The sequence below is a fragment of the Ambystoma mexicanum genome, chromosome 6p, assembly GCF_040938575.1.
Source record: "Ambystoma mexicanum isolate Mex_15411 chromosome 6p, UKY_AmexF1_1, whole genome shotgun sequence".
Taxonomy (NCBI): domain Eukaryota; kingdom Metazoa; phylum Chordata; class Amphibia; order Caudata; family Ambystomatidae; genus Ambystoma; species Ambystoma mexicanum.
In genome coordinates, this window is record NC_090935.1 from 1015550513 (window position 1) to 1015622601 (window position 72089).

Sequence of the window (72089 nt, forward strand, 5' to 3'; positions counted from 1 at the left end):
CAGGAAATATGCAGTAGGAAGATAGAGAGTATTTAATTATGTACATAGTACGACTGTAGGACAGTAGTTATATTGGTGTAGGGCGGGACTATCGGTCATTTCCTTTGATCCAGTTGTTGCAGTTAGATCTGAAGAGGGCGTAGGATTGGGTAGATCTCAGGCCGGGCGGGAGGGAGTTCCAAAGCTGGGCAGCTTTGACCGGGAAGCTGTTTCCTCCGGCCGTACTTAGTTTAAATGGGGGGATCACTAACTGGTTGGAGTATGCTTCTCTGGTGGGTCTGGTGGAGATTTTTCTGTTGAATCTAGCGGCTAGGTATTTGGGTGCTAGATGGTTGATACTTTTGAAAGTTAGAGAAGCTGTCTTGAGTTTGATTTTGTCCACTGTGGAGAGCCAGTTGGATTGTCTTCTAGCTTCTGAAATATGCTCCCTTCTTGGAATTCCTAAGGCAGCTCTAAGAGCATTGTTCTGAAGTGTTTGAATTTTTTGCAACGTATGTTTATTGGCCCCTAAGTATAGTGCGTTGCAATAGTCCAATTTCGACAGCACTAATGCTCGAGCAATGGTTAGGCAGTTGGCAGTGGATAGGTATGGTTTTGGGGCTCTAATCAGCTTGTAGGTATATGCGGTACTGGATGCCATTGCGCTCACCTGTTTGGTTAGGGAGTGGTGGGAATCAAGGTAAAACCCTAATGTTTTTACTTCTTTTGCAACCTTGATAATATTGCCGTCTATGACGAAGGAGGAGTATTCTTCTTTTAATCTATTGATGTTTTGTTTGTTCCCCAGTATGATAAGTTCAGTTTTGTCATCATTCAGGCATAGCCCGTGGGTGGCCATCCATGCCTGAATGATGAGATAAGTCTTGTTCACCAAGGCCAAATCTTGTTCATAATCCCCTGAAAGTGGTATGAGAATCTGAATGTCATCCGCATAGTTAGTGTAGGTAACACCCAGATCATCTAGATCATCGAACAAGGGCTTCGTGAAGACGTTGTACATAGTGGGGGAGACACAAGAACCTTGTGGGACTCCACATGTGATGGATACAGGGTCAGCAGCAGCAGAAGTAGAGAAGACTCTCATAGTTCTACCGGTTAGGAATGATTTAATCTATGCGATGGCATATGTGGAGAAATGGGCAGCTGTTTCAAGGTGGGTGCAGAGCACATCATGATCCACCAGGTCGAAGGCTGCAGAGAGGTCCAGTAAGAGGAGTAGGGCCATCTTTCCAGAGTCTCTCAGCTCATCAACCTGAGTTTTAAGATCGATGAGCGCGGTTTCAGTTCCGTGCTGGGGTCTGAAGCCTGATTGTCTTGTGCCTAAGAGGTGGTGCAACTCCAAATGTTTTTGGATCTGTAGGTAGGCTACCCTGTCTAGGATTTTTAATAGGAAGGGTACCGTTGTGATAGGCCTGTAGTTAGTCGGGATGGATGGGTCCAGTGTTTGTTTTTTTAGGAGGGGGAGGACCCAGGATTGCTTGAGGTTATCTGGTATGGTGCCTGAAGCAAAGGAGGCATTAATAAGCTTAGAAATGAATGGGGAGAGGTCTCTGGCCGCGTCCTTTATTAGTTGGGCTGGGCATAGGTCGCCTCGGCAATTGGATGGCTTAAGTGAAAGTATTATCTTTTCAGTTTCGAGTATAGTTACTTTCGAGAAGTTAAATTTATAGTCAAGTTTAGTGCTGATTGGTGGTTTGCCTCTTGGGTTAGTTGAGGGTGGAATATTCTGTTTTTTTATCTCAATTTTTGTTTGGAGTGTGGCAATTTTGTCATTTAGTGCTTTTTGGATGTTCGAGCACCATATTTTATTTTTGTCACAATTATCTTGGACAGGAATGGGGTTTTCTAGTTCCTTTAGTATAAGGAATAGTTCTTTCGTTCCAGATTTGGCCTGCAGTATTCTGTTGTTGAAGTTATCTCTTTTTGCTTTCTTTATTTCATTTTTGTAGATCTTGGAGGCATTGATGAGTGTAATTTTATTTGTCTCTGTTGGGGTTAGTCGCCAAGCAGATTCACATTTACGTTTTTCAAGTCTTAGAGATTTAAGGTGAGGAGTAAACCAGGTGTTTAGGTGGGCTCTGGGCTTGCTCTTTCTCAGTTTCAGTGGGGCAATAGTATCTAGAGCTGTAGCCATAGAAGAGTTGAATTCATTTACTAGTGATGAGGTGTCCAATGAGTCAGGTAGAGAGTTTAATCTAGGGAGGATGAGTGGTAGCAGTTTTTCTGTAGTTATAAGTTTTTTGTTTCTGGTTGGCAAGGGGGGAGCCAGCGCATTTTCAATAGGTAGGGCCAAGTTAACATTTAGGAGGAAAGTTATCAGTGCATGATCAGTCCAGATTTGTGAGGTGATATCGACAATCGTTGTATTGCAGTTATAGTCAGCAACCCAGTCAAGTATACGGCCTTTTTCGTGTGTAGGTTGTAGGATTTTTTGGGAGAAGCCTAGTTCTGAGATGACATTAGTGATATTAGTTGCTTGCCGGTCTTTAGGGTCATTGTAGCCTAGGTTTAGGTCACCCAGAAGGATAGCTTGGGATGAAGTTTTTAGGTTGTTTGAGAGGATTGTGGAAATGTCCTCCTCGAACGTGCCAATAGGGCCAGGTGGTCTATAGATAAGGTGAATAGTAATAGTTTGAGAGGGAGATGCGAGGAGTTTAGCAGTTAATGATTCGCAGGAGTTGGTTGTTGAGCTTGAATCAATTTTTAGGGAGAGATTATTTTTAGCAATAATAGCTAGGCCACCTCCTCAAGAGTTGACTCTGTCTTCTCTAAGTATGGTGTAATTATGGGGTAAGGCAAGCATTAGGGCAGGTCCTGCAGCTTGGTGCAGCCAAGTTTCTGTTATGGCGAAGATGTCATAGTCTCCTATTTGAATGAGATCCGCAATTTCGGTAGCGTGTGCTATTAGTGACCTGGCATTAATAAGGGCGCACTTCAGTTGGATGTTCGGCTTTACTGTGGGCTGGGTGGCATTGCTTTTCTTTTTTGGTATGCTATTGTTAGTGTTGGGCTGCTTATTTAGGCGGTTGTTGCGATGGAGGTCAGTTTTTACAGGAGGAGTGTTTCGGATGTTAGCGTTACTTCTATTGCAGGAGGTATTGAGTCTAGCTAATGGTTCGTGAATTTTAGGTAGTCTTGAGCGTAGTTTTGCGTTTCTATTTGCGATGTCACAGGGAAGGTGTGTTAGTGATTGGTGGGTAATAAGTGAGTGTGAAAGTAGATGGCTGGGCTCTAGGGGGGGAGTTAAGAGTCCTTCATCTACAGGCGGTAAGCCCTGTAGTGTGGGCCTCGGATAGTGGTTTACTTTAGGCATTGTGGTCCAAAGGGCTGACAGGTAAATAAAAGTTAGTATCATTGTGGCCTGGTTTTAGGCTGTTGGTTTGCAAGAGTCGGGTACCTCTAGGCTAGACGGAGCAATCATATGTAGGCTAAATGCAATCAGAGACAGGTTGAATGCAGTCAGGGACAGGCAATGTAGTCTGGGCGACCATAGGGCACAGCACAGTTCAAATAAAGACTGGGGGCGACCATAGGGCACAACACGGTTCAAATGTAGTCTGTGGCGACCATAAGGCACAATACAGTTCAAGTGTGGTCAGGGGCGACCATAAGGCACAACACAGTTCAAATGTGGTCAGGGGCGACCATAAGGCACAACACAGTTCAAATGTGGTCAGGGGCGACCATAGGGCACAATACAGTTCAAATGTGGTCAGGGGCGACCATAAGGCACAACACAGTTCAAATGTGGTCAGGGGCGACCATAAGGCACAACACAGTTCAAATGTGGACAGGGGCGACCATAAGGCACAATACAGTTCAAATGTGGTCAGGGGCGACCATAAGGCACAATACAGTTCAAATGAGGTCAGGGGCGACCATTAGGGCACAACACAGTTCAAATGTGGTCAGGGGCGACCATAAGGCACAATACAGTTCAAATGAGGTCAGGGGCGACCATTAGGGCACAACACAGTTCAAATGTGGTCTGGGGCGACCATTAGGGCACAACACAGTTCAAATGAGGTCAGGGGCGATCATAGGGCACAACACAACTCATATACTATAGGGTTGTATGTTGGCTGGAGTGCGTCAAAGTATTAGAGTACGTGGCTGGATGTGGAGGGTAAGAGGGTGGCAAGGTAGGTGCAGAGTAAGGCAATGAGCATGAGAGTGATACAGAGGCTGAGGGGCATGCATGTGCACGTTGCCTAGGCCTTTATGGGGCAACTCGGAGCACTTGTGTGCCTTTATACCAAATGAAGCAAAATCGAGGCTGGCAGACCAACACAGAAACAGAGTTAAAAGTAGCGCAATGTGGCCGCGCTTACCAGGTATTTGTTCCCGGAGGGTTTCCAAGCCAAGTCCGCTGCTTCTGCCGTGTCTTGAGCTCCTGCTCAGCCGCTGCGTTCCCCAGTGTAAGCCCATGTATTGTCATTGGGCATCAGAGGTTCGTGAGTGAATAGTAGGGGGACTCGCCACGCGCCGTTAGCGGCGAACAGGGGCAAACAGGGCCTTAGAGTGGCCTTTGCGTGTGGCCGGCTCTTCCGCCTGCCGGCGGATGTTGAGTGCTAAGAAGCACGGTTGCTTAGCAGCCAGGATGCCGAGCCTCGCTCTGGCGCCGCATCGCGTCCGACATTTTGTTTTGATTTTTTCTTTCTTTTTTTTTTTTTCAAATTCGGCGTGTTGCTGGAACGCAACCCGGGCCGCTTCTGGGTGAGGGGTGGCCAGTGGGGAGGTGAAAAGTTCCTCTGGGAGGGGGGGGCAGCACAAAGGTGCTGGTAGGGGCTCGTGGGGGCCTGGGTGCACAGCAATCCTCTACGTGCCTCGTAGCACGGTGCTGCAGCTCTGATGAGCTGATCCTGGCCTGTGGAAGGTGGGGGCTCCTGCCCGCGCCACCTGGCTGAAGAAGACTAGATGCAGAGGGGCAAACAGGGCCTTAGAGTGGCCTTTGCGTGTGGCCGGCTCTTCCGCCTGCCGGCGGATGTTGAGTGCTAAGAAGCATGGTTGCTTAGCAACCAGGATGCCGAGCCTCGCTCTGGCGCCGCATCGCGCCCGACATTTTGTTTTGATTTTTTCTTTCTTTTTTTTTTTTTTCAAATTCGGCGTGTTGCTGGAATGCAACCCGGGCCGCTTCTGGGTGAGGGGTGGCCAGTGGGGAGGTGAAAAGTTCCTCTGGGAGGGGGGGGCAGCACAAATGTGCTGGTAGGGGCTCGTGGGGGCCTGGGTGCACAGCAATCCTCTACGTGCCTCGTAGCACGGTGCTGCAGCTCTGATGAGCTGATCCTGGCCTGTGGAAGGTGGGGGCTCCTGCCCGCGCCACCTGGCTGAAGAAGACTGGATGCAGAGGGGCAAACAGGGCCTTAGAGTGGCCTTTGCGTGTGGCCGGCTCTTCCGCCTGCCGGCGGATGTTGAGTGCTAAGAAGCACGGTTGCTTAGCAGCCAGGATGCCGAGCCTCGCTCTGGCGCCGCATCGCGCCCGACATTTTGTTTTGTTTTTTCTTTCTTTTTTTTTTTTTTCAAATTCGGCGTGTTGCTGGAACGCAACCCGGGCCGCTTCTGGGTGAGGGGTGGCCAGTGGGGAGGTGAAAAGTTCCTCTGGGAGGGGGGGGCAGCACAAAAGTGCTGGTAGGGGCTCGTGGGGGCCTGGGTGCACAGCAATCCTCTACGTGCCTCGTAGCACGGTGCTGCAGCTCTGATGAGCTGATCCTGGCCTGTGGAAGGTGGGGGCTCCTGCCCGCGCCACCTGGCTGAAGAAGACTGGATGCAGAGGGGCAAACAGGGCCTTAGAGTGGCCTTTGCGTGTGGCCGGCTCTTCCGCCTGCCGGCGGATGTTGAGTGCTAAGAAGCACGGTTGCTTAGCAACCAGGATGCCGAGCCTCGCTCTGGCGCCGCATCGCGCCCGACATTTTGTTTTGATTTTTTCTTTCTTTTTTTTTTTTTCAAATTCGGCGTGTTGCTGGAACGCAACCCGGGCCACTTCTGGGTGAGGGGTGGCCAGTGGGGAGGTGAAAAGTTCCTCTGGGAGGGGGGGGCAGCACAAAGGTGCTGGTAGGGGCTCGTGGGGGCCTGGGTGCACAGCAATCCTCTACGTGCCTCGTAGCACGGTGCTGCAGCTCTGATGAGCTGATCCTGGCCTGTGGAAGGTGGGGGCTCCTGCCCGCGCCACCTGGCTGAAGAAGACTGGATGCAGAGGGGCAAACAGGGCCTTAGAGTGGCCTTTGCGTGTGGCCGGCTCATTGCTACATTTGCGTAGCAACTTACACCAACTATATTTGGAAATTTAAGTGGTCCAGGTAGTTCTGTATCTAACTGCTTTTTTGGAGTTTGTCTTCCTTCTTTAAAGAAGTACTTGGTTTACTTTCCCTAATTGATTCTTTTTTGCTTGTGGTACTTGATGAAGTATTAGTTTCTTTTACTCTCTTTGGAGGATTTGCAGTGACATCCTGTTGCATTTCTGTTTGATTTATTTTTCTTTTATAACGTTTTACTTTTTGTGGAACAGAATATGTGTTTAGGTGGGGGGTGTATAGTGAGCGAAGTCTATTGTATTCTAAAATGCAAGGAATATCAGCGTTTATTTTACTTGCATCAAAGTTGATTAGAAATAGACCGTCCCGTCAAGTGTACGTAAGCGTGAGAGTGCTACATAGCTCATGCCTTCTTTAAAGACTGTGTTACCAATATCTATCATTGCTTTGTCTAGGGTAAGACCTTGTGATTTATGAATCGTGACTGCGTATGCAAGAGTTAGAGAACATTGTTCTCTGCGTGCATACATATCTTTGAAGAGAAGGAATCTAGCTGTTGAGCGTCCTATCCTTTTTACTTCTGAAAGTTTGTCAAAGAGTATATTGACAAACTGAATTTTGTTGTCACGTGGGTATGTTTGAAAGCCAACAACTGTACCCAGTGCTCCATTAACTAGTCCTTGTTCCACGTCAAGGTTACATTTAAGCATTACTCTGCAATTTAAGGATAATTTTAATATCTTTTCTAAGCCTGCTGTGTTTGAGATTGATTTTTCTAAACTTTTTAGTCTTGTTGTGGCTTGGTCACACATGGGTAGTGTCATACGATGTACATCTAGTTTGTCTGTGGCACTAATTTCCATGATCGGTTGCATTTCTTTACTTAGCATGATTTCATTGAATTTGAAACAGCTTGCAAGAGTTGGCATTAAGGCCATACAATTGACATTTTTGTGGGCTAATTGTTCCATAACATCTGTAGCACATGCACTATCGCCATAAAGTGCATTAATGTGCCGGGTTTTCAATATTGCTTCTGCTTCTTTAGAAAGTATACCAACTCTGATACTTTTTAAAATGTTGGCATAAGTGAGATCTGCAGATTGCCGCATGTTTTCTGTTAATTCTCTGTATTGGAAATGTTGCCAAAGGTTGACATTTCCAATGCTGCCAACAGTTTTACGGCAGAGTTTGTGTCCTAATGTTTTAAAAATAGGCTCACCTTTTACTGGTGTTAATTGAAGCAGATCTCCAAAAACAATAATGTGTGTTCCTGCAAAGAGCTCTTCATAGTCTGTTTTCAGTACTTCTTGTAATCTGAGGTGAATCAAAGCTAACATCAGGTTGGAGACCATGCTCACTTCATCTATTAGTAGCATTTTCATTTGTTTCAATACTCTGCGTAATTCCATTGCAGCTCCTGCAGAAAGATTGTAATAGTCTACTTTGTTCTGGTGTTCTACTGGTAATAGTAGTAATCGGTGTAATGTAACACCACCTATGTTGTAGGCAGCTAAACCTGTGGGGGCAGTGACAACAGCTGACAGTTTGTTGTTTGTCAATTGTTGAAGGAACTTACTAATGATTTTGATTAGGAATGTTTTGCCGGAACCAGCATCACCACTGACGTACAGTAGTATAGGTTTATAATTATGGCAGGAACATTCTTTATTTTCATGTTTTACACCATGTGCAATTTGTTTTGTTACTTCTTGAAAAATGCTACTTTGCTCATTGTTTAGTTTTGATTGTAGTATAGTTAAGTCTTCCTTATCTTCATGCTGACACATGGTGTTTTCTACTTCTATCATAGCTAATTCTGCCTCATTTATTATTAGTGGTTCTCCCAGTGGTTCTTGGCTTCCTGTTACAGAAGGTTGACTACTGTCAGGAGTGTCCTTATCTAGTTGGTCTTGGAGTTCTTCTTCGTGTTGCTGTTCATTGTGCAACATTTCTTTGTACTGTGTAAAGTTTACATCAGTTATAGTGCTTTCATTTGCTTTGAAAGCATCCTCATATGAGTCATAGTTATCTAGTAATTGTTCTTCTTTTCTCCATGGTTTGAAGAGTTGTAGCAAGGACATGTAATATACTTCTTTATGTTGAGGAGTCTTTAATGACAATTTGATATGATTAATTAAATTTGGTTTAGTGAGTTTAACTAAGCTGCCTTCACAGTTTGTCACTCTATATTTACCTTTTTTTTCATCAGGTTTCATATTATTTTTGTATGTGTAGTTTTGGGCTATGTGGTATAGACACATGTTTTCCAAAGTATTACTTCTGTTTGGGTAGTATGTGTCCAATAAATTGTTTTTTAAAATGTCTTGGCTGTTGGGATCATGTTTGGATATTGTTTGTATATCTTCATATGATTTTAGCACTCTTTTTCTAGATTTAGCTGGACCAAGACTTAGCCATACTATATTTTCAGATTTACCATACAATGCAGTATCAGTTAAACGATCAGCTGCTTCATATGATCCACATTCTCTATGGGTGAGCATTTTTATGCCCAAGTTGTATAATTCTTAGATACTGTTTTATCTGATGACAGGTCATTCCAGAGGTCTTGGAGCTCTGTCTTTTCTGCTTTAGTTAAGTATGCTGTGACATATCGTGCAACTGCAGTAGAATTGTCTGCAATGTACTGCACATCTATGTTTGCATTCCATAAGTGGGCAATGATTGCATTATGATCATTGATATATTTTTCTTCTTCTTTTCCTTTTATGTAATATGTATTTTTAGGTGACTTACCTTTAACACTATGTCTAACTGAAGACATGAGGTTGTTCACTTGACCTGTATTTGTAACTGGTCTAGGGAAATTGGCATTTTGTGTAGTATTTCCCTTTGTTTTTGTATTTGCGACGACAATATTTTCCACATTTGTGTCTTTGAAATTGTAAAATTTGTGCATGAAGATCATTATTTGTGGCTTCTGATGGAATTTCACAAGTGACATATTTTTCAATAAACTGTAAAACAGTGGCATCACTGTCTTGACCAAATTTAGGAGCATCTTTAATCCATAAAAGCATGTGGATATGTGGTGCTCCTCTGGCTTGGTATTCTTTTCTCCAAAAGAAGTGTTGCACTTCTCCAAGGGGAGGAACTGTTTTATTACAAATAAAATGTAGCATAGCAATGAAGCGATGGTGAAAATATTTAGAAACATTAACAGGATCCAAAGAACAAAGTTCTCCAGGTGTTAGTATATCTATGTTTGTATTGTTTTTATTTGATATGCGTAGGAAATCATGTAAATCTTCCCATACATATTCTGCACAAATTAATGTAACAAACCAAGTGGGTGGGCCAAGGTTTCTGATCATACAACGTACATCTCCATGACGTTGAAACCAGTACTCTTTAGTACCACGCATATTTGATAATAGATTTGTAATATTTGATTGTAAAACCTCATCCTTTTGTTGCACTTTTTCTAATAATTGTGTAGCTGTCATATTTTGAAAGTGTGATCCTGATTTTAATATGTGTGCAACTCCGTAACATAAAGTTGCTAGTTCACTTTCAAAGAGTAGGTGGAATATGTATTCCACATTTTGTCTAAATCTGGGATCTTCAGAATACATCCGTAATGAGCGGTATTCTGAAGCTGATATTTGAATAGGTCTATCATCATACCTTCCTCCTTTGCCAGTAGGAAAGAGTAGAGGAAAAGCACGTGCTTCTATACTTTTTTCCCATATGCTGATTGGCGATCCTTTTGTTTGAGGCATTTGGTAAGTTTCCAGTACATCTTCTACGGTGTCATTACATTGGAAAGGATGAATTGTATAATGGTCTAAAGTATTTGATATTGTAGCAGGATCTAGTAGCTCAAATTGACCAGCTTCTTGTGTTTCTTGAATTATTTCAGTTGTATCTTTCAAGTTTTCTTCAATATTAATTTCTTTGTAATATTCATTATTCTCTTTAAGATATTGGAAGGCTTGTCTAACTTTATATAAATCTACCAGCTGTTGCCATATTTGTTTGTCTTTTGTAGGTACTCCATTTACTAAGATAATGAAAGATTGCTGCATTGGACGTTGCACTCCTAGAGTATGCACATTTTCTTTTAGATCTAATGGTAAATAAACTACTTTTCCACAAATGCCTTTTATCAATTCAGAAGGAGGTAATTTTGCTGTTTTTGGTTGAAGGCGTATTATTGCTTGAAATGGGTGTACTGTTTGAATTATGATGCTCTCATATAAATTAAGTTGTTGTAGGGGTTTTGGTACTGGGTATAATTCCAAATTATTTGTGATAGCACGTGAAGGAGTTTGGTTGTTGTCAAGTTTTGTAGTGCAGTAACTGCAAAGTATTAAGGGCTCAGTTATTTCATATTTGTTTTCTGCTACAAGGTAGAGAGCTAATTCAAACCATTTAGAATCTTCATTGTCTTCTATTTTGTATGATAGGTCTACAGTTTTTGTGTTACTTTTATAAAAAGTTCTACGGCAACATACACATACATGGTTTGGTACTTCAGCTGATGTACTTTTAAATTTTAGTATTTTTTTTTGTATGTGTTTAGCAAAAGGTTGCCATATGTAGAATTGTTGCTTAATTGGTTTAAACCTATTTCATTCTGTAAATGGCTTTCACTTCCAAAATATTTTTTCTGGATATAGTGAATTTCTTGAAGTAGGTCTTTCGCTGTACCTTGTAGTAGAATGTTATTTAAATTTCCTAGTGCTAAAGCAGGACTTTTAGCATAGTACAGTTTATAGACTAGATTTCTTATAGTTGAATGATGTGTTGATATTCTTTTGATATAATGGAAGGTGGTTTTACAAGTAGGTCCTGTAATGAAGGCCAATGAATGTCCTTGTAGTCCTGTGTATTTGCGCACTGGACAGGTATCCATATTTTGCAGTAGTTTAATTTTGATTTTGTCTTTGCTTTTTACATATTGATTGAGGAATTGGCGTAAATTCTTGAAAAATTGTTTAGGAATGTTACATAGTGACGTGCATGGCCATTTGTACACTAGAAGTTCTGATTCAGTTGAATGGAGGGGTAATTCTAAGTTTTCAGGGCATATTTTTGTAAGGAGTACTTCTTGTTCCATTATGGTATTATTAACTTTTTTATAACCTCGACCACTGCTATGTATGGCAATTGTATTTGTTTGCTTTTGTTTGTACGCTTCTTCATTAAAGTATGGTTCTGTGCTCGTAGTGTGACTCCATTCACCTCCACAGATACTTAAGAAGTTCTTTCTGTTGACATTTCGTTTATTGAGAAATCCTTTTTGTAATTTAGTTATTAGTTTTGTTAGTGGTTTCATTTTGTTTAACACTAAAATAAATAACTTTCTTTTGAGAAGAATTGCACTATCAACGCTTCTAAAATTAATTTCCTACGATAGGTTTTAAACATTGAACCTGATTTCTCTCCTGTTTTTATAAGATTTTGAAGGACTTTGTGACAGAATATTTTGGCTAAAATACTTTTCTTGGTATGCTTACTTTGCACTACATTAACATTTAAAGAAGTAGTTTTATCTGTAGTGATAGCTGATTTTCTGTTAATTGTTTTTTGGTTTGTTTTACATTTTGATAGAGAAGGCAAAGTTTTTGTACTTGAAACTTCTTGTGTTTCACTAAATGACTTTATTAGCTGTTTTGTTTGAACTTTCTTTACAAATTCTGCTAGAGATGGATGCTTATGTTTGACACTTTTATTTTCATTTGCTCTACTTCTGCGTTGCTTTCTACGGACTTGACTTTTGGTAGGCATTCTTTAGGGTCTGTTGAAAAAAATAAAGAAGGTATGGGTTGGGGTGTTCTGCAATGTATGTGTGCTGTGTGCATGAGTGTTTGAGTAAGAGGATGTATGTAATGGTGTCTGATTGTGCATTGGGAACTACAACTAGTAGGGATGTGTATTCTTCAATTAATATGTTGCTAAACTCAGGTTCAGATGACAGAAAAAAATAAGCTAGTGGTGTGGAGAAGTACAAATAGTAAATCTAATGTATACAATAAAAACAGTTGTTTGTTCTATAATATGAAAATTCTAGCGGTTGAGTTGGGTAAGTTGTGTGTCCAAAAGTAGGAATTTGTGCGCCATTCTGGCTGTAAATCGTTGTTTAAGACATGGGGATTTTTGGACAGAATGGTGCACAATCTCTATTTTTAGGCACAGAAATAGCATGAATTAACTTTACAGTATGTTTGAGTACTAATACAAATATTATGGTGATATTCTACTTACTTTTATTCTAAAATGAGCAGTTTAATTCTTAGTTCTTCTTTGTTCATGAAATTCGGCTGCTTCTTTTCAGGAGAATGGTCTTCACTGCAATTGTAAAAGAAACAAATTAGTAATTTTCTTTGTATATAGCATTGGTTTTAATTTAGATATTGATTTTTTTAATTGAAATCCTCAGCGCCTTCCTTAAAACCATTAAAACTATCTTATTCACATAAGATACGTCGCACCAGTTCAATACAAATGATATGTTCTTAATGAACAAATTGTATTGCAATGAGTAACAGTAACAAACAAAATATCTTTAGTATGTCTTGTGAAATTCATAATGTTCCACTGAATACCACCATTATGTAACTAAGCTGTTCTAGGTAATAGTGCCTTAATGTCAAGCTTAAATTAAAGTAATCAAATAAATAAAGAAATAAATAAATGTAATTGTATAAGTATTATTTTTTGAGATTTGAACATAGAGTGTGCATGCATGCAATTTTGTTTGAATATATGTAGTCTATAAATTTCATTTAAAAAATGTTAGTTTAACATGATTTGATAGTGTGTGTATAAAGAAAGTAAATAGTATAAAGGTTTATAAGTGATAGTTGATTTTAGGAAATTTGAATAAAGACAGTAGATTCATTTTACAGATTACACAAGCTAAAAGTCAGTTTGAAAATGTGTTCATGTAGTGTACAGAAAATATGCATACCTGTAGTTTCTGTTCATGCATATGGATATGCATGGAGCTGCAAGTAGAAATCTTGGAGACTTGTACAGTATTTCTTGTAGATGGTGCTTGCCAATGATATGACACTTGTACTCAGAGAGATTCACAGTACATTTGCAGTACTGATCTATGATGATGCAGTTAGATGTAGAGGTCTTGAATGTGATTGGTGCATGGTCATGTGATTTCTTAGTTACATCCAATGAGGGAATGGCACAGAGAGTGAAGTGGAAATGGTAGAAGGGCTGTTCATGTTACGATATGTCCGCGGACATGGCGGTAGTTCGCGGACATCGGGAGTTACAACCAGGGATTTTTGGGTTCAGAAGTCATGCAAATGAGAATGAGCAGAGAAACTGATTGGTCAGGAAAGTTTAGTGGGTGTGTTGTGCCAGGAGAGAGTTTCTCAGATACTCTTTTTGCTGAGAGAACAACAGATAGCTATGGCTCTGTGTTTCAGAAAACAGATTGTTTGGATTTTGGGAGATTCATGGATACATTGGTTAAAGGTGCATGCAGAAAGCTGTGGAGTAGCTGTAGATCTTGGATTTCCACATGTGGAAGTACACTGGCATGGAGTACGTGGAATGAAGTGGTTGGACTTGCTACCTCTCTGTGCTACTTTGGAAACAAAGCAACATCCAGACATAATTGTAATTCATTGTGGAGGGAACAGTTTAGGACATGTGTCTGGAATTTCTTTGCAATTTGCTATGAAAGAAGGACTTGGGAAAGTCATGGACATGTTTCCTAATTCTCAAGTAATATTTTCACGGATTGCGCAGAGACAAATGTGGCTTCGTTCTTCTTCATTTGGTCCACAAATGGAAAAAGCAAAGCGCAACGTTAATAAGGCTGTTTGTGCATTTCTAAAAGATTTTGGCATGTCCTGTTTTCACAATGAAAATATTATGTTTTGTAGTACATACATTTTTCGCAGAGCTGGAGTCCATCTTACTTTTGCTGGCAATCAGATTTTTCTGAGAAATGTAAAAAATGCATTGCGACCTTTTTTAGAAATACAGCATCCATTTTGAAGTAGGTGTTAAGTATTTATAATTTTTGACATACAAACACCTCCCAACGGCTCTTTTCAGAGCCACCACTTCCTCCCAGAGAAAAATGCAATGGTAAAAAAAGGGTAGCACCCCAATTGTTTTAATGTTCGCGAACTGTCTGCAGACTTTTAAGAAATACAAAGGGCCCTGCTTTATTTATCTTCACTTCTATTTTTTAACTGTGAAAGACGGCTCTGAAAAGAGCCTTGTTTTTTTTGGTTTTTGTAATTTTGTATTTTCTTTTGGTTTTTTAGACACGATACACTAGGAGAGGAGGAGAAATGAGGGTAAAGGGGGGGACACCAACGACAGGGATAAGAAAGGGCAAGCTGAGAGAGGAAGATGTAGAGTGGGTTTTATTTGGGTAGTGAGCAGGTCTTCTCGTGCTCTGAGACGGTACTCTCAAAAGCACTCCGAAGTTGCTCCCCCATGTAGAGTACTGTGTCACAGTACATACATACAACTGTGACCCTCGAAAGGTAAGGGTCAACAGAATTCTGTATGGCCTGTGAGGCAGCTTGAGGAAGACGCTGTCCCACAGAGGTGGTCCTTGTGGTGACAGGATCAGAAACAGAGGATGAAGTAGAGGAAATCAACCTACTACGTTCTTCGCAAGGTACAACCTTGCGAATAGCCCCAGGGTGAAATGACCTCAGGTGCCGCTTCATGGTCGTGGTCCCAAAGCTGTACGAACCGTGCTTCCCGCGACTGAGTATCATTTTGCACTCATTGCAGATAACACGGTTTGACGAGCCTTAGGACCATTCCCATAAATGGAAAATAACCGCCACACCCTAGACTCAAGTCTAGTGCGGGTAGTAGGGATTTCCTCTACCTCATTCTCGTCATCCTCTTCTTCCTCCTCTGCATCCTCACTCCTGTTCCCCTCTTCAGGCCCTTGGGAAGGTGGTGGTGGTGGAGGGGTTAGAGGTGGTGCTGGAGCAGGTGCAGCACCAGGTGTCAGTTCTGCAGCCAGGGATGCCATCTCGATGGTGTAATCAGCAAGTTGCTGGAGAAATAGCTGTGCTCTGAAGAATAGCCAGAAACACAATTTTATTTATTTATTCGCATTTGCTGAGCACGCAGCAGACCGGAGGCATCGTGGCGCTTGTTACAGTGATTCTTAGATTTAGTTACATACAGATTGGTGCCCGTGGTTACAGTGGCCATACATTGTACTTTAATGACATACATGTTTTGATCATCTAGATCAGAATGGTAAGTTAGCTGAAGAGGGTAGTTTTGAGTTGTTTGCGGAAGGAGAGGAGAGATGTCCAGGTTCTGAGGTGGGTGGGCAGCGCGTTCCATAGCTTAGGTGCGAGGTATGGGAAGCCTATACCTCCAGCCTTGGTTCTATTGATGCGTGGAATGGTAAGTAGGTTGGTGTAGGTAGATCTGGTAGGCCTGGTGGATTGAGATCTGTGCAGTGTGTCGGATAGGTAGGAAGGTGCTGTATGGTTGATGCATTTATGTCTGGTTGTGAGAATTTTGAAGGTGATCCGTTCCTTGACTGGGAGCCAGTGGACTGCCTTTCTCGCTTGGGTGATGTGATCTCTTTTAGGTATGCTGAGGGCTGCTCTGAGCGCGTTGTTTTGAGTGGTTTGGAGCCTGGATAAATTGTTCTTAGAGGTGCCGGCTAGGAGATCATTACAGTAGTCCAGTTTGGCTCCTATAGTGGCTCTGGCGATGGATAGGCAGTTATCTTTAGTTAGGAAGGGTTTTATTGCGTTAATGAGTTTGGTACTCAGTGCAGTCGCCGATACTATGGCGCTGACTTGTTTGTCCATGGATAGGGTGGCATCTAAGTGCACTCCTAGCGTTTTGACTGAGGATAAGACTGGGTTGATGCAGTTGTCTATGTTAAAGTTGATGTATAGCGGGTTTAGGTTGGACAGAGTGGGTTTCTGACCTAAGATGAGGATTTCGGTCTTGTCCCCATTCAAGCAAAGGCCGTTGGTAGCCATCCAAGCTTGTATGGTGGAGTATATTAGTTGTAGGGTGGTGGAGTCTTGGTGATAGTTCCCTGTCAGAGGAAGGAGAATCTGCGTGTCGTCGGCATAGTTGGTGTAGGTGATCCCCATAGCGTCTAGTTTGTCAAATAAGGGCTTGGTGAAAAGGTTATATAGAGTGGGGGCTGTACAAGAACCTTGTGGGACCCCACAGTGTATGATGGTGGGTGTTGGGTGAGCTGTGTTGGAGAATACTTTCATAGCTCTGCCTTGTAGGAAGGAAGTTACCCAAGAAGCAGCATCCTTAGAGAAGTGTGCTGCATGCGTTAGGTGACTGGTAAGAGTGGTGTGATCTACTAAGTCAAATGCCGCTGATAGGTCGAGGAGAAGGAGGAGTGCGGGCTTACCTTTGTCCAGAATGTTTGTGATTTCGTTTTTTAGGTCTAGAAGGGCGGTTTCAGTTCCGTGCCCCTTATGAAACCCCGATTGTCTTTGACCTAGGATTCAGTTTGATTCAAGGTAGAGTTGGATCTGAATGTGGGTGGCCTTGTCAAGTAGTTTTAGGAGGAATGGAACTGTGGTTATGGGTCGGTATTTATTGGGGTTGGCGGGGTCTAGCGTAGGCTTTTTTAGGAGGGGGCGTACCCAGGCCTCTTTGAGGCTGTCCGGGACTATGCCTATCTTGAATGAGGCATTGATGAAAGCCGTGAGTAGAGGGGCGAGCTGTTCTGCACAGTCTTTGATGATTTTAGGGGGGCATACATCACCCTTACATTGTGAGGGTTTGAGATGTTTGAGGATGTTAATGACATTGGTTTCGGAAATCTTGGTGAATGTGAATTCGGTTAAGTTGGTAGCTTTAATGCTAGGTTTCAGCTGTACATGTGTACTTTGCTTAGGTAAGGAGTTGTAGTGGTGGGCTATTTTGCTTTGGAGGAGGTTTATTTTTTTTAGCATGGCTGATTGTATGCCTGCGCACCAGGCCTCGTCTTTGACGATCTCATCTGGGCACGTTGGTGGTACAGTTAGTTCTTTAAAGATACTGAAAAGTTCTTTAGATTGGGAGTTAGCAGCGGTGATGCGGTGGTTGTATGCTTCAGATTTAGCAAGGAAGATGGCTTCCTTGTATTTTTGGGCTATGGCTTTGAATATTTCTTTTGTGTTGTCACCGGAGTTACGTTGCCAGTTTTTTAGCGCCTGACGTTTGTCTGTGCGCAGAATTTGGAGATCCTCCGTGAACCAGGAGTTAGAGGATTTTTTCTCTTTTTTGTGTTCTAGAGGGGCAGCTGTTTTGACAGCCCTTGTAATGGACTCTTTGAATATATCAGCGAGAATATTGGGGTCTGATGAGAAAGGGGGCTTTAGACAAGACACGTTGAGGAGAGCGCTGATATTGGCTGCCGTGAGCTTTTTGGCACTTCTGGCTAGGGTTGCCGAGGCAATAGTGGGCACTTTAGAGCTTGTTGTGACAGGGATGTCGAATAAGATGAGATTGTGGTCTGTCCACGGGAGGCTAGAATTGGCGGTGATTGCTATGTTACAGTTGTGGTCTATGATCCAATCTAGGGTGCGTCCTTTGGCGTGTGTGGGCGAAGTGATCTTTTTGGAGAAGCCCAGGTTGTTGAGGTCTTTGGCTTGGGATATAGCAGCTTTGTCCTTGGGATCATTGAAACCTAGGTTAAGGTCTCCTATCAGGAGTGCTTTAGTAGATTTTTTGAAATTATTTCCTATGAGGTGATTAATTTGACCTTGGAAGTTGGTGGTAGGGCCAGGTGGGCGGTATATTGTATGAATATTTATAGTGCTGTTTGGCGTGAGTGCTAGCTTGATTGATAGAATGTCAACATGTCCTTCCTCTTGGTGGGGTAGGGTTCTGATAGATAGGGTTTCTTTATGGATAAGTGCTACCCCCCTCCTGATTTAGCGATCCTATCTTGTCTGATGATGGCATACCCTTGAGGTAGGGCTAGTGTGATGGCTGGGCCAGACGCTGCATGCAGCCAGGTATCCGTAATGGCGAGTATGTCTAGATCATGGGTGGTTATGAGGTCATATATTTCTAAGGCGTGGGCATTGAGGGATCTTACATTGATTAATGCGCATTTGTATGGAGTGTGGCATGGGTTCTTAGGGCCTGTGGTAAGAGGGTTTACTTTAGGTATAGAAGTTCCTGGAGAGCAGAGATTATTGTTAGGTGTGGTATATGTGGGCGTGCTGCTATGACATGAGGCAATGTTCTTTCGGCGGTGGAATGTGTTGACTTTTATGGTGCGTGAGCTAAGTCTACAGTTTCTTTGCGGTGTGTGTGCAGGTGTAGCCTGGTATTGGGTGGGAGAGGTGCGCGCCCTGAGTCTGTCTAGTCTGAGGCTAGTATTGAGAGTCAGCGCGGTGATTTCTAGAGGGTGTGAGTGCGTGGATAAGAGGCCCATCGTGGACGGATGATTTCGGGAGATTTGGTGGTGGTGGTGAGGCTCTTGGCTGCCAAGGAGTGGTGTGTTCGAGAGGGTTAGTATCGCACTCAGTAGGCAGGTGTGGAGGAGAGAGGAGTACATATTGAGCATGAGTTAGTAGCGCTATGCAGTGGGGCCAAGGAGGCGCTATGCAACAATCACAGTGGGGCCAAGGAGGCGCTATGCAACAATCACAGTGGGGCCAAGGAGGCGCTATGCACAATCACAGTGGGGCCAAGGAGGCACTATGCAACAATCACAGTGGGGCCAAGGAGGCGCTATGCAGAATCACAATGGGGCCAAAGGAGGCGCTATGCATCAATCACAGTGGGGCCAAGGAGGCGCTATGCATCAATCACAGTGGGGCCAAGGAGGCGCTATGCACAATCAAAGTGGGGCCAAGGAGGCGCTATGCACAATCACAGTGGGGCCAAGGAGGCGCTATGCAACAATCACAGTGGGGCCAAGGAGGCGCTATGCAGAATCACAGTGGGGCCAAAGGAGGCGCTATGCATCAATCACAGTGGGGCCAAGGAGGTGCTATGCACAATCACAGTGGGGCCAAGGAGGCGCTATGCAACAATCACAGTGGGGCCAAGGAGGCGCTATGCAACAATCACAGTGGGGCCAAGGAGGCGCTATGCATCAATCACAGTGGGGCCAAGGAGGCGCTATGCATCAATCGCAGTGGGGCCAAGGAGGCGCTATGCATCAATCACAGTGGGGCCAAGGAGGCGCTATGCATCAATCACAGAATAATCACAGAGGGGACTGGGGTGGCGCTGGTGGGTCGTGGTAGATAACTATACAGTTGACCCAGTGTTAGCCTGGGGTGGTGCATGATGGCTAGGAAGCAACCAGTAAGCATGATCAGGATTGGCTAGTGTGCACACAATGAATGGGATCAACATTGGGGAGGGTATACAAATTTAAACTGGATCAACAGTGGCTGGGATGCACACACGGAGCATATGAAGGGCGTCAACAACAGTTTAGCGTCATTTCATCAATGGGCACAATGGTAAACGGGGGACTTGCATTTAAGCAGCTGGTATTAGAGGGGGATTGCGACACCAAATGAGAGCGCACAAGGGAGGGTTATAATGCGTAGATTTAACAGTACCGTAAATTGCATTGCCCGGTCCAGGATCCAGCAGAGTTTTCAGCCGACGGCGAGGAAAGGCTTGGACAGGCTGGGACAGGAGTACAGCCTTTGAGCAGGCCTTCGAGCAGAGGCCGGCTTACGCCTCCCGGTCTGCAATTGGCCCAATTGTAGCAGTGGGTGGCCAACGGGAGCGTAGGCGGGTCCAGAGGGGTCCAGGCACAGTGTGGGTAGTGCCTAGCGTTGCCGGGCGGCCATCTTGGAATGGCACAGAGGCAAAAAAGAAGAATAGAATTTCGACGATGAAGTGATCACAGCAAACATGTGCTGTTGCGACTGCGGCAATTTCAGCATGGAGGGCTGCGGCAGTGATGATCTGTAGATGCCCTTTACAGAACGGCGAGATAGTATTAAATTCTCATGTTTCGGCAGAATTTCTGGGTGGCCTGCCTATGTGATGAAGGAAGCTCCGGCTTCCCTCCTAGGCGGCTCACTGCTCCAGCAGTGGTGGATGAGGCTACCACTCCAGTGGTCGTATGATAGTGAAGGCGGGACAGGCTGGGACAGGAGTACAGCCTTTGAGCAGGCCTTCGAGCAGCTCTAGGGCGTGGTCTTTTATAGGGGTGCTTGTACGGGGTTTGCGGACATGCGCGCTGTCCACGGACAGATCGAACACAAAAAAGGGTTCAAAAAGTTTCAAAAGAAACTCAGGATTACTATGTGGGACTTGTGCCATGATGAGTTTTTATGGAAGAATATTGTGGATTACTCGAAAATGTACTTTTAAATTGTTCGGGGACACGAACAGTGTCCGCATTCAGAACACGCGATCAGCATGGGCACGGTCACATGATCCCTTCACGAACAGGTCCGCAAAGAAAGCTCCTGTCCGCAGGACACCAAATGCAAGGACATTGGTTTGCGCATGCGCGTTGATGTTCTACGGACAGTGTTCGGGTCCTGAATTAATTAAAAGTGCGTCACACATCAAACGAACATTTCTGGACATCGCGTGTGTTCTAGAACAGTTTAATCTTGCTAGCGAACACTACGGACAGATATTGTGTTCTTTAGGACACTTCCATTTTTGTTTGATTACGAACTTTTCAGGACATCAATTGTGTTCTTAGAACAGTTTAACTTGCTAGCGAACATTACGGGCAGGTATAGTGTTCTTTAGGACACCTCCATTTTCGTTTAATTACGAACATTTCAGGACACCAATTGGGTTCTTAGAACAGTTTGACCTTGCTAGAGAACAGTACAGACAGGTATAGTGTTCTTTAGGACACCTCCATTTTCGTTTAATTACGAACATTTCAGGACACCGCTTGTGTTCTTAGAACAGTTTCAACTTGCTAGCGAACAGTATGGGCAGGTATAGTGTTCTTCAGGACACCTCCATTTTCGTTTATTTACGAACATTTCAGAACACCCGCGCTGTCCGCGGACATCTACATTGTTTTTAAAGAAATAAAAAATGGGAAGTAATTACAACACAATATAAAAAATTAACTTTATTTCACATATAGTAATAATTTATGACAGAGAAGGTGAGGCAGAAACAGAAACAGAAACAGGAGAATTAGGGGTTTCAACATGATTGGCATCAGGTGAAGAAGGGATGAAGTCTCATCAAAACGTTTTGGATTATGGAGAGGGTTTGGGGATAATTGACTGGGATATGGTGAGGGGGGACAAGTACATGTGGGCAATGGTATGAGGTTTTTGTTTTAAAATGATCCTCAACAAAAGTTTTCAAATTATTAAAATTGCTCATTAATAAATCCATTTTTTCTTTTAAGCTATCAAGCGTGTTTTCCATAACAGTTTTTTCAGACATATTTTCTATTTTGGTATGCTCTGTACAAAAAGAAATATATATGTTAAATATATATAAAATAATAACAATTAAATGGTTTATATTGTAAAGTGTGCACCATTAGCTTCACTATTTTCTGTCATTTCATCATGTGGGAAGTGCTCCTCTAGCCATTCCAGAGTACTAGACATTTCTGTGAGAAAAAAAAATATATATTTTTTTTTAATCTAATACAGAAAGTTTATAAAGATATGAGTAAAATGATGTACACTTACTATTTCAGGTAAGATATGTTCTGAGTACTCTGCAGGTCTGGTCTTGGTCTTAGTTGTGGAGTGTCTGTGAGGTAATTATGTTGGAAGCCTATTTATCTTCTCAGTGATGTCATCAATGACATTTGTGATGTCATCTTTGATGTCCTGGGTCTTAGCAGTGCACGGTGGTGGCGCGAGTTCTGGTTGCTTAGCTTACCATAACTGGCGAATTTCAAGGGTTTTTCAGTTTTACTTGGAACCATAACGTCCCTTTAACAAAGTTTTTTCACTGAATTTCATCAGTTTTTAGTCACACAACTAAACCATAACGTCCCTTTAAAAAAGTTTTTTTCACTGAATTTCATAGGTTTTTAGTAGCGCAACTTAACCATAACGTCCCTTTAACAAAGTTTTTTCACTGAATATATATATATATATATTCAGTAAAAAAACTTTGTTAAAGGGACGTTATGGTTAAGTTGCGCCACTAAAAGCCTATGAAATTCAGTGAAAAAACGTTCTTAAAGGGACGTTATGGTTCAAAGTAAAACCGAAAAACCCCTGAAATTCGGCAGTTATGGCAAGATAAGCAACCATAACTCGCGCCGCCACCGTGCACTGGTAACACTAACGCCCAGGACATCAAAGATGACATCACAAATGTCATTGATGACATCACTGATGACATCACATGTCTGACTCCCCCTTTTTTCCTTTCCTGACATATCTAGGCCACATGATTTTCTTCAGTAACAGTCAGGAACTAAAAATTGTAAATTACTATATTCGTAGACTTATCCTTCAAGTATGTTCTTAGAATAATTCCCTTATGGTCCAGTCATATCATATGAAACATATACATAGGAGAAGTCACAACCTTGAAACCAGCAATCCTTTTTGTGCATTAAAATTATCAGTAGATTTATCAGCACTTTCTGATACTTTTGATGTTTTTTTATTACTGTACTTTCCCTGTATGTGCTCATATTTTTATATGTTGTGCTCACACTATTTTCCTTAGGGTCCAGACACATCATGTGATATATATAGATAGGGTAAGTAACAGCTTTGCAACAGAGCAATCATTTCTCTGCATAAAGGTAATCAGTTAGGTTATGAACACTTTCTGCTACTATTGCTGTTTCTTTTTCCTACTTCAATTCCCTTGTATATATTCATATTTGTATGTGGTGTTGTCTCTTTGTGATTTGTGTATAATAATGCAATTATGTAGTAAGTGGGTTTTATTACCTACTTATCACAAGTTTCACTGTACGCAAAACTCTAACATGAAAACAGTTATCATTTCAATATTCAACATGGCAAGCTTATGAATATTGCACCGCCATCATGTATGCTGCACACAATGCCTATGTTTCTACATGAGTACCTTAGTATACTGGATTGAAGTTAATAATAGAATGCTATTTATATCAATGCATAGCTTAATGCACTGATTAGCACTTGATATTTATTCCAATAATCTTTGACACTTTTTTTTATTAACATTACACTAAGAATCCCTTGTACAGACTTTTCATGAAAGGTAAATGTACATGTGATGTAATCAGTGATGTCATCAATGACATTTGTGATGTCATCTTTGATGTCCTGGGTGTTAGTGTTAGCAGTGCACGGTGGTGGCGCAAGTTATGGTTGCTTATCTTACCATAACTGCCGAATTTCAGGGGTTTTTCGGTTTTACTTTGAACCATAACGTCCCTTTAACAACTTTTTTTCACTGAATTTCATAGGTTTTTAGTAGCGCAACTTAACCATAACGTCCCTTTAACAAAGTTTTTTTACTGAATTTCATAGGTTTTTAGTAGTGCAACTCAACCATAAGGTCCCTTTAACAAAGTTTTTTACTGAATTTCATAGTTTTTTAGTAGCACAACTTAACAATAATAACTTTGACTTTATGTACATATAATTTGGAACATACTGAACCCTTTCTACTGAATTTGACGGTCCGCAGACATGTTTGGACAACAGTACCACCACCTAAAAACTCTGGGGGGGTATGTGTAATAGTTATATCATAACATAGGAACATTTAACAAATTCACAAAGCAGCACACATACAAAGTATATGTAGTAATACTTAAAAAATGTTACCCATATATGTAACACACTAACCATTCATGTAAATAGAATATGTTTTAAAATGCAATATGCCAAAAGAAGATAAAGTGGCTTCCTCAATAATTGCCTCACAGACGCTCCACAACCAACAGCAAGACCAGACGTAAACACTACTGATTACATATCTCACCAGACATAGTAAGTGCACTTCTTTTTACTCATATATTTATAAACTTTCTATATTAGAAAAAAAAAACATATTACTTTTTTGTTTTCTCACAGAAATGTGTAGTACTCTCGACTGGCTAAAAGAGCATTTCCCACGAGAGGAAATGTTAGCAAATAGTCCACCTAATGGTACACACTTAACTATATACACCAATTAATAAATATTATTTTGTATACATTAAACATATACATTTTCTTTATTACAGACCATACAAAAATTCCAAACATCTCACAACAACAATCAGAGGATATCACTCTACAGCAGATTATTCAAAAAATGGACGACCTTATGCAAAATTTTATGGATTTGAAAAACCTTGTGGAAAATTATGTGAAACCCCCAACAGCACACCATTGTCCAACCTGCACTTGTCCCCCTCACCCTATCCCACGCAGTTAACCCCAAACCCTGTCTATGGACCAAAGCGTTTCGATGAGATTTCCTTCCCTTCTTCACCTGATCCCAGTTATCTAGAAATCCCTAATTTTCCTGTTTTTGTTTCCGTTTCTGCCCCACCTTCCGAGTCATAATTGTATGTATATATGAAATAAAGTTACTTTTCTTATATTGTGTTGTAAATTACTTTCAGTTCCTTGTGATAAAACCAATTTAGGTGTCCACGGACACCGCGGTTGTTCGGAAATGTTCATAAAGAAACGAAAATGTAACTGTCCCAAGGACACTACATCTGTCCGTAATATTCTCATGCAAGTTGAAACTGTTCTAAGAACACTCGTAGTGTCCTGAAATGTTCGTAAATAAACGCAAATGGAGGTGTCCTTAAGAACACTATGCCTATTCGTAGTGTTCGATAGCAAGCAGAAACTGTTCTAAGAACACTCGTGGTGTCCTGAATTGTTCGTAAATAAACGAAAATGGAGGTGTGCTTGAAACGCTATGTCTGTCCGTATTGTTAGCAAATAAATTAAACTGTGCTAAGAACAAACGGCTGTCCGTAACTGTTCGTTTTACATGTGACACACTTTTAATTAGTTCAGGACCCGAACACTGCCCGTAGAACATCAACACGCATGCGCAAAACAATGTCCGTACATTGGGTGTCCTGCGGACTACCGCTACCTTAGCAAACATGCTCACAAAACAATCATGTGACCACGCCCACGCTCATCTCGTGCTCTAAATGCGGACACTGTTCGTGTCCCCGACCAGTTTAAAAGTACATTTCCAAGTAATCCACAATATTTCTCATTAAAAAATCACAATACCACAAATCCCACATACTAATCCTAACTTTCCACATAGTTTTTGTGACTTTTTGAACCTTTTTTGATGTTCGATCTGTCTTGCTGATGGCGCGCATGTCCGCGACCGGCGCACAAGCACCGCTATATAAGACCACGCCCTAGAGCGCATTCTCATTGTGTTTCTGACTATTCCACAGAGCACACTGCATTTTGCTGCATACTTTGCAGATTTTGAGATTTCCATCTCCAAGCCTATGACATCCATGGCTCGACTATTACCATGTGGTGCTACATCTGCCTAAGCACCACCCCCACCCCCTCCACCACTAACCATTTCCCCAAGGGCCTGAAGAGGGGAACAGGAGTGAGGATGCAGAGGAGGAAGAAGAGGATGACGAGAATGAGGTAGAGGAAATCCCTACTACTCGCCGTCGGCGTGAATCTTGGGTGTGGCGGTTGTTTACCGTTCATGGAAACGGTCCTAAGTCTCATGCGAACCGTGTCACCTGTAATGAGTGCAAAATGGTACTCAGTCGCGGGAAGCATGGTTCGTATAGCTTTGGGACCACTACCATGAAGCGACACCTGCGCTCATTCCACACTGGGGCCATTCTCAAGGTTGTACCTTGCGAGAAGCGTAGTAGGTTGATTGCCTCTACTTCATCCTCCGTTTCTGATCCTGTCACAACAAGGAACACCTCTGTGGGACAGCGTCTTCCTCAAGCTGCCTCACAGGCCATACAGAATTCTGATGACCCTTACCTTTTGAGGGTCACAGTTGTATGTGTGTACTGTGACACAGTACTCTGCAGGGGGGAGCGACTTCGGAGTGCTTTTGTGACGATCGTCTCAGAGCACCAGAAGACCTGCTCACTACCCAAATAAAACCCACTCCACATCTTCCTCTCTCAGGTCGCCCTTTCTTATCCCTTTGGTTGGTGTCCCCCCCTTTACCCTCCTTTCCCTCCTCTCCTAGTGTGTCGTGTATAAAAAAGAACAAAAAAAATACAAAATAACAAAAATCAAAAAAAAATAAGGCTCTTTTCAGAGCCGCCTTTCACAGTTAAAAAATAGAAGTGAAGATACATAAAGCATAGCCATTTCCATTTCGTGAAAGTCCGCGGACGGTCCGCGAACATAAAAACAATTGCATTGCTACCCTATTGAAACCAATGCATTTTTCTCTAACAGGAAGTGGTGGCTCTGAAAAGAGCCTTTGGGAGGTGTTTGAATGTAAAACATTTTAACTACGTAAGACATTCATCAAAACGAATGCTGTATTTCTAAAAAAGGTCGCAATGCATTTTGTACATTTCTCAGAAAAATCTGATTGCCAGCATAAGTAAGATGGACTCCATCTTTGCGAAAAATGTTTGTACTACGAAACAAAATATTTTCATTGTGAAAAGAGGACATGCCAAAATCTCTTAGGAAGGCACAAACAGCCTTATTAACATTACGCCTTGCTTTCTCCATTTGTGGACCACATGAGAAAGAACGAAGCCACATTTGTCTCTCCGGAATCCGTGAAAAAATTATTTTAGAATTTGGAAACATGTCCATTATCTTCTGAAGTCTTTCTTTCATTGCAAATTGCAAAGAAATTCCAGACACATGTCCTAAACTGTTCCCTCCACAATGAATTACAATTATGTCTGGATGTTCCTCTATCTTCAAAGTTGCACAGAGAGGTAGCAAGTCCAACCACTTCATTCCACGCACTCCATGCCAGTGCACTTCCACATGTGGGAATCCAAGATCTATAGATACTCCACAGCTTTCTGCATGCACCTTCAACCAATGAATCCACGAGTCTCCCAAAATCCATACAATCTGTGTTTTGAAACACTCAGCCATAGCTATCTGTTCTTCTCTCTGCAAAAACAATATCTGAGAAAACCTCTCATAACACAACACACTCACTAAACTTTACTGACCAATCCCTTGCTTCATCCAATCTCATTTCCATACCTCCCCTCCCCAAATTCCCCAGATGTAATACGCGGTGTCCTAGAACTACCGCCATGTCCGCGAACGTATCGTAACATGTACAGCCCTTCTACCATTTTGATTTCACTCCCTGTGCCATTCCCTCATTGGATGTAGCTAAGCAATCACATGACCATCCACCAATCAAATCCAATAACTCTACATGTAACTGCATCATCATAGAGCAGCACTACAAATGTATCCCTCGGAGTACAAGTCTCATACCATTGACAACCACGATCTACGAGAAATACTATACAAATCTCCAATATTTCTACTTGCACCTTGGTCCATATCCATATACATGAACAAAAAGTACAGGTATGCATATTTTCTACACAGTACATGAACACATTTTCTAACCGACTTTTACCTTCTATAATCTGAAAAATGAATGGACGATCATTGTTTCATTGTCCTAAAATGACCTGTCACTTACAAACCTTTATATCGTTTAATTTCTTCATACACACACACACATGCAAATACTATTAAACTAACATTTTTGAAATAAAATATATACACGACATATAATCACACAAAATAACATACACACTCTATGATCAAATCTCAAACAATAATATTTGTACAAACACATAATTGGTTTTAATTTTTTTCGTTTATATAAGTAATTACATACATTTATATAGGCCAAGCAGACTATGACATGCACTCACTGTTACGTGCAAAAGCAGGCTATGACACATAGCTCTCAATTCACACGCTTTTGGCGGATGTCACCCGCCTTGTAAAGGACTGACTCACCCGCCAAGCCTCCTGCACGCCCATTCATTCCAATGGGCGTCTCACCCGCCAAAAACAAAATCAGGTGATTTCACCCGCCTTTGCGACACACATGGTTGAGAGCTATGATGACAATGGGCCTTCCCTTCCGCCATACTCGGAATGAGGCCCAATGACTCACTATTATGTGGAAAAGCTTAGTTACAAGAATAGTGGTATATGTTGGTAGATTATGAATTCCACAAACCATAGTCAAGATATTTTCTTTCCTACTCTTAGTCATAATATAGTTTTTAATGGTTTTCAGGAAGGCGCTGAGCATTTCAATTAAAAAAAATCTATGTCTATAATGAAAACAGTGCTATATAGCAACCAAATTACTAATTTCTTTCTTTTACAATTGCAGTGAAGCCCATTCTCCTGAATAGAAGCAGCCGATTTTGATTTACAAAGAACAACTAAGAAGCAAACTACTCATTTTTGAAAAAAAGTAAGTAGATTGTTACCATAATATTTGATTTATAACTCACATGCACTGTACAGTGCATTCATGGTATTTCTGTGCCTAAAAATAGAGATTCTGCACCATTCTGACCAAAAATCCCCCCCGTCTTAAACAGTGATCTCCTGTCAGAATGGCCCTCAAATTCCTATTTTCCGGCACACAAATTACCCAACTCAGCCGCTAGATGTTGTAGAACAAACAACTGTTTTAATTGTATAGCTTTACCTATATTATTTATTCTTCTCAACACCACCGGCTTACTTTTTTCTGTCATCTGAACCCCAGTTAAGTAACACATTAATTGAAGAATACCCATCTCTAGTAGTTCAACTTCCCAATTCACAATCACACACCATTGCATACATCTTTATCATCTTACTCAAACAATCATGCACACAACACACATGCATTGCAGAATACCCCAACCCATACCTTCTGTATTTTTTTCAACAGACGCTAAAGAATGCCCACCAAAAAGCAACTCCGTAGAAAGGGACGCAGAAGTAGAGCAAATGAAAAGAAAAGTCTCCAACATAAACACCCATCTTTAGCAGAATTTGTAAAAAACGTTGAAACACAACAGCTAATACAGTCATGTTGTGAAACAGAAGAAGTTTCTAGTGCAAAAACTTTGCCTCCTCTATCACAAAGTAAAACAACCCAAAAAACTATTAACAGAAAATGAACTATCACTACAAATAAAACGTCTTCTATAAATCTTGATATAGTACAAAGTAAGAATACCAAGAAAAGTATATTAGACAAAATGTTCTGTCACAAAGTCCTTCAAAATCTGATAAAAACAGGAGAGAAACCAGGTTCAACACTTCAAACTTATCGTAGGAAAGTAATCTTAGAAACGTTGATAGACAGTGCAATTCTTCTCAAAAGAAACGTCTTTATTGTTGTGTTAAACAGAATTAAACCACTAACAAAACTAATAACTAAATTACAAAAAAGACTTCTCAATAAACGAAATGTGAACAGAAAGAACTTCTTAAATAGCTGTGGAGGTGAATGGAGTCACACTACAAGCACAGAACCATACTTTAATGAAGAAGCGTACAAACAAAAGCAAACAAATACAATTGCCATACATAGCAGTGGTCGAGGTTATGAAAAAGTTAATAATACCATAATGGAACAAGAAGTACTCCTTACAAAAATATGCCCTGAAAACTTAGATTTACCCATCCATTCGACTGAATCAGAACATCTAATTTACACATGGCCATGCACGTCAATGTGTAACATTCCCAAAAAAATGTTCAAATCTTTACGCTTATTCCTCAATCAATATGTGAAAAGCAAAGACAAAATCAAAATTAAAATACTGCAAAATATGGATGCTTGTCCAGTACGCAAGCACACAGGACTGCAAGGACATTTGTTGGCCTGCATATCAGGACCTACTTGCAAAACAACCTTCCATGATATCAAAAGGATATCAGCACATCATGCACGTATAAGAAATCTACAGGCCGATTCATGGAATAATTAGCGCGGCGCAAGTGGCCCAAAACGTGAGAATCGCAGTGGAATAGCGAAAATCGCAGTGCAAGTGCGAAAATCGCACGAAAAGCAGCGCACATCGATTCATGGAAGGCCGTGCGCGAGAAAACCATCGGATGTGCGATAAAAAAGTGCGCGGCGCACGTTGGCGCACAGGCCATCTAACTGCGTGCGCCAGGTCACAGCGAAAATCGCACAGGCCACAGCGAAAATCGCACATAGCGCGGCGTACGCAACAAAACTAGGCGGAACACGGGGCGTAACACTCGGAATGGGGAACAACTTGCCAAAATGTGGGCGTCACGGGGGAAGTACAGGGTACAAGTGCGCGGAACGCCCACACGCTCGCCTACAACACGTATTCATGGAATAGAATAGGGCAAAAAAGCGCACGCTCAAACCAGCGCACAGGCACAAACACGACCGCCACAAGAAAGCAGGCGGTAGCGTCTCTGCGCCTGTAAGAAATGTGCACCAAAAGGTGCGCCAACAAATAGCACCTATATACAGCCATGATGAATGTCCTATACTTTTGCCCTCCAGGACAAATGACGTGCAAAGGGGTACCCACAAACACGGACACCCGCTGACAAAAATATACGTGTGCGTGTATACCGGGGTGCGCAGGAAGTCTCACACGCGAATTGGCAGGGCATGTGAATTCCAGGGGTTTGCGGGAAGTTCCACACGCGATTTGTCAGGGTACGTGGATTGCAGGGGTGCGCGGGAAGTTCCACACGCGATTTGTCAGGGTACGTGGATTCCAGGGGTGCACGGGAAGTTCCACACGCGATTTGTCAGGGTACGTGGATTTCAGGGGTGCGCGGGAAGTTCCACATGCAAATTGGCCGTGTACGTGGATTTCAGGGGTGCGCGGGAAGTTCCACACGCGATTTGGCCGGGTACGTGGATTTCAGGGGTGCGCGGGAAGTTCCACACACGATTTGTCAGGGTACGTGGAATTCAGGGGTGCGCGGGAAGTTCCACACGCGATTTGGCCGTGTACGTGGATTTCAGGGGTGCGCGGGAAGTCTCACACGTGAATTGGCAGGGCATGTGAATTCCAGGGGTTTGCGGGAAGTTCCACACGCGATTTGTCAGGGTACGTGGATTGCAGGGGTGCACGGGAAGTTCCACACGTGATTTGTCAGGGTACGTGGATTGCAGGGGTGCGCGGGAAGTTCCACACGCGATTTGTCAGGGTACGTGGATTTCAGGGGTGCGCGGGAAGTCTCACACGCGAATTGGCAGGGCATGTGAATTCCAGGGGTTTGCGGGAAGTTCCACACGCGATTTGTCAGGGTACGTGGATTGCAAGGGTGCGCGGGAAGTTCCACACGTGATTTGTCAGGGTACGTGGATTGCAGGGGTGCGCGGGAAGTTCCACACGCGATTTGGCCGTGTACGTGGATTTCAGGGGTGTGCAGGAAGTTCCCCACGCGATTTGGCCGGGTACGTGGATTTCAGGGGTGCGCAGGAAGTTCCACACGCGATTTGTCAGGGTACGTGGATTTCAGGGGTGCGCGGGAAGTTCCACACGCGATTTGGCCGTGTACGTGGATTTCAGGGGTGCGCGGGAAGTTCCACACGCGATTTGGCCGGGTACATGGATTTCAGGGGTGCGCGGGAAGTTCCACACGCGATTTGTCAGGGTACGTGGATTCCAGGGGTGCGCGGGAAGTTCCACACGCGATTTGGCTGGACACGTGTATGACAGGGGTACGCGGGAAATTCTACATGCGATTTGGCTGTGTGCTCCCAGGTATTCCCTGTACACCCTCCACGGCCCCTGCAGGCAGCACACACCACAGGGGACTACCCTGCACACCTGCTCATGTCACCCAGCACCCCCAGCATCCAGGGGCACCCTCCACCAGGCCCCCACTCATGTTTCCCACCACCCCCACCCCCCAGCCACCAGGGGCACCCTCCACCAGGCCCCCACCCATGTCTCCCACCACCCCCACCCCCCAGCCACCAGGGGCAGCCTCCACCACGCCCCCACTCATGTCACCCAGCACCCCCACCCCCCAGCATCCAGGGGCACCCTCCACCAGGCCCCCACTCATGTCTCCCACCACCCCCACCCCCCAGCCACCAGGGGCACCCTCCACCAGGCCCCCACCCATGCCTCCCACCACCCCCACCCCCCAGCCACCAGGGGCAGCCTCCACCAGGCCCCCACCCATGTCTCCCACCACCCCCAGCAGTGCAGGGGCAGCCTCCACCAGGCCCCCACTCATGTCTCCCACCACCCCCACCCCCCAGCATCCAGGGGCACCCTCCACCAGGCCCCCACCCATGTCTCCCACCACCCCCACCCCCCAGCCACCAGGGGCAGCCTCCACCACGCCCCCACTCATGTCTCCCACCACCCCCACCCCCCAGCAGTGCAGGGGCAGCCTCCACCAGGCCCCCACTCATGTCTCCCACCACCTCCACCCCCCAGCCACCAGGGGCAGCCTCCACCAGGCCCCCATTCATGTCTCCCACCACCCGCACCCCCCAGCAGTGCAGGGGCAGCCTCCACCAGGCCCCCACTCATGTCTCCCACCACCCCCACCCCCCAGCCACCAGGGGCACCCTCCACCAGGCCCCCACTCATGTCTCCCACCACCCCCACCCCCCAGCAGTGCAGGGGCAGCCTCCACCAGGCCCCCACTCATGTCTCCCACCACCCCCACCCCCCAGCAGTGCAGGGGCACCCTCCACCAGGCCCCCACCCATGTCTCCCACCACCCCCACCCCCCAGCCACCAGGGGCAGCCTCCACCAGGCCCCCACTCATGTCCCCCACCACCCCCACCCCCCAGCAGTGCAGGGGCACCCTCCACCAGGCCCCCACCCATGTCTCCCACCACCCCCACCCCCCAGCCACCAGGGGCAGCCTCCACTCATGTCTCCCACCACCCCCACCCCCCAGCATCCAGGGGCACCCTCCACCAGGCCCCCACTCATGTCTCCCACCACCCCCACCCCCCAGCCACCAGGGGCAGCCTCCACCAGGCCCCCACTCATGTCTACCACCACCCCCACCCCCCAGCAGTGCAGGGGCACCCTCCACCAGGCCCCCACCCATGTCTCCCACCACCCCCACCCCCCAGCCACCAGGGGCAGCCTCCACCAGGCCCCCACTCATGTCTACCACCACCCCCACCCCCCAGCAGTGCAGGGGCAGCCTCCACCAGGCCCCCACTCATGTCTAACACCACCCCCACCCCCCAGCCACCAGGGGCAGCCTCCACCAGGCCCCCACTCATGTCTACCACCACCCCCACCCCCCAGCCACCAGGGGCAGCCTCCACCAGGCCCCCACCCATGTCTCCCACCACCCCCACCCCCCAGCCACCAGGGGCAGCCTCCACCAGGCCCCCACTCGTGTCTCCCACCACCCCCCAGCAGTGCACGGGCAGCCTCCACCAGGCCCCCACTCATGTCTCCCACCACCCCCACCCCCCAGCAGTGCAGGGGCAGCCTCCACCAGGCCCCCACCCATGTCTCCCACCACCCCCACCCCCCAGCCACCAGGGGCACCCTCCACCAGGCCCCCACTCATGTCTCCCACCACCCCCACCCCCCAGCATCCAGGGGCACCCTCCACCAGGCCCCCACTCATGTCTCCCACCACCCCCACCCCCCAGCAGTGCAGGGGCACCCTCCACCAGGCCCCCACCCATGTCTCCCACCACCCCCACCCCCCAGCCACCAGGTGCACCCTCCACCAGGCCCCCACTCATGTCTCCCACCACCCCCACCCCCCAGCATCCAGGGGCACCCTCCACCAGGCCCCCACTCATGTCACCCACCACCCCCACCCCCCAGCAGTGCAGGGGCAGCCTCCACCAGGCCCCCACTCATGTCTCCCACCACCCCCACCCCCCAGCCACCAGGGGCAGCCTCCACCAGGCCCCCACTCATGTCTCCCACCACCCCCACCCCCCAGCAGTGCAGGGGCAGCCTCCACCAGCCCCCCACTCATGTCTCCCACCACCCCCACCCCCCCAGCCACCAGGGGCAGCCTCCACCAGGCCCCCACTCATGTCTCCCACCACCCCCACCCCCCAGCAGTGCAGGGGCAGCCTCCACTAGGCCCCCACTCATGTCTCCCACCACCCCCACCCCCCAACCACCAGGGGCAGCCTCCACCAGGCCCCCACTCATGTCTCCCACCACCCCCACCCCCAGCAGTGCAGGGGCACCCTCCACCAGGCCCCCACCCATGTCTCCCACCACCCCCACCCCCCAGCCACCAGGGGCAGCCTCCACCAGGCCCCCACTCATGTCTCCCACCACCCCCACCCCCCCGCAGTGCAGGGGCAGCCTCCACCAGGCCCCCACTCATGTCTCCCACCACCCCCACCCCCCAGCAGTGCAGGGGCAGCCTCCACCAGGCCCCCACTCATGTCTCCCACCACCCCCACCCCCTAGCCACCAGGGGCAGCCTCCACCAGGCCCCCACTCATGTCTCCCACCACCCCCACCCCCCAGCCACCAGGGGCACCCTCCACCAGGCCCCCACTCATGTCTCCCACCACCCCCACCCCCCAGCAGTGCAGGGGCAGCCTCCACCAGGCCCCCACTCATGTCTCCCACCACCCCCACCCCCCAGCAGTGCAGGGGCACCCTCCACCAGGCCCCCACCTATGTCTCCCACCACCCCCACCCCCCAGCCACCAGGGGCAGCCTCCACCAGGCCCCCACTCATGTCTCCCACCACCCCCACCCCCCAGCAGTGCAGGGGCACCCTCCACCAGGCCCCCACCCATGTCTCCCACCACCCCCACCCCCCAGCCACCAGGGGCAGCCTCCACTCATGTCTCCCACCACCCCCACCCCCCAGCATCCAGGGGCACCCTGCACCAGGCCCCCACTCATGTCTCCCACCACCCCCACCCCCCAGCCACCAGGGGCAGCCTCCACCAGGCCCCCACTCATGTCTACCACCACCCCCACCCCCCAGCAGTGCAGGGGCACCCTCCACCAGGCCCCCACCCATGTCTCCCACCACCCCCACCCCCCATCCACCAGGGGCAGCCTCCACCAGGCCCCCACTCATGTCTCCCACCACCCCCACCCCCCAGCAGTGCAGGGGCAGCCTCCATCAGGCCCCCACTCATGTCTCCCACCACCCCCACCCCCCAGCAGTGCAGGCGCACCCTCCACCAGGCCCCCACCCATGTCTCCCACCACCCCCACCCCCCAGCCACCAGGGGCAGCCTCCACCAGGCCCCCACTCATGTCTCCCACCATCCCACCCCCCAGCAGTGCAGGGGCACCCTCCACCAGGCCCCCACCCATGTCTCCCACCACCCCCACCCCCCAGCCACCAGGGGCAGCCTCCACTCATGTCTCCCACCACCCCCACCCCCCAGCATCCAGGGGCACCCTCCACCAGGCCCCCACTCATGTCTCCCACCACCCCCACCCCCCAGCCACCAGGGGCAGCCTCCACCAGGCCCCCACTCATGTCTACCACCACCCCCACCCCCCAGCCACCAGGGGCAGCCTCCACCAGGCCCCCACTCATGTCTCCCACCACCCCCACCCCCCAGCAGTGCAGGGGCAGCCTCCACCAGGCCCCCACTCATGTCTCCCACCACTCCCACCCCCCAGCCACCAGGGGCACCCTCCACCAGGCCCCCACCCATGTCCCCCTGCACCCAGGTCCTCACAATGACCAACCATGTGCGTAATGGTCAGCCTCCACAGCCAAAAGGCCCTACCAAGTAACCCATTCACCCACATGGAAATGGAAATTACATGTTACACCCCCAACGTACATAAAGCAAATGAACCCATGTCTGTCACACACAATGGTTGCAAATGAATTGGAAAACACCCAACATGACATGCATGAAACCAATGAGATGATACCACACAGTGAAGTATGAAAACAAAATTGTATTAAAAAAATATGAATGCAAATGAAATGAAACAAACTACAATGCCAATGAAAAAAAGAAAAGGTGCATGTCCGTCCCAAAAAATTAAAAACACCAAATCCAAAAAAAATGTACTTCAAAGTCACATTAAAAATGAAATCAATCCGACAGAAAAAAAAAAAACCAAACACCATTGCTCCATGGAGAAGAAATAAAAAATTAAAAAATAAAACAATCCAATGAAGAACTATGTACAAAATATCCAAGGGTCCATGAGCCCAACTGAACAAAGGAAACCTACAAAAAACCCTAACAAAAATGCAACTATATACAAAAAGTGGAGCTGTGTCCGTCGACTCCAAATCATAAGAATAAACAAATGAAACCTAAAACTAAAGAACTATATACAAAGGCGGCGGGCAAGTCCAGCGGCTCACTCCGTAGTGTTCCGGGCCAGGGCATCATCAAACTCCTCGTCTATGTCCCGGAGGCGGTCCTGTTCCATGGCCCCGAGGGTCCTCAGGGACGACGCCATCTGCTCCTCCAACCCCCTGCGGATTGCCTCGAGGCACTCGGCCCGCCTCAGGGCCCTCCGCATGGAGTTCTCCGCCCTGACCATCGTGAGCCACTCCTCTTCCGCCCGCCGCCGCTCCGCACCTATCTGCTGGCCCAACCGCAGCCACGCGGAAGACACTTCCTGTCCTGGGTCCTCCTGCCCTCCGGCCGATGCCTGCCCCTCCGATGTTGATGGCCCCGAGCCATGATGCCTCCCACGTTGACTCTGCTGCTGCCTCCGACGCAACTGCCTCTGCCAGCACCACGGCATCCAGGCTGATGGAATCCACCGACGCCGTCGTGCACGTGCCCTGCCTGATGATGCCGGCACATCCTCCATCTGCTGGGGTACAGTTGCTGTGGTGTCCACCCCTGCTTGACCTCCGACTCCCGACTGTGGCAGGGATGGGATCCCCACCGAGCTGGCTGCATAGGTCAGGGCAGGTCCACAGGGGGCCCTGGTGGCATCTGGGCCGGAAGATGGCAAGGAGAACGACCGGCGTATAGCCTCCACAGAGGAGGAGAGGGCCGCCAGATTGGCCGACACATGCAGGAAACCCCCGAACATGGAAGATCCCAATTGGGCCACGTCGGCACGGTGCTCTTCATGATGATGTGCGTGCTCCTCCCGGGAAGCACGCACGTCATCACGAATTGCACCCGTGCGCATCGCAACCCCAATCAGGACCTTCTCCATACGGACACGGGTCCCCTCGTCCGCAGGTGGAGGGGAGTCAGGTGACATGGACATCCCCTCTACCTGCGGACGGGCCTGGGACGGGGCAACCCTGCTGGTGCATGGTGGTGCACTCACAGGGTCAGGGACAGCGACATGCACAGGCCCCTCCACGATGACCTGTGCTGCCTCCTGCCCCTGGCCCTGGACTGCACCACTTGCACCAGCAGGGATGCCCCCACCAGGCCCCATGTGTGCCCCTGTGGCGGCCTCCTCCTCCTCTGTGGAAACCACCAACCTGGATGGCTCCTCACCGTCTTCCACCATAGCAGGCCCCTGTGGGGGCTCACCCACCCCTTCCGCTGCAGCCGTGGGGGCATCCCCGCCGCCTTGCTCCACAGCGCCGTCTCCACACTCTTCTTCACTAGCCGCTGCATAGAGGGAGACAAAGAACACAAGCATCAGGGTACTGTACAATGGTCCCCTAGACAGGAAGCAATAGCAGATGAGTACCACTGTCAAAGTACACTTCCATCATGTCCCTCCACAACACATGGGTCAGTCCAGGCAAAACACACACAGTAACAGGCATGGTGCATGCCATGGACATTTCCATACATGTCCAATGGACTCTTGAAACATACAATGATATGGAACTCACATGCATCATGGGTCATGCCTATCACATGCACACACTTCACTTCTATCACATCCATCTGGCCCCATACACCCCAAACACAGCGGATACAAGGGTAACTAGGCTGCATCAGTGAATCTGTGCATTGTCACACACATGTGTCATGCATCCATGGCATGCACAAGTCACAGACACGCAGGTCAGGCACACAGACATGGCTACCATATATGTAGCTGGCATCAGCACCCATCCCTCACCCCCACCCATGTCCAGGAACAGAGACTGGCATGCTCTCATGTTTAAAATCTGCATAGGGCTCCCCATGTGGCATTTAAACACATGCAACAACCATGTGGTTCACACATCACTGGTCGCACATGCATTACCATGATGTCCCTGCACACATACATGCATACATGGCCTATGTCACACATACAGGCAAGTATCAGAGAACCAGCACACCGCAACATGCCCTGTCTCACACAGCAATGCTTGGACACTTACCGCTCAACTCCAGACGGGTCTCCCTCTCAAGGATCTGGGCGTGGAGCACTGGGCGTACGCGTTCCAGGACCCTCATCTGGATGGAACTCATGCGGCCCCGGCCCCCCTCCACGAGGCGCCGGGCCTTCACGAGGGTCCTGGACCTCAAGTCCTCCCAGCGCTTCTTGATCTTCTGGACGTCGCGGGTTGCCACCCCCTCCGCGTTGATGGCAACCACACAGTCGGCCCAGATCCTCTCCCGTCCTTCCTTGCTGGCGCGGGACGATCCAAAGAGGGCATCATACTGCCCCAGGACATGCTCCACCAGGACACCAACTTCGGTGGCAGTGAAGCTGGTGCCCCTCTGCCCCTCTGGCCTGGGGTTGCCACTGGTGCCAGATGTGGAAGTGCCCGACATGGCAACCCCAGAGGCAGGTGTGGGTGGGCAACTGGGTCCTGGGGCTGGGCTGTGGAGCGATGTAATCCCAGTCGGGAGTCTTCAGTTCCAGCAGGGGTGGACACAGCAACTGGACCCCTGCAGATGGCTGATGTGCAGGCACCAAATGGCAGGGCACGGTGGCAGCAAGGAGGCAGGCAGGCAGCAGCAGATGGCACGTGGGAGGCTGCTCGGGGCACTGGGGGGCAGTAATTCGGCCTTCTGGGCAGGAGCGTGGTCTTCCGTGTGTTTTCGCGTGGCCAGCTTGATACGGAGTGATTTGGCACGTGAAAATCCTGCACGTCAGCGTGAAATTCGAGGAAAGGCCCTTAGCGCGTAAGCGCATCAGCACGCATACGCGATTCTATTGGACCAAAGGCCCTCAGCGCGTAAGCGCATCTGTGACGTGACCCGCACGGGTGTTTCCCACACAGCACGTGATGACAGAGCACACGTGGAAAGACTGCACGTCAGAGTGTCATCGCGTGTAATTGGACAGCACGTCAGAGTGTCATCACGTGTAATTGGACAAAAGTGCACGTACACGCGATTGGCCTATGTACGTGTATTTCAGTGGTGCGCGGGCACTTACACACGCAAGTACGTCAGCGCACCTGTATCCCGGGGTGCGCGGGAATTTCCACACGCTATTGGACTGGGTACTGGATTTCAGGGGTGCGCGGGTCACACGCTCGCCTACAACACGCGCAACGCATAAATTTGCGCGCTAACAAAATAACAAGCTCAGACCCAGGATGAACATACCGTTCCTAGCAGCAGTGGGCGTGGGCTACCAAAGGAGGAGGAGGAGGATAGTCAGGGCCAGAATATTCACACCCAGACCAGCCTTTTCGGGATGCCTGATGACCAGGTGTATGGGAGGTACAGGTTTCCACCACACATAATACTGGACCTGGTGAGTGAGTGGGAGGATGACCTCACATCACCCACCCTGTGCTCCCAAGCACTCAGCCCCCTGGAGAAGGTCCTCAATGTACTGCACTTCTTAGCCACTGGATCATTTCAGCGGACAAGTGCCATAGTGGGTGGGGATCACAGGCCACCCAGTCACGCTGCCTACACCAGGTCTTGAACATCATCACTGCACGCCCATCAGTCCACAGGCACATATACCTGCCCAGAACACCTGCAGAAAGGCATGCTGCCGCCCTGGATTTTTACGGTGTGGCACGATTCCCCAAAGTGCTAGGTGCCATCGACTGCACCCATGTGGCTCTACGTCCCCCCAGGGCATCAGAGCACATCTATAGGAACCGCAAGCACTGGCATTCCATCAACGTGCAGGTAGTATGTAATGCCAAGGGAATCATCACCTCAGTATATGCCAACTATCCTGGGTCCACCCACGACAGCTTCATTTACCGAATGTCCACCCTAAGCCGGGACCTAGAAGCTGGGCGGCATGGCGATACATGGCTGCTTGGTGAGTATGAATGCCACTGCACATGCATGCATGTCAGATACTGAGCAAGGTCACAACCCCACCAATGATACCAATCACCACCTCCACAGGGGACAGTGCCTACCCTCTCAGCCCCCACATGATGACGCCAATTCAGAACCCCACCACGCCACCCCAGGTAAGATATAACACAGCCCACATTACAACCCGGGGCATAGTGGAGCGCACATTCGGAGTGCTAAAGTCACGCTTTCGCTCCCTTGACCGTTCTGGCGGGCAGCTGTTGTACGCTCCCCCAGTAGTGTGCAGGATCATAGTGGCAGCATGTGTCCTGCACAACGTTGCAACACGCCGGGGCCTGGACGTGGACATGGTGGTGGCCCCACATCCCCAACCACATGCACAGCCGCTGCGCATGGGAGGGGACAGGGCACGGGGGAGGCAGCCCGTACACAGCTAGTGGCTAATTACTTCACATAGAAATCACACCCCTGTGGAGTGCACACTGCCCTGGAACATTCCATCTGACAATCAATGATGACTCAACCTGACACTGATCCTGAATGTCTGGAGAATCAACCGTGAAAACCATATCAGCCTGAGATTGTTCACCTGGAAGTGTTACAATGTGTGCATCCCTACCCACACAGACACCACCAATGCAGATTTGTGAAGAAACACATTCAAGCAGCTAAAATGAATACCCACTTGCAAAATGCAACAAGAGGACAGTGCCATGTCAGCCAACCCATCCCCAGCACCGCCACACGACACACCGTGCCATGTCATGCTATTTGCAGGTAAACAAAGTAATCCCCACAACATGACACTAGTGTCACAATGTACAGTGTCCCTAATTGAAACTTGCAACACCTGAAATGCTCACAGTAATGCAGGACCAACAACAAACTTGAGCAGGTACTACCATTAACATGACATCACAAATGTAATAAATTAGTAGTCTCACCACCTGGAAATGCCTGCACGCCCACCACTTCCAACTGTGCAGTGTTGGCGCCATGTAGAGTTGTAGGTGCACTGCTGCCAACATGGACCCCATCTCCAAACTAGAGGGCCTTGTGTAGACACGAGGAAGGGACCTGCAAATTGGGAGGTAGACACAGACGATGAGTTACACATCAATGCAACATGCAGTGTACAGCACAACAGCAATATGCACTAGGAATGTATACACAGTATTGACTAGACTACCCACACATGTAGTGGGAGTCCAATGTCACCATGTACGTCAATGTCACTTGGGCACACCCTTTGCAAGCCCATGGAAACGGGAAGCAGGAGGGGTGTGTGTGACTCAAACCCAAGCATCTGAACCAAATACATGACAAGCCTGCATGTGCCCAGCCACAATGCAGCGTATGCCCACAGGAACCACGGAAGGCAACAAATTGTCCCAAAAAAATTAGGAAAAATAAAAATAAAAATAAAAATAAAAATAAAAATAAAAATAAAAAAAAATAGAAAATGGCCATTGATGGGACCGGGGGGGTTGGGGAGGCCACCCAGGAGGTCCGAGGACAGGGTGCACACCAAAACCCACCTGTGTGGATCCTGGGGAAAAAAAACACCTCCATGGGCTCATGGCCCACACGGCTACCCTATTGTGGGAGTATCACTGCTGTCGCTATTATCACCCTGTGCAGCTGCATCCGGAGGTGGTTGCACTATGGGAGGCAGCCCACGCAAGGCCCTAGTCTGCTCCTCCATGGCTGCAAGCATGCGGGTGTGGTAGGTCTCGTTCTGGAGGATGAGTGTGCGGAGGTCCCCATGCAACAACTCACGGGATGCCCGGACCTCCGCCCTTGAGCAGAGTCGCCAGTGCCGCCCGCCTGTCCCTGTTGGACGCCAACATGTCCTCCCTGTGTGACTGGCAGATGGAGTCGGTTGCCTGCTGTAGTCGCTCCATCAGCCTTTCAGGGGCTACAATGGAAGTGGCCACCCTATCCATGGCCTGAGCCATCATCTCGGATGATGCTGCCTGTTGGGTTGCCATACCGTAAATGGATTGCTCCCATGTGGTATTGCCAGGTGGCGTACGGCCACCACGTCGGCGGGCACCACACCTGTCTGGGGCAAGGCGAACTGCGCCTTGCTGTGCCGGCACTGCCTGAGGCTGCAGGACTGCATTCCCCCTCTGATCTGCTGGCCCAGGAACAGGATCAGATGTCGCGGAGTGTGACCCTGCATCCGTAACCACCAAAGGCGTAGCTGCCAACACTGACATCCCCATTGAGGGTTCTGACCCTGGTGCAGGTGGGTGGGACAGAACAGAATCCCTCCCTGGAACACTCACCTGCGACGGCACGTAGGTCTCATCATCCGAATCAACACCTGAGTACAGCTCGGGGGAGGTGCAGCCAGAGACACCCCTTGAGAGCACGACCTGCAGCACTTGTGGGTTCTCACCCACCACCACACCACGTCCCTCATTGGTGGTTGCTCGGCCCTCGGACCCCTCCTGGGTCTGCACCATCTCCACAACCCCAGCAGTATCAGGTGCGTCTTCCCCTGCAAAGACACAAAAACAAAGAAATGGAAACAGGCATTAGCACCATGGCACACAATGAGGGCTGAGAAGCAAGAGAACCAGTACTTGATTGACACATGTCCCACATGACTAAAACCCTCCCATGCATGCACCCTCACTGCATATGAAGGGCAGGCAAATGGCACACACTGATGACACCAAGATGGAAGATGAACACATTTTCTGCATGCTGCCTGGCAGTGGCATCACACATTGGCCTGTGATTGCCAGGTGAAACACACATGCCATCACACAGATGGCATGTACCATTGCTATTGAGTGAAGATGGAGAGGAGGGCAGCACCTATTCTTTCAGTCCAGTTCCCGCATGTAATAGCTTTTCTAATTCAAACAGGTCAGATTTTTCACCTGGAGCTGCCAGTCCAAAATGGTCCAATTGCACAGGGACATGTGTGAACAAATGATATCCAGGTAACAAAGTCACTCCACTTTACCATAGCCATGTCAGACATGTCACTAGAGGACTGCGAAATGCCTAGTAAAAGTCGTGGAATGCAAACAATCTGCCTGAATGAACAGAGAAAAATAAGAAACAATGTTGTGGCAAGGTGACACTTCAAGGGCAACTGGCGTGCTGTTGGGCTAGATGTCTACTGTTGGCAGAAGGGATACTGCTATGGCCAAATGCAGCTGCGCAGGATGTATTGCATGAAGCACATGGCTGACCCATACGACTCAGGCGCACACACTCTCACCTGGCACACAAACAGAAGCCCTCACACACACACCATGCACATGGATGACACACACATGCATGTGCACTCACCGGACAATGCCTCGTAATCAGGCAGATCTCCCACGCCTTGGATCTGTTCCTCCGTGACGTAGGTCCCAGCGACTGACTCATGTGGAGTGAGTTCCATGTCTACTACTGGAGACCCACCTCCAGTCACTAGAGTTGCGGCATGACTTGAGGCCAGCTTACTCTTTGCCCTGCGCTTTAGGTCATTCCAGCGCTTATAGCAATCATTGGCTGTGCGCCTCACGATTCCAAGGGCACTTAAAATGTCCGCAACGGTCTGCCAGTGTGCCTGGTGTTGTGCAGGTGTGGTCTTGGATCCTGCAACAATGACCATCTCGTTATCATGTGCGGACACATACTCGACAAGTGCATTCAGTTCGTCATCCGTGAAGCTGGGCTTCATCGACGGGCCGGACTGTGTAGCCGTGTCTGGGGCATCAGCCTTTGCCGGACGAGCACTCTTCCTCTTCCGCTTGGAAGGTGGTGGTGATCCTGAGTGTCCTGCGCCGCTCTGGACACTAGGGGCAGGAGCCCTGGTGGACTCTGTATCAGGAGTGTGGGATTGCACACTCAGAATGGGAGTTGGTGCAGGCATTGGCTCAAGTGTAATGGTGTCAGGGGGAATGTCAGCAGGATGGACTAGGACCGACACTGTCCTGGCTGGGTGTGTGAGAGCTGGGGTGGATGGAGCCGCAGCTGCCCCTGCAGCCTCTCCGCCCTGCCTACTTCGGGCAGCAGATGACCTTGCTGCCCCAGATGCACGTGGCATGATGACATCAACGTGCACCAGCGCACGTGTCATAGGCCTGCTGACCTGGAAGTCAGCCATGGAGTCAGCCAGGTCTGGTGCCACAATGGGCTGGTCCAACAAGGGCTGAGCACGGATGGTGTCAGCCACATCAGCCTCAACGGGAGGGGGGGGATTATGGGTGCCCTTGACTGGTCCTCCACACATGGGGGGACAGGCTCACCCTGCAAGTAACGACCACGTCCCCTACCGGATCCACCACGGCCACCACTTGTGGCTCTTCCACCTTTGCCACCCTTACAGAATCCTCGCCTCCCAGCCATGGCACTGATGTTAATGTGCGTATGGGAGTGGCTGTAAACTATTGTCCTGGGCAATTGGGGGTCAAAGGGGTTGGGTACCAGATGGTAATTGTACCCTAGTGCTCTAGCAAGGCTGAATGTAACCCCTGGGGAAAGATGACGGGTCACGCTACGCACAGGAGCCCCAAAAAAGGGAGATGACGTGCACGCAACCCCTCCTAGACCACGTGTGCAGAAAGAAAAACCTGCACTACGCTGTGGCACCCAGTAACACAAGAATGAACGTATGCGTGTCACACGCAGCCTAGAATGACCTCTGAAGGGGTAGGCTACACACGGGGCAAGCACAGATGTTAGATACGTGCGTGACTCACCGTCTGCCAGGTAAAAGAGCGTGAAAAAGGAGCGCGTTTTGTTGGCAACACCCCCGCCAAAAGAAGATTTGTACGCTGTCTGAGGAGACAGGACAACAGTAGAAGGGAACACTGTTTGAGGGAACAGGCCCAGGTAAACCAGTAAAAGAGAAAAAAGAGAAAAAGCTGTCAGAGGTAACAGGGAATACGAACTTGAAACGCCGTGAAGTAAATCGCGTGTGAAACGACAAGAAGTAGAGAATTCACCCACTCGATCTCCACGAAAAGCACGTACAAGGAAATGGTGTTCTACACGTACCTTTTATGCAGGCCCACACGTCCAGCGTCACTTACGCGGCGTGTACGCGCTAGGGGCATTTCCACCAATTACACGCTTTGTCACTTCTGCGTGTAGGGCCATTTCCACCAATTACACGCTTTGTCACTTCTGCGTGTAGGGCCATTTCCACCAATTACACGCTTTGTCACTTCTGCGTGTAGGTCCATTTTCACCAATTACACGCTTTGTCACTTCCGCGTGTACGCGCTAGGCCCATTCCCACCAATTACACGCTTTGACACTCGGACGTGTCTTTCATTTTTTTCACACGCAACATTTCCAAACGTGTGCCCAATTCAACGTGCACATGACTTCATAGACGCGCATACGCTGGCGACGCGTTTACGCGCTAAGGGCCTTTCCTCGAATTACACGCAGACGTGTTGGATTTTCACGTGCCAAATCACTCCGTATCAAGCTGGCCACGCGTTCACACACGGAAGACCACGCTCCTGCCCAGAAGGCCAAATTACTGCCCCCCAGAGCCCTGAGCTCGCTCCCACCTGCCATCTGCTGCTGCCTGACTGCCTGCTGTCCACGTGCCCTGCCATTTGCTGCCTGCACATCAGCCAGGGGTGCTGTTGCTGTGACCACTCCTGCTGGAACCGAAGACTCCCGACTGATTTTCCATCGCCCCACAGCCCAGCCCCAGGACCCAGTTGCCCACCCACTCCTGCCTCTGGGGTTGCCATGTCGGGCACTGCAACATCTGGCACCAGTGGCAACCCCCGGCCAAGGAGGCAGAGGGGCACCAGCTTCACTGCCACCGAAGTTGGTGTCCTGGTGGAGCATGTCCTGGGGCAGTATGATGCCCTCTTTGGAAGGTTTGCGCATCGACAAGGAAGGACGGACTCGGATCTGGATGGACATCGTGACTGCCATCAACGCGGAGGAGGTGGCAGTCCGCGACTACGAACGTGTCAGGAAGCGCTGGGAGGACTTCAGGTCCAGGACCCTCAACAAGGCCCAGCGCCTCCTGAAGGCAGCGGATGCTAAGGGGCACCAGGGCCACTTGTCGGAAGATCAGATGAGGGTCCTAGAACGCATATCCCCAGCGCTCCACATCCAGGTCCTTGAGAAGCAGACCCGTCTGGAGTCGAGCGGTAAGTGTACATGCATACTGATTGTAAGCTGTGCGTGTGGTGGTGTGCCAGGAGTGTGTAGGTTGAACATGTATTTTTATGTGGCCAAGTAGGGGGGGTGTACAGGGCCGTGAGGGTGACACATGCGAGGGGTCTCATGTGTGACACATGGATGGTGCTTGTGTGTGTGGCCTTGCATGCCACAGGATGTGGAGGAATGATTGTCAGGTGTGACATGGATGTCGATCAAAATACTGCGACAGTTGGCGGAGGTGTACACATGCATGCAAGTTTGGTGTTGTGTGTGCTTGTGTAGTGTACTCCCTATGTTGCATGTGATGTGTGGATGACCTTTGGCTGCTCATGCTGTTGTATGTGAATAGATGGTGCTGGCTGTTGCATTATGGCTGTGGTATGGCTCATGTGTGCAAGTTGAAATGACATGTGTGTTGGGGATTGTGATGCCATGTCTGAGGTTTATCAATGCCACTCATGTATAACTGTCATGTGTATGAGTCCATTTTACAGTGCCCTGATGCCTGTGTTTTCTTTCTCCCTGTCTGCAGCGTCAACTGATGAAGATGGCGGAGAAGGTGCTGTGGAGCACAGCGGCAGGGGTCGCACCACCAGCCGGAGACGCAAGGCCCGGATTCCCTCCCAGGAGGTCCAAGAGGCGGAGGTTGGAGTTGGAGTTGGACTCCTCGGCAGCAGAAGGGGCAGCTGGGACCCGACAGGGCCCAACGGGGGAAGATGGCACGGAGTCATCCCGGTTGGTGGGGGGTTTGGTGGAGGAGGAGGCCGTGCAAGCGACAGTGGCGGGGTCTGGAGGTGGGGATTCCACTGGTGCTAGTGGTGCAGTGCAGGATCAGGGACAGGAGGCAGCACAGGCCGCCGCGGAGGTGCCTGTGTGCAATCCTGTCCCTGCTCCTGTCACTGCATCATCTTGCACCAGCGGGGATGCCTACCTCCAGACCCGTTCTCAGGGAGAGGATTGGCTTATGACACCTGGCCTTCCACTCCCTGTGGATGTGGCTATCCTGCACCAGGTTGTGCCTGTCCAGGGTAGGGTGGCGTTGCGTCAACGGGCCATGCGAGCTGACCTGCAGTCTTTTCATGATGAGTCTGCACGTCTTCTCGCATGGCCCGTTGACCGCGTTGACCCACTGGGACAGCTCACCAGGGCTGGATTCCTCCGTTTCCTGGACCTTGTTCCGACCCCCTTCTCCACAGAACCCCCTATGCCCCAGTCGTCCTCCATGCCATCTTCCCACCCATGTGTCACCTGGGTGCCCTGTGGAGCTGCCTCCGACCGTGCGGCCAGGCTGGTGGACAACAGATCCCTGCCAAAGTCGGGAGTCGGACGTCCAGCAGGGGTGGCCACGTCAACGACTGCACCCCAGCTGGAGGAGGATGTGCAGGCACCATCGGACAGGGCACATGGACAGCAGCAGCTGCAGCAGCAGGAGGCTGTAGGTGGGAGCCACGATAGCTCGGGGCCTTCAACATCGGAGGGGCAGGCATCGGCCGGAGGGCAGGAGGACCCTGGACGGGAAGTGTCTTCCGTGTGGCAGCGGTTGGGCCACGCCATAGATGCGGAGCGGCGGCAGGCAGAAGAGGCGCGGCTCACGATGGTCAGGGCGGAGAACTCCATGCAGAGGGCCCTGAGGCGGCCGAGTGCCTCGAGGCAATACGCAGGGAGTTGGAGGTGAACATGTCGGCGTCCCTGCGGACCCTCGGGGCCATGGAACAGGACCTCCTCCGGGACATAGACGAGGAGTTCGATGATGCCCTGGCCCGGAACACCACTAAGTGAGCCGCTGGACTGGCCCGCCGCCATTGTATATAGTTATTTAGTGATGGGTTTCCTTTGCAGTTTATTTTTCTTTGGAGTCGACGGACACTGCTCCACCTTTTGTATATAGTTCCATTTTAGATAGGTTTTTTGGTAGGTTTCATTTCTTCTCTTGGGATGATGGACCCTGAATACTTTGTACATAGTTGGACTTTAGATTTGGATATTTTTTTGACTATTACTATTTTTTGCCATGGAGCAATGGTTTTCTATTTCTTTTTTACCTTCATTTACTTTTCATGGACTTGAACTTTGGAAGATATTTTTTCGTATTGTCATTTATTGATTTCATTTTGAAAAGAGACAGCCTGCTTAATTTTTAAATTATTTTACTTGTGTATTTTGGTTGATTTTGATAGCCATTGCTGTTGTTTTTAATACATTATTTTTATTTTTTCATTCTTCAATGTGTGGTTTCATCTCATTGTTTTCATGCATGTCATGATATGGGTTTTCAGGTTCCCTTGCAACCATTGTGTGTGTGTGAGACACATGTGTTGATTTACATTGTTTCCATTGGAGTAGTATCATGGGCACATGTAATACTTGGTTGTGTCTTTGGGCTGTGGTGGCTGGCCATGAGGCACATGCTTGAGGATTGTCAGGGCCTGCGGGCAGGGGGACATGAGTGGGGGCCTGGTGGAGGCTGCCCCTGCACTGCTGGGGGGTGGGGGTGGTGGGAGACATGAGTGGGGGCCTGGTGGAGGCTGCCCCTGGTGGCGGGGGGGTGGGGGTGATAGGGGACATGAGTGGGGGCCTGGTGGAGGGTGCCCCTGGTGGCGGGGGGGTGGGGGTGATAGGGGACATGAGTGGGGGCCTGGTGGAGGGTGCCCCTGCACTGCTGGGGGGTGGGGGTGGTGGGAGACATGAGTGGGGGCCTGGTGGAGGCTGCCCCTGCACTGCTGGGGGGTGGGGGTGGTGGGGGAAATGAGTGGGGGCCTGGTGGAGGGTGCCCCTGGTGGCTGGGGGGTGGGGGTGGTGGTAGACATGAGTGGGGGCCTGGTGGAGGCTGCCCCTGGTGGCGGGGGGGTGGGGGTGATAGGAGACATGAGTGGGGGCCTGGTGGAGGGTGCCCCTGGTGGCGGGGGGTGGGGGTGATAGGGGACTTGAGTGGGGGCCTGGTGGAGGGTGCCCCTGCACTGCTGGGGGGTGGGGGTGGTGGGAGACATGAGTGGGGGCCTGGTGGAGGGTGCCCCTGCACTGCTGGGGGGTGGGGGTGGTGGGAGACATGAGTGGGGGCCTGGTGGAGGGTGCCCCTGCACTGCTGGGGGGTGGGGGTGGTGGGAGACATGAGTGGGGGCCTGGTGGAGGGTGCCCCTGCACTGCTGGGGGGTGGGGGTGGTGGGAGACATGAGTGGGGGCCTGGTGGAGGGTGCCCCTGGTGGCTGGGGGGTGGGGGTGGTGGGAGACATGAGTGGGGGCCTGGTGGAGGCTACCCCTGGTGGCTGGGGGGTGGGGGTGGTGGTAGACATGAGTGGGGGCCTGGTGGAGGCTGCCCCTGCACTGCTGGGGGGTGGGGGTGGTGGGAGACATGAGTGGGGGCCTGGTGGAGGGTGCCCCTGCACTGCTGGGGGGTGGGGGTGGTGGGAGACATGAGTGGGGGCCTGGTGGAGGGTGCCCTCTGCACTGCTGGGGGGTGGGGGTGGTGGGAGACATGAGTGGGGGCCTGGTGGAGGGTGCCCCTGGTGGCTGGGGGGTGGGGGTGGTGGGAGACATGAGTGGGGGACTGGTGGAGGCTGCCCCTGGTGGCTGGGGGGTGGGGGTGGTGGTAGACATGAGTGGGGGCCTGGTGGAGGCTGCCCCTGCACTGCTGGGGGGTGTGGGTGGTGGGAGACTTGAGTGGGGGCCTGGTGGAGGGTGCCCCTGCACTGCTGGGGGGTGGGGGTGGTGGGAGACATGAGTGGGGGCCTGGTGGAGGGTGCCCCTGCACTACTGGGGGGTGGGGGTGGTGGGAGACATGAGTGGGGGCCTGGTGGAGGGTGCCCCTGGTGGCTGGGGGGTGGGGGTGGTGGGAGACATGAGTGGGGGCCTGGTGGAGGCTGCCCCTGGTGGCTGGGGGGTGGGGGTGGTGGCAGACATGAGTGGGGGCCTGGTGGAGGCTGCCCCTGCACTGCTGGGGGGTGGGGGTGGTGGGAGACATGAGTGGGGGCCTGGTGGAGGGTGCCCCTGGTGGCTGGGGGGTGGGGGTGGTGGGAGACATGGGTGGGGGCCTGGTGGAGGGTGCCCCTGGTGGCTGGGGGCTGGGGGTGGTGGGAGACATGGGTGGGGGCCTGGTGGAGGCTGCCCCTGCACTGCTGGGGGTGGGGGTGGTGGGAGACATGGGTGGGGGCCTGGTGGAGGGTGCCCCTGGTGGCTGGGGGGTGGGGGTGGTGGGAGACATGGGTGGGGGCCTGGTGGAGGGTGCCCCTGGTGGCTGGGGGGTGGGGGTGGTGGGAGACATGAGTGGGGGCCTGGTGGAGGGTGCCCCTGGTGGCTGGGGGGTGGGGGTGGTGGTAGACATGAGTGGGGGCCTGGTGGAGGCTGCCCCTGCACTGCTGGGGGGTGGGGGTGGTGGGAGACATGAGTGGGGGCCTGGTGGAGGGTGCCCCTGCACTGCTGGGGGGTGGGGGTGGTTTTAGCCATGGATGGGGGCCTGGTGGAGGGTGCCCCTGGTGGCTGGGGGTGGTGGGAGACATGAGTGGGGGCCTGGTGGAGGCTGCCCCTGGTGGCGGGGGGGTGGGGGTGATAGGGGACATGAGTGGGGGCCTGTTGGAGGGTGCCCCTGGTGGCGGGGGGGTGGGGGTGATAGGGGACATGAGTGGGGGCCTGGTGGAGGGTGCCCCTGCACTGCTGGGGGGTGGGGGTGGTGGGAGACATGAGTGGGGGCCTGGTGGAGGGTGCCCCTGCACTGCTGGGGGGTGGGGGTGGTGGGAGACATGAGTGGGGGCCTGGTGGAGGGTGCCCCTGCACTGCTGGGGGGTGGGGGTGGTGGGAGACATGAGTGGGGGCCTGGTGGAGGGTGCCCCTGCACTGCTGGGGGTGGGGGTGGTGGGAGACATGAGTGAGGGGCCTGGTGGAGGGTGCCCCTGGTGGCTGGGGGGTGGGGGTGGTGGGAGACATGAGTGGGGGCCTGGTGGAGGCTGCCCCTGGTGGCTGGGGGGTGGGGGTGGTGGTAGACATGAGTGGGGGCCTGGTGGAGGCTGCCCCTGCACTGCTGGGGGGTGGGGGTGGTGGGAGACATGGGTGGGGGCCTGGTGGAGGGTGCCCCTGGTGGCTGGGGGGTGGGGGTGGTGGGAGACATTGGTGGGGGCCTGGTGGAGGGTGCCCCAGGTGGCTGGGGGGTGGGGGTGGTGGGAGACATGGGTGGGGCCTGGTGGAGGCTGCCCCTGCACTGCTGGGGGGTGGGGGTGGTGGGAGACATGGGTGGGGGCCTGGTGGAGGGTGCCCCTGGTGGCTGGGGGGTGGGGGTGGTGGGAGACATGGGTGGGGGCCTGGTGGAGGGTGCCCCTGGTGGCTGGGGGGTGGGGGTGGTGGGAGACATGAGTGGGGGCCTGGTGGAGGGTGCCCCTGGTGGCTGGGGGGTGGGGGTGGTGGTAGACATGAGTGGGGGCCTGGTGGAGGCTGCCCCTGCACTGCTGGGGGGTGGGGTGGTGGGAGACATGAGTGGGGTCCTGGTGGAGGGTGCCCCTGCACTGCTGGGGGGTGGGGGTGGTGGGAGACATGGATGGGGGCCTGGTGGAGGGTGCCCCTGGTGGCTGGGGGGTGGGGGTGGTGGGAGACATGAGTGGGGGCCTGGTGGAGGCAGCCCCTGGTGGCGGGGGGGTGGGGGTGATAGGGGACATGAGTGGGGGCCTGGTGGAAGGTGCCCCTGGTGGCGGGGGGTGGGGGTGATAGGGGACATGAGTGGGGGCCTGGTGGAGGGTGCCCCTGCACTGCTGGGGGGTGGGGGTGGTGGGAGACATGAGTGGGGGCCTGGTGGAGGGTGCCCCTGCACTGCTGGGGGGTGGGGGTGGTGGGAGACATGAGTGGGGGCCTGGTGGAGGGTGCCCCTGCACTGCTGGGGGGTGGGGGTGGTGGGAGACATGAGTGGGGGCCTGGTGGAGGGTGTCCCTGGTGGCTGGGGGGTGGGGGTGGTGGGAGACATGAGTGGGGGCATGGTGGAGGCTGCCCCTGGTGGCTGGGGGGTGGGGGTGGTGGTAGACATGAGTGGGGGCCTGGTGGAGGCTGCCCCTGCACTGCTGGGGGGTGGGGGTGGTGGGAGACATGAGTGGGGGCCTGGTGGAGGGTGCCCCTGCACTGCTGGGGGGTGGGGGTGGTGGAAGACATGAGTCTGGGCCTGGTGGAGGGTGCCCCTGCACTGCTGGGGGGTGGGGGTGGTGGGAGACATGAGTGGGGGCCTGGTGGAGGGTGCCCCTGGTGGCTGGGGGGTGGGGGTGGTGGGAGACATGAGTGGGGGCCTGGTGGAGGCTGCCCCTGGTGGCTGGGGGGTGGGGGTGGTGGTAGACATGAGTGGGGGCCTGGTGGAGGCTGCCCCTGCACTGCTGGGGGGTGGGGGTGGTGGGAGACATGGGTGGGGGCCTGGTGGAGGGTGCCCCTGCACTGCTGGGGGGTGGGGGTGGTGGGAGACATGAGTGGGGGCCTGGTGGAGGGTGCCCCTGCACTGCTGGGGGGTGGGGGTGGTGGGAGACATGAGTGGGGGCCTGGTGGAGGGTGCCCCTGCACTGCTGGGGGGTGGGGGTGGTTGGAGACATGAGTGGGGGCCTGGTGGAGGGTGCCCCTGGTGGCTGGGGGGTGGGGGTGGTGGGAGACATGAGTGGGGGCCTGGTGGAGGCTGCCCCTGGTGGCTGGGGGGTGGGGGTGGTGGTAGACAAGAGTGGGGGCCTGGTGGAGGCTGCCCCTGCACTGCTGGGGGTGGGGGTGGTGGGAGACATGGGTGGGGGCCTGGTGGAGGGTGCCCCTGGTGGCTGGGGGGTGGGGGTGGTGGGAGACATGGGTGGGGGCCTGGTGGAGGGTGCCCCTGGTGGCTGGGGGGTGGGGGTGGTGGGAGACATGGGTGGGGGCCTGGTGGAGGCTGCCCCTGCACTGCTGGGGGGTGGGGGTGGTGGGAGACATGGGTGGGGGCCTGGTGGAGGGTGCCCCTTGTGGCTGGGGGGTGGGGGTGGTGGGAGACATGGGTGGGGGCCTGGTGGAGGGTGCCCCTGGTGGCTGGGGGGTGGGGGTGGTGGGAGGCATATGTGGGGGCCTGGTGGAGGGTGCCCCTGGTGGCTGGGGGGTGGGGGTGGTGGTAGACATGGGTGGGGGCCTGGTGGAGGCTGCCCCTGCACTGCTGGGGGGTGGGGGTGCAGGGGGACATGAGCAGGTGTGCAGGGTAGTCCCCTGTTTTGTGGGCTGCCTGCAGGGGCCGTGGAGGGTGTACAGGGAACACCTGTGAGGACCCACCCAGCCTAATCGCGTGTGTAACTTCCCACGCACCCCTGTAATACACGTACCAAGCCAAATCGCGTGTGATAATTCCCGCGCACCCCTGTAATACACGTACCTGGCCAAATCGCATGTGAGAATTCCCGCGCACCCCTGTAATACACGTACCCAGCCGAATCGCGTGTAGAACTTCCCGTGTACCCCTGTAATACACGTACCCAGCCAAATCGCGTGTGATAATTCCCGCGTACCCCTGTGATACACGTGCCCTGGCTAATCGCGTGTAAAACTTCACGCGTACCCCTGTAATACACGTACCCTGGCCAATCGCGTGTAGAACTTCCCGCGTACCCCTGTAATACACGTACCCTGGCTAATCGCGTGTATAACTTCACGCGTACCCCTGATATGCACGTTACCCGCTTTGCGTTCCTTGTTTGGCAGCCCTGTAAACTGGTCCAGGGTTAGCGCAGCCCTTTGCGATGATTTAGCGATTTTGATGGCTTTTCCTTGCGCGAGGGCGTTCTTGGGGGCGTTATTGGCGCTGCTGCAGGGTCTCTGCGATACTCTGCGCCACGGCTGGTTTGGGAGCCTAAAATCCATGAATACGCTGTGCGCGGAAATCGGTTTTAGCGCACGTGCCTGGCGCAGACAATCGCACGCGGACACTCTGCGCCAGCCGCTTGCGACACTTTTCTGCGAAATTCTATGAATTACCCTGATAGTTTATAAACTGTATTATGCAAAAGGTCCTGCTTTAGCACTAGCCAATTTAAATAACATTCTTCTACTTGGTACACCAAAAGACCTACTAGAAGAAATCGAGTATATACAGAAAAAATATTTTGGAAATGAAACCCACTTACAAGATGAATTAGCTGTCAACCAACTTCGTAACAAATCTGCACATGGCAACATTTCACTACACACATACAAAAAGAAATACTAAAATTTCAAAGCACTTCAGCTGAAGTACCAAACCATGTGTGTGTATGTTGCCGCAGAACGTGTTATAAAAGTAACACAAAAACTATAGACCTTGCATACAAAATAGAAGACAATGAAGATTCTAAGGGGCCGATTCATGGAACAAACGTGCGCCGAAAATCCATGCGCAAGCAGGCGCAAGGTACGTGTGTGATTCAAGGAAGACGATGCGCGTGTTTCCCGCTGTCCGTGCGCCCAATCCAGCCATGGCGCACGCAGGCATACACGGCGTGCGCTAGGCGCACAGCAAAAGCACACATAGCGCGGCACACACAACCAAAGTGGGCGGAACAGTGGGCGTAACACGCGGAATGGGGAATAACGCGTGAAAAAGAAGGCGTAACTGGCGAAGTACTGCAGGGAACTACATGGAACGCCCACATGCACGCGAACAACCCGTATTCATGGATCCGAATACGGGAAACCCGCGCACGGCAAAAGACGCACACAGGCGTCAACGCGTCCGCCACACGAATGCAGGCGGAAGCGTCCCCGCGCACAGTATAAAAGTGCACGCAAACAACAAACACGTATATACAGCTACGATGAATGCCCCATTTGTCGCAGCACTGATCGTGGGACACCGCAGGAAGAGGAGAATAGCCAGGGCACGCATTTTCGCACCACGGACAAGCCTTGGGATGCCTGACGACGAGGTCTATGGCAGGTATAGGTTTCCACCCCACATCATCCTAGACCTGGTCAGGGAGTGGGAAGATGACCTTACATCCCCCACCCTTTGCTCCCAAGCATTGAGCCCCTTGGAGAAGCTGCTTAATGTCCTGCATTTTTTGGCCACTGGGTCATTTCAGCGGACTACTGCCATAGTGGGGGGGGGTCTCACAGGCCACACAGTCACGCTGCCTACACCAGGTACTGGCAATCATGACAGCGCGCCCCTCAGTCCGCAGGCACAAATACATGCCCAGAACACCCGCAGAAAGGCAGGCCGTTGTCCTGGATTTTTTCAGGGTGGCACACTTCCCCAAAGTGCTTGGTGCCATAGATTGCACCCATGTGGCCCTACGTCCACCTAGGGCCACTGAGCACATCTACCGAAACAGCAAGCACTGGCATTCCATCAATGTACAGGTGGTATGCGATGCAAAGGGAATCATCACCTCTGTCTATGCAAACTACCCTGGCTCCACCCATGACAGTTTCATATACAGAATGTCCGCCCTGAACCGGGCCCTGGAAGCTGGGCAGCATGGCGACACATGGCTCCTAGGTGAGTACAAATGCCCTTGCACATGCATGCATGTCACACACACACACACACAAATAAACAAACCACAATAATCACAACCATTTACACCTCCCCAGGGGACAGTGCCTACCCTCTGAGCAACCACATGATGACGCCAATCCGGAACCCCACCACACCACCCCAGGTAAGATACAACGCCACCCATATTGCAACCAGGGCCATAGTGGAGCGCACATTTGGAGTGCTCAAGTCACGTTTTCGCTCCCTTGACCGCTCTGGTCGGGCAGCTACTCTATGCACCACCAGTAGTGTGCAGGATCATTGGGGCAGCATGTGTCCTGCACAATGTTGCAACACAGCAGGGCGTCCCGGTGGACATGGTGGTGCCCCCACATCCCCAACCACAGGCACAGGCACTGACCATGGGAGGGGACAGGGCATGTGGCGAGGAAGCCCGGACCCAGCTTGTGGCCACATTTTTCACCTAAACTTCCACCCCTGCGGAGTGCACACAGGCCTGGCACATACTAGGTGACAATCGATGATGACAAAGAGACAGTCAACTGTCACAATCCTACCACCCTGAGATAGTTGCCATGGAAGTGCCACATTGTCTGCATCCCTAGCTACTTAAACACAAGCTCTCCTGTGTGACCAAAAGGCACACATATGACATGACATGATATGGCCTATACACAAGTATTTCAAGGTGCGATGAGGCAGGGAGGGGGGAACAAGGGAAGACAGACAATGGTACTACTAGGCCAGGTGTCATTTAGATTGTGCAAGTGCAGGGGTAGGGGGAAGGGAAAAGTGCAAGGGGAAGGGGAGGGGGGGAGTGCAGTACAGGGGAAGTAGACCAAAAAACAAATACATAGGCCAGCTGGTGGCAACTGCAAAGGTAAGTGCAGACAAGTGCTGGGAAGGGGGGGCTGTAGGGATAGAGAGACAGTACCGCAGTGCAGGGGTTGCCAGGAAGGCAGTGCAAGTGGAGAGTGGCTGGGCCAGGGACCGAGGTCAGTGAGAGTGGCCCAGTTGCAGATCCAGTGCAGTTCCAGTGGAGAATTTTGCAAGGTGAGAGGCAGAGAGAAAGCAGAAGCAAAGAGGAAGGTCTTGAGGTGCTTCCTGTACCGGAGATGGTTCCCCTCAAGTTCCAGTGAGTCAGGAAGGCTGATCCAGAGGGAGGGCCCTGCCGCGCAGAGTGATCTACCCCCAGCTAGTTGCTTTAAGAAGCGGATGACGTTGACATGCAAGGTGTGCATCACACACACCTGCAAAACAGGCCATGGCCATCACTGTTATGTCACTCAAACCCTCCCAAACCACAACATGACATGGCAAGCAATACCCATACACCAACACAGTAACAATAAGGTACACATTGCCATGTCCAAAATGTACAGTGGCATCAGACAATGATGCCTGACCTGGAATCAGATGAAATGACAGACCAACAACCTCCCACCCAAAATAAGTCATTTCCAAATGCATTACAAGAGTTGTAGACGTAACATAACAATGAATGCCTGTCTACATGCACATTGTGCATTGCAAAATCAACACTGCAGCTTCTGTGTGCTGTGTCCTACTCCTGCAGCACACTGCTCAGCGCACAGCACAGTGAACAGCCATTGTGTGTGATGCACACCCTGAGCATCACATCTAAGCGACAGACCACATCAAAAAGCAAATTAGGCATGTACAGGATCCATAATTGGTCACAGAACATGTGCTGCAGGGACACAGTTTGCACCAGAAGGCAAACAGTGTACACGTGGATATGCAAGGGTGGGAGTACATGTAGTGCATCAGAGTGCAAGTGTGTGGGTCAGCAAGGACATGCACTCAACATATGCATGTGCAATCAAGTGACCATCAGTGTTCTCTACACATCACATGTGAACATTCACCATGTGTACACCCCAGCATGTCAAACCACAACTATTCCCTCGCACCTGAAAGGTAAACACAACACATGAACAGGCATTGATCAGCAGAACACAACATGTACATAGGATACCACCATTACAATGTCAGGGTTCCCATCACACTGCAGGGCAAGGCAACTATCAACAACAACCCCCCCCCTCACAAATGACCATGACCCACTGAACAACTGCACCTGGGTCATGGAGCCTTCAACCCTCAATTCCACCTGGCCACAGGATCACCTTTACCCTTCGTCACCATCTCCCACCTTGTGTGTAAAAAGGTGCCTGCACCCTCAGAATCCACACTCATTTCCAAAATCACAAAATCCAAGGCATAAAAACGAACCAGAACACCCTCCAGTAGATGACTTGACGTAGCAGTACCTCACAAAGGCCAAGTACTACCACAATGATGCAACAACCAAGGTAGTACAGTAAAACAATGTCACAACAGGATGTGAACCATGTGTGGTACATAACATAAGATGATGCACCATAAATGGATGTGTACTGTCACAGGTCCCGTGTACAGGCGCGGGAGTGTCACGAAACAACCACCCCCACCGTGTCCCGGGTGCCTGCAAGGTCAAACTCACACAGGCCCCTGAGACCCTGGTGGGGAAGGAGGTTCAGGGATATGCAGTCGGGACAGGTGTTGGCACACTGGATAACTGGAATGAGTGGCAGGAGAGGGGAGGAGGAATGCACATGAAAGTAGGGAATGCACGAAAATGTACTACCTGCATGAACACATACACAATCCAAACAAACTTGGACATCATTGTCATGGCCTTCTGTAGTCCAGGCTTAGGAGTGGTACAAATCAACCACCCCCTCTAGGGTTTTGGCGCCTGCAAGTACGGGGCTTACACAGGCATCCGCAACCCCAGTGGGGAAAGAGGGTTAGGGAACGTTGCTTGGATAGGTACGGGAAGCAGGAACACCAGGTAGAGGGTACAGGGTTCAAAATTGCATAGGATTCCGGGTGATTAGGGGGAAAAAACATACCAAATTGAATCACACATACATCCATGCATTAGTGCACCCCCCAGCAAGCCTATGTAGAGCAGTTTGAAAGAAAAACAACAAGACACTTAGCTCTGGTTTTGAGTGCTGGCCTCCTGCCTGCGCACTCTCAGGTCCGGTTGCAGGAGCACTGCAATGCTGCAAAGAGAGCCACAGTCAACAACCTGTACGTGCCAATTACACAAAAACACACCACCAAACATGCCCCATAGCAACAAACTACTCTACAAACAGACAATCTGGTGTAGATGCTTCGTACCCATATATAACATTACCCCTGTGACGGGTCATACACAGTCAATGCAGTAAGTCAGCCGCCGGTGGGTGCGTGGCAAATGGAATACCAATGTGTCACAATTCACACAACATGCAATGTTCCCTGGGTACGCAGACAGACCCATATAGCAAGCCATGACTTCAGAGCAAGTTGCGTACCACCATGACCGAAACAAAGTTGGCAGTGCATTTATCATAAAGTACATGGAAATGAAATGCACTGCACCCGAGTATGTCCCTGGCTCTATATCCCTGTGAGCTGCCCCTTTCCATGTCTCGGAAGGCTACATGGTTGATACAAGTGCCTCGATGGACCTTGGTGTACCGGAGGGTATGTGCCACTTCCCCTACAGGTGTCCCAGACAACCTTACAATCAGCAGCCATCAGTCCACCAACACATCTGAGCTGCACTGTGTGCTTCAACACCAATATTCGTCTAAGCTCACCCTCAGTGCTGTGACTAAGCCTGCATGTGCAACTCACCTGGTGCAAGATTTGCTGTGTTGTGGCCCCCCTGTGCTTCTCACCTTGCCTGAAGTTCCTTGGAACACGTCAGCAGTTCTAGGATGTAGCTCTGCAATCCCTGTGCCTCTGCTTGTGCACACATGTGCATGTGGGCACCAACAAACGTGTCCAGAATTCCGTCGTCCAATGGGCCATGTCTGCTGGCAAAGGTGCTCTAGAGGCTCATCCCCCTGCAGAAAGGGCATGAAACACATGATTAATGCTTCAAAGTCATCTGTGTGTGTCTCTTCAGGCATCTCATTACTTGACCATGTCTGAGAGTCACATCATAAATCACACTATCAGTCCGTCTTTCACATCCAAAGTGTGGAACACTATCTACAGCATGAATTGCAACAAGCACGTGTACAGTAAAGTTAAGAAACATACTACACAATGCATAGCAATTAATGTACACATTAATCATGAAACACCCCATGTAGCAAAAGCTGAACAGTGGACAATAACACCAAAATCATCCCCACTAGGGGTGTAAACACAAGTCACACAGCACCAGACATGCCACAGATATGACAGTCCAAAGCCCTTGTGTAATAGGTTGTCACACCGAACCATCCTTGCGAGCCCATGGATAAGGGAGGCAGGAGTGGCATATGTGAGTCAAGGACCCCAAGCAGCAAACACATACACAAGACAAGCCTGAAGGGCCCAGCTGGAACAGACAGTGGATGCCTTCAAAAGCCACAAAGCACCGCACCGTCACATGAAAGCACAATAGACAAGCAATTTTAAACTATATTAACTAATTACACTAACTATGGAAAACCTACATTACCTAATTAAACTATCAAACAGAAACTTAACTAACTAAACTAAAAGAAAAATCAAAAATGGCCACATACGACTCGGGGGGAGGGGAGGCACCCAGGAGGGGGGAGGTACAGGGTGCTGCTCAACATCCACATGCGATGATGCTGAGCCAAAAAAAAAAAACTCCATGGGCTCAACGCCTGCACAGCCCGACCTATGTGGGAGATAGATGGTCGTCCGAGTCTGGCTCATCCAGGAAAGGAAGACGTGGCACAGTAGCCTGGCCACACCTAGCCGCAGCTTGCCCCTCGTCGGCAGCAAGTCTGCCGGATGGGTGAGCCTGGTTCTGTGTGGCGATGTGACGTAGGTCTGCATGCAGAACCTCACGTGATACACGTGCTTCCTCTTGCAAGGCAGCACATGTAACACGGAGTTCCTCCTGCAAGGCCTGGCTGGACAACCGCTGCACCTCCCGTCAAGCCTGTAGCTCAGCCGAGATGGTACGCTCAAGCTGTGCAAACCTCTCCTCTGCCTGCTGCCTCTGGGACATCATAAGGACACCCAGAGTGGATCTGAGGGAAGCATACTCCTCCCTCAGGGCATCCATGTGCGCCTCTGCGTGAGCAGCAATTGCTTGACGCAGAGACGACATTTCAGCCTGGCGTGCCCTGTCTGAGGCCGCCATGCCCAGCCTGAGCGAGCCAGCCGTGGACCATGCCGCCTGCTGCTGGAGAAGCACCTGCCTAGCAGAGGGGAGCACAGATTGGGCCACACGCTCCATGCTCTCAGCAATGTTCTCCATTGCTGCCCCCTGCCGTTCTGAATTGGCAGTCATGTCTTGTTCCCACTCAGTATACTGCGGTTGCACGCAGCGACCGCGTTGCCGGGCTTGACCCCTGCGGGACCCAAGGACCGGGTGTCCTCGCTGTGTTGGCACCGCCCGCGGCTGCACGACTACATGCCCCCGTCGACGTGATGTCCCAGGCACATCAGTGACTGGTGTGGAGGGTGACCCTGCGTCCCGATCCACCACGGGCGGAGGAACCAAGACTGTGTGATCCCTCAGTGCAGGTGTCGCAGACAGAGGAGTGTCCACATCAGAATCACTCACCCCTGACACATGGACTTGATGCTCATCCAACTCAACATGGACGTCAGAGTCGTCATCAAGGCTGGACTCATAGGCAGCCAGAGACAAGATGGACTGTAGCATTTGGTGGTTTTCATGGCCTACCACCCCACGACCCCCACTAGTGCCGGGTTGATGTAGTGGTAACAACCCTGTGTCTGGCATGACAACACCATCCTCCGCCTCCATTGCGTCATCACCTGAAAAATAGAGAGAAAAAAGGTCACTACACATGTCAGAAGCACACAACACACACACACACCGACAGCAAACGCATCAGGCAGACATGTGACACACAACATATAACCTGGCATGCATGCTGGGTCAACTTTGAATTGCTTCTGTGATCAGACCTGTTGAAAGGTGGCAGTTTCCATGGAAGCGGGTCTATGCAGTGCAGAAAATGTGTACGCCACTCACTACCTAACCTACATATACAAGGACTCCATGGTGTGTGCCAGGAAATGTGAAGGCAGTGCAATGTCAAATTCAGACATCACGTGCATTGTGCATTCAATGTGTACCATATCTAGAAGCCAAGCACCCCTCCACCCCAGTACCAAAACAGGGATGCCTAGCATGGTATCAAAAGGCTGACCATACACCTGTGTATTGACAGGCAGTGTTGACTGGCATCAACAGCTTAATGTGATTCAAGTGACAACACTGCAAATGATGCTGGGACAGTAAGCAGGACGCATGATGAAAACTCTGGATTCCGCCCATGTGTGAAGAAGACACAACAACAGTTGGACAGAGTCATTGGCCATTGAACAGGCTGAGGCCTGTGAGCCACACAGATTGTCAGACCCTAAACATGTGTGCAACGCAGGACTGAGCCACAGTTGACATGGGAAGGCTGATGAGATGGCAGGCAATGTATGTAACCAAGGACTTGTATTACAGTGATCATCCAGTCAAGGACACATAAGGGCATGCGTTCAATGCACATGGAGCATGAATGGGCACTCATGTCCCTGCGGGACAACTGACCTATGCACAGTACAAGTGAGATACCCTGCATCAAGTACTAAGGCTGCACCACACGGCATATGTTTGGCAGATTCTACGCTGGAAGTTAGCATCTACACAGGACGCATGAACAAGAAAGTACACATTGGCAAGATTGAAGAACACCAGTGCAAAGGTGGAACTGGGGTGCAGAGTGGTGGAGGAGGGGCAAGGGAGCATGCCTTCATGGAGTCCCCGCATGCAGGCAGAGGAGACATGCATGACGGAAGAATTGCATTACTTACACATCAGAACCATGTACACGTCACATGTAGCGGCAATCATGCACAACACATCCCACAAGTGAAACACACATGTCCTCAACAAACACGCATCAACACTCACTGGACTGGGCATCAAAGTCCAGCATCTCTCCCACTCCTTCAACCAATGCAGGTGGTATGAACTCCGCAACGAGTGTCTCATGCGGAGTGAGCTCTTCCTCCTCTGGTGCAGGCCCACCACCAGTCACCAGAGTCAAGTTGTAATTAGAGGCACGCTTAGCCTTAGTGCTGCGTTTGATGTCATTCCAACGCTTTTTGCACTCTTGCGCCGTGCGCACCTCATGGCCGAATGAACTGACATGTTCCGCAACATGCTTCCAGTGGGTGTCACGTTGGGCAGCCGTAGTCTTACTATTGGCACCCACTAGCATGTCACGGCTGTGGCCCCGCACGTAGTCCACGAGGAAGTCCAGTTCCTGCTTACAGAAAGGCTTCTTCATCGACGTGCAGGAGGTCGTGGCTGTGTGTGGGGTCCCAGCCTGTGCTGCAGGTGCAACCTTCCTCCTCTTGGACTGTGGCGCAGACCCTAGCTGGCTAATGCCGCCCTGACCAGTATGGCCAGTGGGTTCGGTGGATTGAGCCAAGGGAGTGGCAGGTGGAGGGATGAACAAAGGCCTGACTTGTGTCAGTGGCAGCTGGGTGCCCACTAATGGACCCTGCACAGCAACATCAGCTGTGGCAGGGTCATTGACCGCAACGGTCCGGGTTGGCAGACTCACAACCGGGGTGCTGTTGGGTGCATCTGCCCCTGCACTTGCCAACACCCGGCTGTTCGGGGCAGCAGATGACATGACTGCCCCAGGGACACATGTCTTGGTCTGAGCAGCCTGGCCTGCCCCTATGGTTTCCCTCCTGGCCTGTTGGAGATCTACCAAGGGCTCCTCAAGTGCCAACGCAGCCTGTGCTGGCAGACCCCGAGCCTGGGTGGCGGTGTCCACAGCTGCACCTGCAGCTACCACTACCCTTGGGCCGTGGCAGTCGATGGAACAGACTGCCGGGTCACACGGGCACCAGAAGCTGCATCCCCCGGAACCACAGGGGGTGGTGGCATGACTGCACCGACACATGGCACAACATTGTGCTCAAGTGGCACACCCCTGCCTCTTCCCCCTCTGTGGCCGCCCTGGACACCCTGGAGTCCCCCTACTCCCTGGTCACCACGGCCACGTCCCCGACCACGCCCGCCACGAGGAGGACGCCCAGCTGAGGCGCCCCTCACCTTTGGTGGCCTCCCAACCATGGCACAGATGTAGTAGTGGCGGCACAGATGGAGTGGTGCCAATGGGAGGTGTACACCACAATTGACCTGGGCAATTGGGGTGAAGGGGGTGGGAAGCAAGATGTTAACAGCCCCCCTGCACCTGCAGGGCTGTATGTGACCCCGGTGATGTAGTGACGGGTCACGCAATGCTCAGGCACCCCAAAACTGCAGTAAAACCGTGCACACAACCCTGCAGCCTACGTGCGTGGATTCAAACTCCCGCAGTACGCGGTGGCACCCAGTAACACGACTAACGCGTACGCGTGGGACACGCAGGCTACTATGACATCGAAAATGGGTGCGATACACAGGGGCACCCGCAGTGGGAAAAAGAGCGTGTGCGACTCACCATCTGACTAGCGCGATGCAGAAAAACACGCGTAGCCAATACCCCCGCCAAAAGAAGACATACGTCCTTGATAGCTGTGAAGTTGTGATGGCGCGTGAAACAACAGGAAGCAGCAACACACGTCTGTCTCCACGAAAGGCACGTACAGCAAACTGCTGGGCCCGCTCACCTTTAACCCGTGCTGAGGGAAACGCCCGCGCGCGTCACGTCACTTACGCGCATGAGCCCTTTCCTCGTATTACACGCGGACGTGCAGTTTTTCACGCGCGCTGAAATGCCCATGCACGCCTTTGCGCGTCACGTCACAGGGGCGCTTGCGCTTGAGGGGCCTTTGTCCAATGAAATTGCGTATGCGTGCAGACGCGCTTACGCGCTAAGGGCCTTTCCTCGAATTACACGCTGACGTGCAGAATTTTCACGTGCCAAATCACTCCGTATCAAGCTGGCCATGCGTAAGCACACGGAAGACCACGCTCCTGCCCAGAAGGCCGAATTACTGCCCCCTAGAGCCCCGAGCACGCTCCCACCTGCCATCTGCTGCTGCCTGACTGCCTGCTGCCCACGTGCCCTGCCATTTGCTGCCTGCACATCAGCCAGGGGTGCTGTTGCTGTGACCACCCCTGCTGGAACCGAAGACTCCCGACTGGAATTCCATCGATCCACAGCCCAGCCCCAGGACCCAGTTGCCCACCCACTCCTGCCTCTGGGGTTGTCATGTCGGGCACTGCAACATCTGGCATAACTGACAATCCCCGGCCAGAGAGGCAGAGGGGCACCAGCTTCAGTGTCAGGGAAGTTGGTGTCCTGGTGGAGCAAGTCCTGGGGCAGTATGTCTTCGGAAGTTCCCGCGCCGACAAGGAAGGACGGACTCGGATCTGGACTGACATCGTGACTGCCATCAACGCGGAGGGGGTGGCAGTCCGCGACTTACAACATGTCAAGAAGCGCTGGGAGGACTTCAGGTCCAGGACCCTGAACAAGGCCCGGCGCCTCTTGAAGGCAGCGGATGCTAAGGGGCGCCGGGGCCACTTGTCGGAAGATCAGATGAGGGTCCTGGAACGCATATCCCCAGTGCTCCACGTCCAGGTCCTTGAGAGGCAGACCCGTCTGGAGTCGAGCGGTAAGTGTACATGCATCATGATTGTGAGCTGTGCGTGTGGTGATGTTTCAGTAGTGTGCAGGTTGCACATCTGTTTGTATGGCGTCGAGTATGGGTGGGGGTGTACAGGGCCGTGAGGCTAACACATGCGAAGGCTGTAATGTGTGAGACATGGATGGTGCTTGTGTGTGTAGCCTTGCATGCCAAATGCAGTTGTGTGGGCACACATGTTTGGATGAATGTGTATGTAAGTAGACATGTTTGTGATGTCACGCATGTATGTTGTTTTCAGCTGCATGTATCAGCACTGTGTACATGTGCATTTGTGTGTATTTGACAAGGGTGCAACAGTGATGCAACATGGATGCATGTGACAGACGGGATGTGGAAGCCTGATTGGCAGATGTGACATGGATGCCCATCTGAACACTGCGACACTTGGCAGAGGTGTACACATGCATGCAAGTGTGGTGGTGTGTGTACATGTGTAGTGCACTTCCTGTGTTGCATGTGATGTCTGGCTCAGCTTTGTCTGCTCATGCTGTTGTATGTGTATGGGTGGTGCTGGCAGTTGCGATGTGGCTGTGGTATGGCTCATGTGTGCAAGTTGAAATGACATGTGTGTTGCCGATTGTGATGCCATGTCTGAGGTTTGCCAATGCCACTCATGTGCAACTGTCATGTGTGTATGTGTCCATTGTACAGTGCCCTGATGCCTGTGTTTTATTTCTCCCTGTCTGCAGCGTCAACTGATGAAGAGGGCGGAGAAGGTGCTGTGGAGCACAGCGGCGGGTATCGCACCACCAGCCGGAGACGCAAGGCCCGGCTCCCCTCCCAGGTTGTGATGTTGTCGGGGAGTGAGGAGTCCGGTGCCGCGTCCCAGGCCGCAGCTGCCGGGGGGAGGTCCAAGAGGCGGAAGTCGGAGTTGGACACCTCGGCAGCAGAAGGGGCAGCTGGGACCCCACAGGGCCCAACGGGGGAAGATGGCACAGAGTCATCCAGGTTGGTGGGTGGTTTGGTGGAGGAGGAGGCCGTGCAAGAAACAGAGACGGGGTCTGGAGGTGGGGATTCCACTGGTGCTAGTGGTGCAGTGCAGGACCAGGGACAGGAGGCAGCACAGGTCGCCGCAGAGGTGCCTGTGTGCAATCCTGTCTCTGATCCTGTCACTGCATCATCTTGCACCAGCAGGGATGCCTACGTCCAGACCCGTTTTCAGGCAGGGGATGAGCTCACGACAACCGGCCTTCCTCTGCCTGCGGACGTGGCTATCCGGGTCCGGGTTGAGCCTGTCCTGACTGGTGTGGCATTGCGTCAACGGGCCATGCGAGGTGACCTGCAGTCTTTTTATGAGGAGACTGCACGTCATCTCGAATGGCTCGTTGACCGCGTCGGCCTACTGGGACAGGTCACCCAGGCCGGATTCCTCCGTTTGATGGGGCTTGCTACGACCCCCTCCTCAACTGAACCCCCTATGCACCAGTCGTCCTCCGTGCCATCTTCCCACCCATCAGTCACCTGGGTGCCCTGTGGAGCTGCCTCTGATGGTGCGTCCAGCAGGGGTGGCCACATCAACGACTGCACCCCAGCCAGCGGAGGATGTGCAGGCAGCAGGAGGCAGTGCACGGGCAGAGCCGCAGCAGCAGTAGCAGCAACGTGGTGGGAGCCATGAAGGCTCAGGGCCTTCCACATCGGAGGGGCAGGCATCGGCCGGAGGGCAGGAGGACCCAGGACGGGAAGTGTCTTCCGTGTGGCAGCGGTTGGGCCACGCCATAGATGCGGAGCGGCAGCGGGCCGAAGAGGCACGGCTCACGATGGTCAGGGCGGAGAACTCCATGCGGAGGGCCCTGAGGCGTGCCGAGTGCCTCGAGGCAATCCGCAGGGAGTTTGGGGGGAACATGTGGATGGCCCTGCGGACCCTCGGGGCCATGGAGGAGGAGCGCCTCCGGGACATTGAGCAGGAGTTCGATGATGCCCTGGCCCGGAACATTCCGAAGTGAGCTGTCGGACTAGCCCGCTGCCCTTGTAAATCGTTATATAGTTAGTGTTAGGTTTCCTTTGGTTTAGCATTTTTTTTGGACCTTTTGGACAATGGGCCACATTTTTGTATAAAGTTTTTTTTTTTAGGTAGTGTTATTAGATAGGTTTAATTTCTTCGGTTGGGATCATGGACCCTGGATTGTTTATCTGTACATAGTTGATTTTTGGATTTTCAATTTTTATTATGATTTCGCCATGGAGCAATGGTTTTCGATTTTAATTTTCCATAGGATTTACTTTTGTGGACTGTGACTTTGGACACCTTTCCTTTGCATTATGATTTGTGGTTTTGCATTATTTCACGGACCTGCTGTTTTTTTAAAAAAAGAATTCTATTATTGTTTGTTTATTTTTGATTCAATTTATGTTGCTTTTAATACATATTTCTTCTTCAAAGTTCAATGTGTAGTATCATCTCATTGGTTTCATGCATATCATGATATGGGTTTTGACATTCACTGACACCCATTGGGTGTATGTGAGGGACATGTGTTCATTTGCAAACTTGCAAATGTGGTTCGATCATGTTTTTGCCATTTCTAAGTGGGTGGATGCAATACTCGGATGGGTGTTTGGCATTTGGAGGCTGACCATAAGGACCAGGGATCTAGATTGTGGGGGCCTGGTGGAGGCTGCCCCTGGTGGCTGGGGGGTGGGGGTGGTGGGAGACATGAGTGGGGGCCTGGTGGAGGCTGCCCCTGCACTGCTGGGGGGTGGGGGTGGTGGTAGACATGGGTGGGGGCCTGGTGGAGGCTGCCCCTGGTGGCTGGGGGGTGGGGGTGGTGGGAGACATGGGTGGGGGCCTGGTGGAGGCTTCCCCTGGGGGGTGGGGGTGGTGGTAGACATGGCTGGGGGCCTGGTGGAGGCTGCCCCTGGTGGCTGGGGGGTGGGGGTGCAGGGAGACATGAGTGGGGGCCTGGTGGAGGCTGCCCCTGCACTGATGGGGGGTGGGGGTGGTGGTAGACATGAGTGGGGGCCTGGTGAAGGCTGCCCCTGCACTGCTGGGGGGTGGGGGTGGTGGTAGACATGGGTGGGGGCCTGGTGGAGGCTGCCCCTGGTGGCTGGGGGGTGGGGGTGGTGGGAGACATGAGTGGGGGCCTGGTGGAGGCTGCCTCTGCACTGCTGGGGGGGCGGGGGTGGCGGTAGACATGGGTGGGGGCCTGGTGGAGGCTGCCCCTGGGGGGTGGGGGTGGTGGTAGACATGGGTGGGGGCCTGGTGGAGGCTGCCCCTGGTGGCTGGGGGGTGGGGGTGCAGGGAGACATGAGTGGGGGCCTGGTGGAGGCTGCCCCTGCACTGCTGGGGGGTGGGGGTGATGGGAGACATGAGTGGGGGCCTGGTGGAGGCTGCCCCTGCACTGCTGGGGGGTTCGGGTGGTGGTAGAGATGAGTGGGGGCCTGGTAGAGGCTGCCCCTGCACTGCTGGGGGGTGGGGGTGGTGGGAGACATGAGTGGGGGCCTGGTGGAGGCTGCCCCTGCACTGCTGGGAGTGGGGGTGGTGGGAGACATGAGTGGGGGCCTGGTGAAGGCTGCCACTGGTGGCTGGGGGGTGGGGGTGGTGAGAGACATGCGTGGGGGCCGGTTGGAGGCTGCCCCTGCACTGCTGGGGGGCAGGGGGTGATGGTAGACATGGGTGGGGGCCTGGTGGAGGCTTCCCCTGGAGGCTGGGGGTTGGGGTGGTGGGAGACATGAGTGGGGGCCTGGTGGAGGCTGCCCCTGGTGGCTGGGGGGTGGGGGTGGTGGGAGACATGGGTGGGGGCCTGGTGGAGGCTTCCCCTGGGGGGTGGGGGTGGTGGTAGACATGGCTGGGGGCCTGGTGGAGGCTGCCCCTGGTGGCTGGGGGGTGGGGGTGCAGGGAGACATGAGTGGGGGCCTGGTGGATGCTGCCCCTGCACTGATGGGGGGTGGGGGTGGTGGTAGACATGAGTGGGGGCCTGGTGAAGGCTGCCCCTGCACTGCTGGGGGGTGGGGGTGGTGGTAGACATGGGTGGGGGCCTGGTGGAGGCTGCCCCTGGTGGCTGGGGAGTGGGGGTGGTGGGAGACATGAGTGGGGGCCTGGTGGAGGCTGCCTCTGCACTGCTGGGGGGGCGGGGGTGGCGGTAGACATGGGTGGGGGCCTGGTGGAGGCTGCCCCTGGGGGGTGGGGGTGGTGGTAGACATGGGTGGGGGCCTGGTGGAGGCTGCCCCTGGTGGCTGGGGGGTGGGGGTGCAGGGAGACATGAGTGGGGGCCTGGTGGAGGCTGCCCCTGCACTGCTGGGGGGTGGGGGTGATGGGAGACATGAGTGGGGGCCTGGTGGAGGCTGCCCCTGCACTGCTGGGGGGTTCGGGTGGTGGTAGAGATGAGTGGGGGCCTGGTAGAGGCTGCCCCTGCACTGCTGGGGGTTGGGGGTGGTGGGAGACATGAGTGGGGGCCTGGTGGAGGCTGCCCCTGCACTGCTGGGAGTGGGGATGGTGGGAGACATGAGTGGGGGCCTGGTGAAGGCTGCCACTGGTGGCTGGGGGGTGGGGGTGGTGAGAGACATGCGTGGGGGCCGGTTGGAGGCTGCCCCTGCACTGCTGGGGGGTGGGGGTGGTGGTAGACATGGGTGGGGGCCTGGTGGAGGCTGGCCCTGGTGGCTGGGGGTTGGGGTGCAGGGAGACATGAGTGGGGGCCTGGTGGAGGCTGCCCCTGGTGGCTGGGGGTGGGGGTGATAGGGGACATGAGTGGGGGCCTGGTGGAGGCTGCCCCTGGTGGCTGGGGGGTGGGGGTGGTGAGAGACATGAGTGGGGACCTGGTGGAGGATGCCCCTGATGGCTGGGGGGGGGTGGTGGGAGACATGGGTGGGGGCCTGGTGGAGGCTGCCCCTGGGGGGTGGGGGTGGTGGTAGACATGGGTGGGGGCCTGGTGGAGGCTGCCCCTGGTGGCTGGGGGTGGGGGTGCAGGGAGACATGAGTGGGGGCCTGGTGGAGGCTGCCCCTGCACTGGTGGGGGGTGGGGGTGGTGGTAGACATGAGTGGGGGCCTGGTGGAGGCTGCCCCTGCACTGCTGGGGGGTGGGGTGGTGGGAGACATGAGTGGGGGCCTGGTGGAGGCTGCCCCTGCACTGCTGGGGGGTGGGGGTGGCGGTAGACATGGGTGGGGGCCTGGTGGAGGCTTCCCCTGGTGGCTGGGGGGTGGGGGTGCAGGGAGACATGAGTGGGGGCCTGGTGGAGGCTGCCCCTGGTGGTTGGGGGGTGGGAGTGATAGGGGACATGAGTGGGGGGGGGCCTGGTAGAGGCTGCCCCTGGTGGCTGGGGGGTGGGGGTGATAGGGGACATGAGTGGGGGCCTGCTGGAGGCTGCCCCTGGTGGCTGGGGGGTGGGGGTGGTGGGAGACATGAGTGGGGGCCTGGTGGAGGCTGCCCCTGCACTGCTGGGGGTTGGGGGTGGTGGTAGACATGGGTGGGGGCCTGGTGGAGGCTGCCCCTGGTGGCTGGGGGGTGGGGGTGCAGGGAGACATGAGTGGGGGCCTGGTGGAGGCTTCCCCTGCACTGCTGGGGGGGTGGTGGGAGACATGGGTGGGGGCCTGGTGGAGGCTGCCCCTGCACTGCTGGGGGGTGGGGTGGTGGTAGACATGGGTGGGGGCCTGGTGGAGGCTGCCCCTGCACTGCTGGGGGGTGGGGGTGGTGGGAGACATGAGTGGGGGCCTGGTGGAGGCTGCCCCTGCACTGCTGGGGGGTGGGGGTGTTGGTAGACATAGGTGGGGGCCTGGTGGAGGCTGCCCCTGCACTGCTGGGGGGTGGGGGTGGTGGTAGACATGGGTGGGGGCCTGGTGGAGGCTGCCCCTGGCGGCTGGGGGTGGGGGTGGTGGGAGACATGGGTGGGGGCCTGGTGGAGGCTGCCCCTGGGGGGTGGGGGTGGTGGTAGACATGGGTGGGGGCCAGGTGGAGGCTGCCCCTGGTGGCTGGGGGGTGGGGTGCAGGGAGACATGAGTGGGGGCCTGGTGGAGGCTGCCCCTGCACTGCTGGGGGGTGGGGGTGGTGGTAGACATGAGTGGGGGCCTGGTGGAGGCTGCCCCTGCACTGCTGGGGGTGGGGGTGGTGGTAGACATGGGTGGGGGCCTGGTGGAGGCTGCCCCTGCACTGCTGGGGGGTGGGGGTGGTGGGAGACATGAGTGGGGGCCTGGTGGAGGCTGCCCCTGGTGGCTGGGGGGTGGGGGTGGTGGGAGACATGAGTGGGGGCCTGGTGGAGGCTGCCCCTGCAATGCTGGGGGGCGGGGGTGGTGGTAGACATGGGTGGGGGCCTGGTGGAGGCTGCCCCTGGGGGGTGGGGGTAGTGGTAGACATGGGTGGGGGCCTGGTGGAGGCTGCCCCTGCACTGCTGGGGGGTGGGGGTGGTGGTAGACATGGGTGGGGGCCTGGTGGAGGCTGGCCCTGGTGGCTGGGGGTTGGGGTGCAGGGAGACATGAGTGGGGGCCTGGTGGAGGCTGCCCCTGGTGGCTGGGGGTGGGGGTGATAGGGGACATGAGTGGGGGCCTGGTGGAGGCTGCCCCTGGTGGCTGGGGGGTGGGGGTGGTGAGAGACATGAGTGGGGACCTGGTGGAGGATGCCCCTGATGGCTGGGGGGGGGTGGTGGGAGACATGGGTGGGGGCCTGGTGGAGGCTGC